The 69509-nt window shown below is 50.0% G+C and overlaps 3 protein-coding genes across 5 annotated transcripts; 1 reads left to right on the forward strand and 2 right to left on the reverse strand.

Annotated features, from left to right (window-relative positions):
* The first annotated feature begins 2491 nt into the window (after nt 1–2491).
* Nucleotides 2492–18088, forward strand: PEF1 (penta-EF-hand domain containing 1). Its single transcript, XM_037827902.1, has 5 exons — nt 2492–2767; nt 11040–11352; nt 14659–14814; nt 15292–15435; nt 17092–18088. Exons 1-5 carry the CDS (start codon nt 2744–2746, stop codon nt 17319–17321), a joined length of 867 nt encoding a protein of 288 aa, XP_037683830.1. The 5' UTR covers nt 2492–2743; the 3' UTR covers nt 17322–18088.
* A 2161-nt stretch (nt 18089–20249) lies between these two features.
* HCRTR1 (hypocretin receptor 1) lies at nt 20250–29630 on the reverse strand. The gene is made up of 9 exons (XM_037817890.1): nt 29577–29630; nt 28592–28896; nt 28124–28419; nt 27757–27935; nt 26453–26696; nt 26005–26120; nt 24231–24457; nt 22840–22961; nt 20250–21155 (listed from the first exon to the last, which is right to left on the reverse strand). Exons 2-9 carry the CDS (start codon nt 28618–28620, stop codon nt 20965–20967), a joined length of 1404 nt encoding a protein of 467 aa, XP_037673818.1. The 5' UTR covers nt 28621–28896; nt 29577–29630; the 3' UTR covers nt 20250–20964.
* Nucleotides 29631–58800: 29170 nt separating this feature from the next.
* Nucleotides 58801–68454, reverse strand: TINAGL1 (tubulointerstitial nephritis antigen like 1). 3 transcript variants are annotated; one of them, XM_037827903.1, is made up of 12 exons: nt 68381–68454; nt 67499–67813; nt 66507–66570; nt 62881–62973; nt 62527–62641; nt 61397–61520; nt 61157–61307; nt 60837–61026; nt 60683–60728; nt 60281–60404; nt 59478–59523; nt 58801–59369 (listed from the first exon to the last, which is right to left on the reverse strand). In XM_037827903.1, the coding sequence occupies exons 2-12, from the start codon at nt 67803–67805 to the stop codon at nt 59229–59231; spliced, it is 1401 nt and encodes a 466-aa protein (XP_037683831.1). In that variant the 5' UTR covers nt 67806–67813; nt 68381–68454; the 3' UTR covers nt 58801–59228. The 3 variants fall into 3 exon arrangements, with proteins under 3 accessions (XP_037683831.1, XP_037683832.1, XP_037683833.1); XM_037827904.1 differs by lacking the exon at nt 68381–68454 and having other exon boundaries at nt 67499–67977; XM_037827905.1 differs by lacking the exons at nt 67499–67813; nt 68381–68454 and adding an exon at nt 67105–67390.
* Nucleotides 68455–69509: the final 1055 nt, after the last annotated feature.

Here is a 69509-nt window from a genome sequence, read left to right on the forward strand (position 1 = left end):
GTGGAATAAAGGAGTGTGAATCACATGACCCCAGTTTGCCCTGCCACTTTTCTCTCTCTTTCTTGACCTTCAGCCCAGACTTCAGGAATTATTCTTTTTGAGATTTTGCAATTCAATTCCACCAATATTTTTTGGATTGGTCTTGGTTCAGGGGGGTATCAACTACGAAACACTGAGTAGTTAAAAGAGTGTGGACCTGGGTTCAAACCTGGCTTTTCCATTTATTATCTGTTTGATATTAGGTAAGTCACTTAGTGTCTCTCAGCCTCTCTCCTCATTATAAATGGGAAATAGTATCTACTGCAAAGGATTATGGTTAAAATTAAACAATACATAGTACTTAGCACAATGTCTGACACCTAGTAAGCACTCAATACCCGATAATAATAACCACTACTCTAGGTTTTGTGGATAGAGGAGTGAATAATAAAAGGAGGATCCTACTCTGATGGAGCTTACATTCTTAGTGGGGGAATGGTCAATATGCATGTAAACTTTAAAGAGGGCAATTGAGTAGTGACAAGTATTATGAATAAATAAGACACAGTGATATGACAGATGACTGGAAGGTGGGAGTGGTGGGGGTGGTGCTATTTAGATGTGGTGTCAAAGAGTGCCCCTCAAAGAGGTGACATTTGAACTGACACCTGAAAGACAAGGAGGAGCCAACCACTGAAGAGCCCAGGAAAGAGCTAACCCAAAGATCCAGAGGCAGGAATGAATTTGGTATGTTCCAGAGGCGGAGATCAGGCCAGCAAGGAGGGAGTGAACCAAGAAGGAAGCAGTGGCAGGAAGTGAGGCTGGAGACACAGGCAGGTCTAGGTCAGGGAGGGCCGTGAAGGTCATAAGGATGAGCTTAGATTTTTATTATAGGAGTGATGGAAAGGCCCTGGAGGAGCTTAAGCCCAGGAATGACAGAACCTGATATACATTTTAGAGGATCACTGGTGGCCCTTTGAACAATAGTGTGTTGGGCAACAGTAAAAGCAGAGATGTTGGTCAGGAGGCTATTGTAGTGATCCAGGCCACATGACTGTGCAAACAGGGAGAAGAGGGCAGATGTGAGTATAATTCTGAACCAGAGCAAATGCAGGTGGGGGCAGTGGGGAAACAGAGGACTCAAGAATGAGCCTAGAATTTCAGTCTCAGCAACTGGGTGGATTTTCTGAGACAAAAGAGGAATGGGTTGAGGGGGAAAATCAAAGAGAACTCTAATACAAGGCAATCTGGTATATGACCCAGTGATGGGATCAAGTACAAGGGGAGACAGGCAAGAAAGTGACTAACTCTGGAGCTGGGGGACATGAGGGACGGTTAGGAGGAGGATGTGATTGGATCTGGGCCTAAAAGGACTGGCGATGGGAAGGCTGCTGGATCAGGTAAAAGGAGTGGTTTGAGCAGAGGTTGGGCATGAGCAGATACAGTGAGCTCATTTTTCCATATTTATCTGTTTCTGAGAGTGGAAGAAACAGATCAGATATGTTAAAAAGGTCACGCAGCTAGAAAGCTGTAAAACCAATACCCTCACTCCAAAGCCAAAATGCTGAATGGGAGGGATAAAGCATAGGAGGCAGAGCGGAGGGACTGTAAAACCTAGATTACAAAGGCAAGTTTGGGCCTGATGAAGGGCCTGGAGTGCCAAGATGAAGTGACTGGGCCTTACTCAGTAGGTGTGATTGAGAGCAGCTATTGCAGGTTGTCGAACAGACAAGTAGCATGATCAGCACTGTAATTTCAGAAGGTGTTTGGCTGGATGGTTAGATACAGGAGCTGGACCGGCTAACACCTCATAAAATGAATTTATTCATTTATTTAAAAAATACAGTGTGAGGCACTGGGCCAGGTACTGAGACTATAATGGTAAGGAAAAACAGACACGATCCTTGTCCACATGGAAGAACTTCAATTAATCAAATAAACACATAGACTAGTGTCGAATCTAAACTTCCACCAGGAGGCACATAAGTACCTTTTACTAACTTAGCAACCAGGATTTGACCTAAAATGGGAGTAAGTCAAGATTTTCCTGCTGAAAAATGGACAATCATTGATACCGGTTACAGGCCACACCACCATGAACTCACTGGGGACCAGGGCAAGTCACTGTCTCTTTGGACCTGTTTCCCCATTTATGAAAGAAGAGGCCCTAGATGATCTAATTTTCCTCCCAGTCTGACAGTTTGGTATTTTCTTCTCCGAAAACCACAGGTCTGTACCTCAACCCAAAGCTACTAATTGGTGCCTAGGTGTCTTGTCATTAGAGAGGAGTACTTGGGCCATCCGCCTCCATCCTTTTCAGGAGGGTTCAGGCGATTTCTTGTTGTCATGGCAACCGCCCGGGCCCTCCTCGGTCGGAAACTTGGAGTGACAACAGCAACTACGCCACTATCCTGCGTCCCATTTGCCAGGTTACAACATGGCCACTGCAGCAACACCACCCAGGCGTCTCATTGAGTACCCAAGCCTGACCGGCCCTAGGGCCTACGCCAGGTCAGGAAAGGAAAGAACAGGCGCGCCAGCGCAGCCACCACCATTTCCAGAAACTTCCACCCGCTGACTGGCTCCTCAGGCCTCTCGAGGAGGTACCCGACCGCCACCCTCTTGCGTCATCCCCGCCGACTGCACCCAGGATTGACAGTCACGGGCGTCCAATCAGGAGGGACTCCGCTCCCAGGCCCACGCGGTGGGCGGGTTTGAGGACGGGAAGCCCCGTCCCTCGCCGACGTGTGACGTCAGAGCCGCCATGGCCAGCTATCCGTACGGGCAGGTGAGTGTGTGAGGGGCCCGCGAGTCCACGTAGGGGCCGCGCCAAGGCCAGGCCCGGGACACCCCGCTCCGTTTTTCCTCCCTGCTTTCTCTACGCCTTCCCCACGCTGAGTTTCCTAACGGGAAAAATTGATGGTCGGTCGCGTCTGTCTCACGTCACGCGGTACCGTGCGTCTGAGAGGTCGCGTCGCACCCTCTCTGACGTCTCACATGCTAGGATTTGGGGACCTTGGACCCCACGGATCCAGGTTGGACCCCTCCTGGGCCCCACACCCTCCCAGGCTCCCGCCGGGGCTCCGGGCGGGGTCGTCGGCGCCGACAGGGCACTGGTTCCGTCGGTATCATTTGGGGTGTCGGATAAGGATACAGGATTTCGGAACCACCCCAGACATCTGCATCAGAATATTCAGGAGAGACAGTGGTTTCAGCGGCCTCCGCAAGTGAGCTGGTTTGCACGCATAGGAACTGTCAAGCCCAGAGAAGACAGAATTTATCTCAAGTCTCCAAGTAGTTAAAGCAGCAGAGTGGAGATCAGAACCCGGGGCTGCCAGCCAATGCCTCTTTCCGGCTTGCCAGCCCATCTTGATCCAGCCCAGAACACTTCAGAAGGTGATTCTGTGGCCAGAGTTCTATGTTAGGTGACAGTACTGCATGGTGGTGAAGTGCAGTTTGGAGTCAGACCTAGGTTTGAATCTTGCCTCCACCACTTAAATAGTTTTGAGCCCTTGAGCAAGTTATTTTGCCTTTCTAAGGTGAAGTTTTCTCTTTAAAATAGGACCAAATAGTAGCATCTACCTCATAGAGGTAATGAAATGATGCTTGTAAAGCATTTGGTGTAACAAACGTTACCCTTTGGTACTATGGGTTTTACTAGATTTCTAGAAGATCAGTCCTGGGAGGGCTCTCAAATATGATTTACTTCTCTCGTTTTGCAGAGGAGGAAATTGAAGCCCAGAAAGGGGTCCTGAATTGCCCAAGATCACACAGTAATTTAGGAGATAAAACACATGCAGGAAAAATTGGAAAACAAGAACAGATGGTAAATTACAAAGCGCTCAACTAAGTATAGTGACAAAAGATGTGGCAGGAACTCTTTAAGGGAGTGCAGCCTGGCAGTTTTCACAGCATTCCACCCTCCATTATCACAATCCCGAAAGCCCCGTAGGCACTCTAGCAGGGTTGATTACCCCAGTTTACAGCCGAAAAACAAGCCCAAAGAGGTTAAGGGGCCTGAACAAAGGCACACATAGCAAGTGAAGGTGAGGGCAGTGCTTAGAACTCCTTTCATTGCACACAGAGCAGAAGTAAGAAGGAGAGAAGTCAGCATCAGCTGGGGTTAGGAGGAAGTGTAAACCAGCACTGTTTCCCAAGCCACGTTCAGTAGGTATTTGTAATAGGGGAAGGATTCTGTAGTTAAATAAATTCTGGAAAAGCTCTGTTAAATACAGTTGAATACGTTTCTTTACTACAGGACTTGCCAGAATTCTTGATTTTCTAATGTGCTTTGTAAATCTGCCAGAGAGGGATAGAATATGCAGTATTTCTCAAACTTATTTAACCATGGATCCTCCCCCTCTCCCTTTTAATACCTGTTAACTGTCTTGTGACACTAGACTTCCTGAGGAGCACAGTTTGAGAAAACACTGCCACCGTACATTGTTTCTCAGAGCATGGTTTTCTGCATCATAATCACCTGGAAGCTTGTTTAAAAAGCACACTTTTGGGTCCCACCTCAGACCTGTTGCATGTCCAGGAAGGGTCCAGGAATCTGCATTTTTAATAAGCTTTTTGGGTAATTTTTCTGCATCCTAAAATCAGTTACAGAATTTAAGAGCCTGAGCTTTCAGTTTAGACCAAACTTGGTTAGAATCCTAACTCTGCCACTTACTAGTTGTTTGCCCTTGGACAGACCATTAAGGGCTGTGAGCTTCAGTTTCCTCACTGTGAAAAGGGCTGAATAATACTTCATAGGACTGAAGTGAGGATGAAATGAGATGAAGCCTGTATGGCCTGCACCACATTGCTAATACATAGTACGTGCCAGTGCTTGATGGCAACTCTTGCCACTGTGATTGCTGTTATCATGCCATGCTGCCTGGGCTTATGCTTGGGATGTATTCTTGAAACGGAGCATGACGAGAATAGAAGCGGCTTTTTCCCCTAGCATACCCTTTTCTGCCTGTTTCGCTCCTGGTCAAAAGTGTTCTAAGAGTGAAATGGCTTGTTTTAAAGCACCAAAGGCTTGGTCAGCCGTCCACCGCACCCCAACACACACACACACAACATAGCCCTGGAAGATTCCAGATAATTGTTAGGAGTCAAAACTCCTGTAACTTTCCACTGCTTCCAGCCCTGGATCACTGAAGCATAGATTGGGGAAGCCAGGTTGGTGGATTTCAGTGCTTAAGAGTATGGTTTCTGAGGCTAGCTAGATTTGGCTTCAAATCCCACCTCTGCCACTTCCTTGTAAAAGTATTCTTGCAAAAAAACCTGTGGCTCAGTTTCCCTTTCTTTAAAATGGGGTCATAATGGTATTTACCTCCGAACTTACTGTAAAATTGAATGGGATATTCAATTTAAAATGTTTTGATGGTGTTTGGCATATAGTAAACTCCAAATGGAAGAGCAATACAGATATGTAAATTGTAGAATCAGTATAAGTATAAAATGGGGGTAAGTGTAAGGAACTAGAAAAGCATGGGAGAGATACCTAACTCAGTCTAGGGGTGCATGAAGGCTTCTTAAAAGAGGTGACATTTAAACCAAAAACTGAATTACCAGTAGGAATTACTTGGATGAATAAAGGAATGGTATTCTTGGTAGAGGGAACAGCATGCACAAAGGCTGGGAGGCAAGTAAGAGAGCTGAATTATTTGGAGAAACTTTAGGAGATCAGTCTAGCTATAGCAAAGAGGGGAAAGGGTTAAGAAATAAGACCAGAGAGGTAAGCAAAGGCGAGATCCCAAAGGGCCTTGTATGCCTTTCTAGGGGGTGTGGACTTCATCCTAAGACTAGTGAGGGAGTCGTTGGAGGGTTTTGTCCCATCTGTGCTTTGGAGCTCTTCCTGCGGGGTGCTGAGGAGAATGGGTTGAAGCAGGAGAGACCAGAGGCAGGGAGACCAGTTTCGAAGCTATTGAAGTCATCTAGGCTAGAGAAAGCAGTGACCTGGTGAAGATGGAGAGAAGTGGGTAGACTTGAGAGGCACTCAGGAGGTAGAATTGTGAGAACTAATTGAGGTGACAGAGGGAAGGAAAGAGGAGATGCCCAAGAGGGCACTAGGGTACTAGGTTTCAGTGATTGGGTGGAAGGCGGTGTCACTTACTGAGATGAGAACACAGAGGGAGGAATAGGTTTGGAGGGAAGTCCAGGAGGCTGTTGGATATGTGGGTCTGCTGCTCAGGAGAGATGAAGCTGGGAGAAGGATTTTGGGGTGTCAACATAGAGGTGGTAATTGAGGTCTTGGGACAGTTCTTGGCTCATTGTTTATTAGCTGCCAGTTTCTGGTTGTTCAGTATTTAAGGAGGCTTTGTGAGTGAATGCCCAGCTGCTCCTTCTGTCCTCTCGGTGATTGTTTAATCCCTTAGCATGGGCTCCCGCCTCCTCCAGTGAGCACCTGGTGAAGGGGCAATGTTGGGGCACAGGTTTCTCTCTGAAATGCAGCCTCCTCCCTTCCCCATCAGGACTCAGCGTGGACCAACCTTTGATACTTCTGAGCTTCACAAGGGTCTTGGGGATAGAAGAATGGGCCCTCAGAGCCCAAAAGCAAACAAACAAACAAACAAAAAACCCAGGACTCTCTGAATGGGCTACTGAGGTGGGGTGAGCTCCCTACCATTAGCAGGAGTACTGAGATTCCAGGTGATCCTGTAGAGATTCCAGCATCCACTGCGAGGTTGAACTGGAGCGTCTCTTTGGCTCTCAAACTGGGTCTAGGTGCTGGGGGATGAGGAGGGTGAGAAAGAATAAGATTCTTCTGAGTCTCCCTGATTTCTGGGCTTGAAGCCTTTAAAGATCACCTAATCCAAGCCTTCCCCCAGTACTCAGTGCAGGTTGAAATCCATCATGCTTGACAAATGCATTTAGCACAGCCCTGGGCACATGGTGGGCACTCATTTTACTGAGTGAAGGAACAGAAGAAGAGTAATATATTGGAGTCATGAGCCCCCATTTTGAATCCCAGTAATCACTCTAGCTATGTGATCACAAACACATTATTAAACTCTCTGAGCCTTAATTTCCTCATCTGTAAAATCGGGATTTTACACTTACCTCACAGGACCAAGGATCAATGAGAGCCAATTAAAACTGGAAGCACCTAGCAGAGCCTCCATATATGTTTACCCCCCCTCCCCAACTCCCTCCCAGTATATACTGTGTAGCTTATTTGCAGCTAAAGACTAGGAACGCTAAGGTTCGTTTTTCTTTGGAAATCATGGTTAATGAGCTCTTCCTGTCGTTTTTATTTTTCACAACTTTGTGTTTACCAGCATGAAATACCGTTGGAAAAACTCTCAAAAGGATTGACAGCATGGGGTAGTATAGAGGAATGTAGAGTCAGGGACTCTTGATTTTCATTCCTGGTTCAGACCTTTTACTAACAGCTTGGTGACCCTGGGAACCATCCCACCATCTTCCCCAAACTACCCCCTTGCCCCCACCCTGGATTCTGCCTCCCTTGGTGGCCCTACCTCCTTTATCTTCTTGTGAAAGCTAGAAACCTGAGTCGTTCTATACTCTTCCCTCTCCTTGCTCCCCCCTCCACCTCTTCCCCAATCTAATTAGTTGCCAAGTCATGTCTAGTCTACCTCTGAAATAGCTTCAGAATCCACCCCCTTCTCTCCATCCCCAAGTCTGCTGTCTGGTTCAAGCCTGGCCCATCCAGCACGCGGGCTACTACCTCCCCTGCTAGCTCTTTCACCTCCACCACTGGTTTCTTCTCTAAATAAGACTCTGATCACGGTCTTCCCCTTTTGGAAACCCTTCCATGGTGCACTGTTTCCTCCGGCAGAAAGCCCAAGCTCTTTAGAGTGATGTTCATTTGTTCAAATATTTATGGAGGCTTGGAGGGGCCAGGACGGTGCTGGGCCCTGAGGTACCATCATGAATGCGGCCCAGTGTCTGCCCTGGGGAGCTCTCTGTCCAGTGGGGAAGATAGATAGACAGACAGAAGTTACTCTAAGGCACTGAGCTCACAGCAAACGGGAATGCAGTGGGAGAGGGGCTGGTTGAGGTGTGTGTAGAGGGCCTGCCTTTCTGGGTTCACACTACATGCTCTTCTTGCCCTGCCCTTCAGCCCGTTTCCTGACCACCTTGGGCCCCTCACAAGTCTGCACCCCTGTCTTTCTTCTCACTTCTGCTTGGAAGGTCCTTCCCTGCCTGCCTTTTGGGGAATGCCTATGCATCCTTCAAGGTCCAGCTTCAGTATCACTGCTACCTCCTCCAGCAAGCCTTCCTTGACCCACTTCATGCATTTGTTCATTGCTTGCTCCTTCATTCATCCAACAAACAGAACCAATCCCTCTGTGCATGCTACCCTTATAGCATTTGAGGAGATTTTTTTGTGACAGGGCTGACCAGATTGTCATAGTTATCTGTAAGCGCCTCAAGGGCAGAGCCCCATTTAGTTTTGTGCCCCAAGCTAGCCCAGAGCCTAGCACCATATTGTTTCTCTGTACATATTTGCTGAATGAAGTCATTTAGCGGCTGTGAATCTTGGTTTCTTCATCTGAAAAATGGGTCTACTAAATCTTCCTTTTCTCCATTAGGGGTGGTTGGCAGGATTCTGCAGACAGCGTTTGTGTATATGAAAGTGCTTTTGTAAATTGCATATGAGGACTTTAATGCAAGGTAGAAAGGAAAGTGTTTAATTGCTGCCAGATGGTGCCAGACCCAGCAGGCTCCTAGAATGTGGGAGCAGGAAGGTCAGACCTACCTGTTTTGCTGGCCTGGAGTGTTTTTCAGGTGCAAGGGCTGTGCCTCAGGTGCCCTTGGCCAGGTACATTTATAGCTTTGCTCCTGAGGCTCATGGTGGAGCAGCTACTTCCTTGCTTGGTGTCCAGCTTGTTCCCTGGGTGTGCCCAGACTGCAGAGGCCCTGCCAAGCCTTCCACCCTGGTACTCCAGGAAAGAGCACTGTGGCAGGAGGCAGTGGGGGATACTGTGTGCAGGGGTTGGGGGTGGTTTAGCCCCACCCCTACCTCCAACTCACAGTGTGACCTGACTCTCCCCAGGCCTCAGTTTCCCCTTCTGTAAATTGAGGGGGTTAGGTTGGGTGACTGGCCTCTTGGGTGCCTTGCCTCTCGCATCATGCCTCTCCAACCCCCCTGGGAATCTTGGTTGTTCTTCAAGTCCCAGGTTGTGGAAACCCTCCCTGATTTTGCCCTCTTTCCTTTGCAGTCCCATGCACATGGCTCATAGGTCTACTTGAAACCCCTATTTCCTTATGCTGTTTTGCTGGGTGTTACAATTTCCAAGCCTCTCCTGTTAACCATGTGCTCCTTCGGGGCCAGGATGATGGTTTACTAGCCTTTAAACCCCTAAAGAGTCCACTTGGCCTAGGGCTTTGCTGGTAATAATAATGAATATGGTAACAATGGCAGCTATGATGTAGTGATTGTTTGCTTTATGCCATGCCATTATGCTATTTTCTTATCTTAGTGATTTTCAGACTGTCTTTAGAGTCACTATGAGGGGGCTCTGCAGTACCTCCTCAGAATCCAGCAAGGCAGGGGTCCCCACAGGGCCACAGGGATCTGGACCCCCCACCTTGCTTCAGCCAGAGCAACTTCCTTTTATCAGTTTTATTTATTTTATCAAAGGGTTCTTTAGCTAAAAATTAAACTAAGTCTGCTGCATTTATTTCTTATAACCCACTGAAAAATCCAGTGAGGAAGGGATTATCATATTTTACATGTGAGGAAACAGGCTCAGACAGATTAACCCACTGTCCAAGGTCATGCACTCTGCTGGTGATAAGAGTTTTGAATGGAGATCTGTCTGTGATTTGATTGTCTGTGAAGGAGTGTTGCTACTAGCTAGGGCAGCTTCCAGGGAGGACGAGCTCTGAGGATGCTGAGAAGCCTCTGGCTAGTAGGCCCCCTTTCCATGAAAAATTAATTTGGTTCTTGTGTGGAGGGTAACTGGCCCAGAAGCTATCAAAAACAATAAAAAGAGAAAGCCCAGGCTCTCAGTGACCAGACTACTGATGTGCCTTATGGGTTGATCTAGAACATGTCTAGGTGGTAGCCCTTGAGTTCAGCTTGCCTGTAGATGTGTGGCTTGTGTTCCCCCAGGCCCTGTGTTGGCCATTTAGAAAGATGGAGCTGAACACTCAGGGGTTTCTGGCTAGTGGTGTGGAGGGGGGAGAGGGAGGGAATTCCTCCATGTATGCTCTAAGGCACAAATACCTCAGACTTAGCAGCCAGGACACCTGGGTTCTGGTCCCAGCCCCTCCACACAGTCTGTGTGTCACTTTTCTGGACCTGAGCTTCTTCCTCCTAGTTAATGTGGGTTAATGTTTCCCCTGTGCCAGGGTCTGTGTTAAAAAAGGGCTTCCCGTGGCTGGTCTCATTTCATGCATGTCCCAGCCTAAGGTAGGCACTGTTATTAGTCCCACTTTACAGCAGAGGATACTGAGACTTACACAGGGCGAGTCATTCCTCCAGCTAGTAAGTGGCAGAACCTGAACTTGAACTGGGTCTTTTTGGCTCATGTCCACCGTACTTAATGCCTTGGAAATGGGATCTTCCCTGCCTGCCTTGCAGAGCCAGGAGTGAGGATGGGAAGATGTTTTTGCACCATAAGCTAGAGTAGGGTAAGGAAGACATTCTATGGATGCGTCATTTGTGACTGAGAAGGGTCAGGAGCTGTGTGCTGGGGACCAGAGTTGTGCTGTAGATGGGGGAACCACAGGGTGAGGATTTGGAATTCGATTTGGTTCCTGTGCCTGCTCATTCATACGGGAAGTATTTACTGAGCATCCATTCTGCACTGGGGGCTGGGGATAAACTAGGAAACCAGTCAGACATGCTCCCTGCCCTCCTGAGCCCCTTGGTGTGCAGTAAAGGGGAGTCAAGAGGGCAGGATTCAAGCACTGGCTGGAGTCCTTGGAGGCGTGACCTTGGGTAAGTCACATCTCCTTTAGAAACCTCGGGTTCCCCCTCTTGAGCAACAGTGGTCATAATTCCAGCCTTGCCTACGTGATTAATGAATTGAAAGGATGGTGGTAGAAGTACTCACCTCGATATTCTAAACAACACCTTGCTCTTTCTGCAGGGCTGCCCAGGAGCTGCAGGACAAGCGCCTGGAGCCCCTCCAGGCAGCTACTACCCTGGACCCCCCCATGGTGGGGCGCAGTATGGCAGTGGGCTACCTCCTGGTGGTGGTTATGGGGGTCCTGCCCCTGGGGGGCCTTATGGACCACCAGCTGGTGGAGGGCCCTACGGACACCCCAACCCTGGGGGGCTCCCTTCCGGAACTCCAGGAGGACCATATGGTGGTGCGGCCCCAGGGGGCCCCTATGGTCAGCCACCTCTGAATTCCTACAGTGCCCAGCAGCCCGGGCCTTATGGGCAGCCATCTCCTCCAGGTAAGTAGGGATCTTGGACTTTGGGGTTTTCTAACCTGGATCTGAGATATGGCGGGCCCCTCCTTGCCCTTCCTGTAGGTGTGCAGGCAGTCTGGTCTCTGGCACCTCAGCATCTTGCCCCCAGCCTCAGCTTGCCAATCAGCAGAATAAGTCTGTTAGTGTTGCTGAGTGAGTGCCCAGCCGCCTACGTCCCCTCATACTTCCGTCAGCCCCTTCACGGGATGACTGTTCCCGGGAGACCAGGCCCCCAGCCTGGCGGCTTGAAACCACTGAGATGCACCTGCAGGGCCTCCAGGGAATGGCATTGCTGGGAAGCTGCAGCATCTTAGCATAGTACCCAGGCATGTGGCCCTGGGGGACATGCTAAAACCTTGGGGATTCTGAGCACTGTGAGCCAGCCGCATTTATCCTGTCAGAGCCCAGAGTTTCTGGCCATTTGCTTTGGGCTCAGCCAGTTCCTGGTGGGTTTCTTTGTCATTTTAAAACCTTATCTCTAACATAAGGAAGAGGAAGTATAGAATGTAAGCTTTGTATCATTGTTGAATCTCTTGTACTTCTTAGCTGTGCTTAATGGGGTTGCATAAAAGAATGTTCTTGTTCATGGGAAGTATATACGTGAATTATAGTGTATGTTCAAGGATGTGTGCAGCTAGTTCTCATATGTTCAGAAGGCAGAGCAATAGATGATGGATGATAGATAGGGAGGGAAAGAAATAGCGATGTGACAGCATGTTAAAATTGGTGGATTGAGCTGTTGGGGGAGGGGCGTCAGGGTATGATGGTATTCTGTGTATGGGGTTAGTATTGTTTTTGCAACTGTTCCTGTAACTTTGAATTTATTTCAAAATAAAAAAACAAAATAAAAAACCTTATCTCTAATCCCACATGAGGTCACTGCAGGGAAAGGGGCCCCTGACTCTGAGGCTTGTCTCTCCAGGGCCTGAGACCAAAAGTGATCTCTGGACAGCTCACCCTCTGCAGCTTCCTCTTGCCTGGCTGCCACTGCCCCCTCTCCAGTGCAGCCAGTGACACCCTCCCTCCCACCCCCTGGAGCACTGGTTTTTAAAGCGTGACCCATGTATCTGTTACCTGCATCAAGTCACCTGTGAGGCCACACCTCAGATCCACCAAATCCAGGGTCTGAAGTTTTGAGAACCACTGCTCTGGAGGACAGGTCTAACCAGGTACCTTCCTGCTTAAAAGCCACTTAAGGCATCCCACAGCCCACAGGAAAGCTCTTAAAGGCCCTCAAGACCCAAAGGGCCTCTCCAGCCTCCTCACTTGCCATCACCTCTTCCCTCACATCAGCCCAAGTTTCCTTGGAGTGCTCTGAACATGCCCTCTGTCTTTGCTGCATGCTTAACTCTCCATCTCAAGTCCCTCACATCTTTTCAGACCCAATTTAAATATCCCTTCAGGATATTTAAATTGCTAAGAACTTTATTTTTCTGTTATCTCATTTAGTCATCACAACTGCTCTGGGAGTGAGTTCATCTTAGAAATGGGGAAATCCATACTCAGAAAATTAAATATTCTGCCTAAGTCACAAAAGCCAGCTAGGATCAGAGCTAGGATTTGAATCCAGATTGCTTTGACTCTTAACTTCTACACAGGCTGCATAGACCACATCCATGTTTCAGAAACTGTCCTGCAGGGGCCTATGACCCTTGCTCTCCCAGGACACAGCTGCTGGTCTAGAAAGGAGAGGTGGGGGTTGGATTTCCCCATCTAAGGAGGTTAGACTAGTTCCTTGGTTGGGCACACCTTTTTCCTCTGGTCTTATCATTTGGGACAGGGCAGTGGCTTCCATGCTTCACAACTGCCAGTGGCCATCTCCAGTACTTTCTTGTGGAAAGATAGCCCTTGTATTAGTTAGGGTTCTCTAGGGAAACAGAATCAACAAGAGATATCTATAAATATAAGATTTTATAAAAGCATCTCATGCAACTGTGGGTATGCACGAGTCCAGATTCCATAGGGCAGGCAGCAAACTGGCAACTCCAATGAAGATATTCGATGAACTGCTCAGGCAGGAAACTGGTAACTTCGATGAATGTGTTCATTGAACTCCTCAGGAAATGAACTGGCAACTTCAGTGAACTCAGAAAACGCTTCGCTGTGTGAAAGTCCTCTATCTGTTTCGAAAGAGCATGTCTACAGTGAAGAGTGATCAGGGCCATGGAGAGAGAGGGATTGCAAAGGAGAGAGGAAGGAGGCCTGTCCAGGGAGGGAATAATAGGGAAGACTTTATGGAAAGAAGGACACTTTATTTGGCCTTTGAAGGATGGACAGGAAAAGGATGCAAAAGAGATGAGGGAGAAGGGGTGCAAGGCAGAGGAAACAGTGGGTGGAGGCTCTGGGGTGGGAACATGCAGGGTGCCGAGGGTCAGAGCAAAGGGAATACTTCATTTGGGCTGCAGTAAAGGTGTGAGGGGGTCTGTGAAGGAAATAGAGGAGAAGAGGGTCTGGAAGGGGAGACATGGGTGGCCCACATTGTGGGGGTGGTGGGCTGAATGCTCTTCTAAGGATGTTGGGCTTTTTATGAGGCAGTGGAGAGCCTTTGCAGAGTTTTGAGTTGAGGTGGAGAAAAACTGATGAGAACAGAGGGGAATTGGGTGGAGAAGAGTTGCTGCAAGGATAATTTGATCAGGATTTTGGGTTTGTTACAAGTGTCCGGGTGAGAGGTTGCTGAACCAGGGCAGGTGCAATGGGGACAGGGAGAGGAGGGGGGCTCTGTGTATGGAACTGACAGAATTGGGCCTCTGGTTGGATGTGTGGGACAAGGGAGTGTCCAAGATGTCTACAGGGAGGCTTGGAGAGGAAGGCATCCATCCACCTGAGATGATGGGGAAGGAGGAAAGGTGAAGCTTGGGGGCCACCCACACTTTGGCAGCTCCTAATAGAGCATGTCAAATATCCACTCTGCTAGGCCCGGTGTTGGGCACAGAGGAATGAGAGATGGTTCCAACATGCTTCCCACTCCAGAGAGCTCCTAGCTGCTGTGACTCTCAGAGCTTAGAAACTTAAAATCAAATGGAGAAAGTGGCTGAAGCATTGTCAGAAGAGCCTGAAGGATTCGTGGGTGGAAATCAACCATAACCACTTATGAGTCGCACTGACAAGATGCCCTCTTCTATCAGAGCAAGAGTGCTGGCTTGATGGAAGGCTGGAGGAGGTGGGTTCGTGCGGCATTGTGCATAGGGAAACCTGTAGCCCGGGAGGCCCCGAGGCCTGCCCTTCCCAGCATTTCTGCCCATTGGCCTTCAGTCCTGGGTCCGATTCCCTGGTTTGCACCCCCTCCTCCAGGTGGTGCCCCTCCCAACGTGGATCCCGAGGCCTACTCCTGGTTCCAGTCAGTGGACTCCGATCACAGTGGCTTCATCTCCATCAAGGAGCTGAAGCAGGCTCTGGTCAACTCCAACTGGTCCTCGTTCAATGATGAGACGTGCCTCATGATGATAAGTGAGTCCCATGGGCTTGAGCTGGGGCAGAGCCACCTGGGATCTGACCGTCGGCAGGCAGGCAGCCATTCTAAGGAGAAGGGTTGCCTTTGGTCAGGGAAGATTTCAGGGAGGAAGGTGGATTCAAGGTGAGATTCCCTAGACTGAGAGCTCTTACCTTTAAATCTTTTCTCAATTTCTGGACCCTGCTATTCACAGACTCAGTTAACCATTTTGCAGAAAGGGATTCCAGACTCTGTTGGAGATGGTAGGGAAGGAGCCAGTGTAGATCAGGGCCTTGGGGCTCAGCTGCCAAAGCCTGCGAGAAAAGGCACTTCTGGATGGGGTGGGCTGAGGTTCAGCAGAGGCTGGGCGGGGGTGCAGGGCATCTGTGCCCGAGGCCTGTGCTTCCACTGTGTCACACTCCAGCCCAGCGGTGCCTAAGAACATTTGACCCTCAGTCACAAAGCTCTCCCCGCCTCCTCCCTCCTCCCCTCAGACATGTTCGACAAGACCAAATCAGGCCGCATTGATGTCTATGGTTTCTCGGCCCTATGGAAATTCATCCAGCAGTGGAAGAACCTCTTCCAGCATTATGACCGGGACCGCTCCGGCTCCATCAGCTACACAGAACTACAGCAAGGTGAGGGCTGTGGCGGGGGCATGTCAGGGCGGAGCAAAGCTGGACTTTTCACTTACTAAGACACAGGAAAGGTTTATTTCACTCTAGCCAAATGTCCAAGCTGTGCAGCAAAATGCTGCTCTCCGTGCAGGCCTGCTCCCCACCCCCCAGGGCAAGGAAATGCTTGGGTCCAGAGTCAGGGCTGGACCCCTTGGTGACACAGCCCAAGTCGGCAGGGAGCCTTAAGGATCCAAACTCAGCACCCCTGGGTACTGCAAATCCGGTGTGTGTGGCTTGTGTGGCTCATTCCTCTCTAGTTTTCTAGCATGGAGAGTATAAAGAGCCTATGTAGAGTAGAAGGAGCTTAGAAAGAGGGGTTCTGTTGCCAGCTCTGCTAGAAGGGAGGTTCCTTCCCAACTCTGGGACCCACACCACTCTAAATAGTTGCAGCTGGGTAAGGTGACCTCAGATCACAGCTCCAGGTCTGGTTCAGATTCTGGGCTCTGGGGCTAGAGCCTGCAGGCTGGGCTTAGGCTAGTCTGGTGAGCAGATGGGTGGCTTGTGAGGTTGTGGCCACCTGGGAGAGAGCAAGGGCTCCCCAGAGAACCCAGCATCTTGCTCTGGCCATGGATTTCTATCAGTCTAGGGAGGCCATATCTGGCCCCTGGTAGAAGGGAAAGGAGATGGCCTTTACTGATCACCTCCTCTTTCGCTGTATTGTTTCATGGATTGCTAAGGCTGATATTAACAACAACAAAATCTAATATTTACTGAATGCTTGCTCTGTACCAGGTACTGTAATAAGTACTTTTAATATGTTATCGTATCATTCATTCTTCCTGTGTGATAGGTACTATTTATTAGTCTACACCCTTAGATAAAGGATCCCTTATTATCACTCTTTCATAGAGGAGAAAACTGAGGTAGGTAACTTGTCCAAGGGCCCACATAGCAAATGGGGAGTTGAAATTTTAAGCTGGACTGGTTAAGTGAGGCAGAGAGGATGGAAGGAAGTGTCCCAGGTGGAGGGACAGAGGGGGCAGCAGTGGGTATGACCTTGGAACTGCCCAGCAGCCTCAACAGGAAGGATAATAGTGATTTTATTATTTTTAACAAGTAACATTTACTGAGTGCTTATTATGTGCCAGGCACTGTGCCAGGTGCTTTACATGATCACCTTGTTTAATCCTTACTAGAACCTACAGGGTAAGTATTGTCCCCATTTTAGAGATGATAAGACAGAGACATAGCAAGATTAATCAACTTTCCCCAGGACTGTCTGACTCGAGAGGAGGCCCTTGTAATCTCTGGGCTGCACTGCCTCCAATGTCCTTCCCAGGCAGGGTGGTCCTGGGGACTCGGGCTTCCTTCTGTAATGCAGATGAGTCAGAGTTGAGTATGGATAGACTAGTGTCAAATTTGGGGCCCCATGAGTCCCTGATTGAACAGAAAATAATGGAGATACAGAGAAAGAGGGGTGGGGCCTGCCAGGTAAGGGAGGCTCCATACAGAGCCTGTGCTCCTGACATCTTGGACATAACCTTAGGACTTCTGTCTTCCTTATGCTTCAGGGCCAATCCCTCAGAGTTCCCTGAACTGCTGTGGTCCTGAGGAGCTGGTTGATGGAGGCGTTCACAGCAGGTTTTTGTGTGTCTGCTCTGTGTGTCCCCCATCCAGCTCTGTCCCAGATGGGCTACAACCTGAGTCCCCAGTTCACCCAGCTCCTGGTCTCCCGCTACTGCCCACGCTCCACCAGTCCTGCCATGCAGCTGGACCGCTTCATCCAGGTGTGCACCCAGCTGCAGGTGCTGACCGAGGCCTTCCGGGAGAAGGACACAGCTATGCAGGGCAACATTCGGCTCAGCTTCGAGGACTTCGTCACCATGACAGCCTCTCGGATGCTTTGACCCAGTCACCTGTTGAGATTGGAGTGTACCAGGGACCTTTCCTGGCTCCTTAAAATGGGAGCAGCATGTGGGCCTCTCTTCTTTTCCTGCCCCCTCCTACCCCCCCCCCCCCCCACTTCGCCCCTCTGGAAAAAGATTCACCCTTGTCTGATGCAGCACTGTTCCCAAAGGGGTTGGGAGTCCTGTGTCATATCCACCAGATAGTGGGGGTCTGTGCTGAGGTCATACAAGTAGGGGCCAGGTCTGAGGAGAGGACTGGAAGTTGAAGGTCTTTACAGCCCTGAGCATCTAAATGGCACAGCTTTGCCACCGGGAATGGGAGGTGTCAGTCATTGCAGTGGATTTAGTGTCTGGGTAGCTGGGCTCAGGCCTCGGGCTCTCCCTTCTTCACCCTGATGCCAGTGGCAAGTGTTCGTCGGACTCTTACTTTAGCACCTGGGTTCCCTCACCCAGGCTTCCCCAAAGTGGAATCTGACCAAGCAGGAGAGAGATTTCTCCACTGGACCAGTGGCTTTGATTCCACCTTCACCAGTCCTTGTGTGCCACCTTCCAGCTGCCTGGGGGCTGTCCCTGCTCAGGGAGTTCAGGCTTTCTGCTCTCTGGGTATCTTTGGCCAGGTGACTCCCCTCCCCAGCTTGGACCCTTCACTTGCCCACCATGCTCTGCTTGGCTTCAGTCACCAGGGGATGGTTGCCACCTCCCACTGCCAATGCTTTTTTTTTTTTTTTTTTTTTAATTTGCCATTTTTTCATTTGGGGCCAAAAGTACAGGGAAACTGTAAGCTTCAATAAAAAGGTGAAACTCTGGAGTTCCACATTTTCTACCATGCCTCCCCTGGTTACCAGTTTAGATGCTTGTCGATTCGTTCACACATTTATTCTTTTAGTCAACAAATATTTAATATTCTGTATATACTGTATACCAAGCCATGTAGAAAGAAGCAGCTCAGAGGGAACATGGTCTATATGGAGTTGCTCTTATTTGCCAGGGTGAACTTCATAACATGGACTTTTTATTATCTCCAGCCCTAGTTTTATCTTTCAGACAAACCCCACTTATTAAGTCATAAGTTTTTCCCCATTTTTTATTAAGCACAGACATCTGTCCTTGCCAGTTGGATCTTCAGATCAGCTTGATACTCTACATTGAGTGTCCTACAAGCTGACATAATTTCAATCAAAAGCCAAGACACCAGACATTCTAGTTTGCCTGGGGGCCTTATCACTGGTCATGGTATGATTATCCTTTGGTTTTTTGAGATGAAGATAAGAGCTCGAAGCCCTAAGCAGTGCTCTTCTCCCTGCAGTGGGTGACTGAGGGGAGTAGCTGTGACTGTTTCATGCTCAGTAAGGCCCAGCAGGTGTATTGGGCTCAGCCAGTTCAGCTCCATTCTCTCTGGCTTCTGTGGTTCTAGAATCTCAGCATTAGGTGGAATCCAGCTCCCAGAGGCAAGTCCCCATCCAGAACTGGAATCCCCTCTGTGCCTCCCCTCTGTAAGTCCAGCTCTGCTTGCCAGCCTCCAATGACAGAGAACTTGGCGCCTTTCCAGGCAGTTCATTTCCTCTTTGACTGCGAGAATAGTCTTCCTGGTGTGGATTCCAAATCCTGCCACATTTGGCTCTGGTTTTCTCTCTTGGACCACCCAGAACATGTATCACCCCTTTCTGCCTGCCAGCCCTCTAGACAGGTGGAGACTGTCAACACATTTCCCCAAGTCCTCTCTTCCCTAGGGTGGAGAGCCCCCGGGCTCTTCGGCGAGCAAGGTTTTAGTTCCCTTTGGCGTCCTAGTCATCTCCCCTGAATTTTCTCCCTCTCACCTGAGTTCCCAAAGTGAATACCTAAGGCCCACCATGGTGCTGGGTATAGCTGGGAGAGTGCAGTGGAACTGCAGCCTTTAGGGGGTGCTTCTGATGCTTTGTTTCCCCTGAGCCAGGCGTCTGTGGAAACCCGTCTTCAGAGTGGTACTGAGCAGCCTCTCTCCCTGCCTTTGTGCTCAGCTGGGGTCGAGGAGCCCAGGACCTTGGTTGGTTCTTTTGAGCAAGAGGGGTCTGAGTTTGGGAGCCAGTCCCCACATCTACCTCATCCTGTACACTGCACCTCCAAGACTGGCTACAAACTGCAAACAGCTCTGGATCCCAAGGCTTGGCAACAACTGTATGTGGGCTGGTGCATCATCTGGGGAACGGGATGACATACTTACACCACATCTCTAGGGTGGGGTGGGGGGTTTCACCGGTGCTGGGCAAAGTGTGGTGCCTAAGAGGAAGGGTGCTTAAGCTCCCTCCTGGGCCGGGCCCCTGGCAGGCCTCTGGTTTGCCCCCACTTCTGGGCGAGATCTGAGGGAGCCCCACAGCTCCGTTAATCAAGTTAAGCAGACGTGGTGGTACACACGGCTGAGCTGACTTCTGCCAGATGTCTCTGTCCCCCTCAGCAGCGCAGCACTTCAGACTGCGTGCCACGTCCTGCTCTGGCAACGAGGATCAGGACCTCTGACAACCCTCTAATCATCTCGGTGGCAGACAGAGCACGTCTGGCTAAGTCTGTTTGGCTTTCTCTTTTTTATCCTGTGCGTTCATAGAAAATAAACGCAAACCCTGATTTCCAAGAAGGTGAAGTTAACAGGAAATCAGCCCGAGCACCCTTTTATCTTCCACAGGCCACTGGGCCAGCAAGCAGACGGCTGTGCCAAGGATCAAGGTCCTGGGTGTCAGGACTGGTGCCGCATGAGGAGGCAGCACCAGGCCAGCTCCGAGGCCTGACTGCGTCCCTCTGGAATCCAGTGAGGTGGGGGGTGGGGGTGGGGGGGAGTGTCATCAGAGAAGAGCATTTCAGTGCCGTATCCTCTTCCCCTCCCTCCCCTTCCCCTGCTTCCCTCCACTTCTAACCTAAGCAGCAACAGATTTTGTGCAATGACAAGGAAAGGGAACATTCAGTGCCAGGCTTTTAATTACAATTGCTTTGGGCTGCTGGCCTCCATGCCAAATGGCTGCACAGAGTGTTTTATCACACCGCGAAGCCAACAGGCTGCAGTCTATGGTGCATGCACTCGGGCATCTGGTATAGGTGGGGCTGTGCCTGGGTTCCCACTGGAGAGGGGCTGGGCCCAGGTTAGCTTATGCAGGCATCGGAGTGGCTGGCCCAGTGCAGCCCTGGGTTTTAGAGAGCCACTGGACCAGAAGGAAATGCCTGTTGGGACCTTCACAGCAGACTCCAGGGAAGGCCTATAATTGGGCAGAAGAGGGGTCTTTGGGAGGAAGGCCAAGTTCTTGAAAGATAATGTAGATGGATGGTACTGTGGGGTATGGCCAAGTGAGAAGCCTCGATGATAATCACGTCCCCAGCGCTTTATAAGGAGCTTTCCACGTTCTCGAGCATGCCTGAACCTCTCGGCCCTGCTGAAGACACAAGCTCAGAGAAGGGACGTGGCTTGCCCAGAGTCACACAGGCAGGAAACGGACTGGAGCGCAGGCTTCCCTCTCCATCCAGCAGTCTTCCCACCACAGCGCAGCTGCCTGCCCTCACAGGGGTGGGGCAGACCCCCCAGGGCCAGAAGAGCAGACAGGCAGGGCATGGCATCCACCTCCTGGAACTGCCCAGGCAGGGAACGGGTTACACCTCCTGGAGCCGCCAGGGCAGCCCCCGTTCAGGGGAGCACTGTGGTGACGCTAGTGAGCACCACGTGCTCCGAGATTTTGGAGATGGAGCATCGGCTCTGCAAGGACGAGGACTTGTGGCTGGCAGAGGAGCAGGGGCTGGGGGCCTTCAGAGAGCCGCAGGGTGCCAGGCCAGGCAGGCAGCAGGAGAAGGCGGCCTTAAACTGCTCCCGGAACTTGCCTTAGTTGGGAGACAAAAGACACAGCCGTGATGCCACAGACACAGACGGAAGGGGCGTTGGGCCCAGGGACACCCACGCAGCTCCAGCCAAGCTGCCTGTGAGGAGGCCGTGGGATGGGGGTGGGGTGGTGGTGGTGGGGTCAAGGGTAGATCTGAGATAGAAAACCCCAAGGCAACCTCCTCACTGCCAGGCAGACTGAGGACAGAGGCCCTGGGGCAGTTTCCGAGGGAGAAATGCAATTTTTTATCTGATTCTTTGGCTGCACTCTGGCTCAGAGCCTGGCTCAAAACGTGGTGTCTGGCTCAGGGGCCTCAGATCACCTCTGCCCTCCTTGGCATGAGTACTCATGGGAATCGGAGCTCATTATCTGTTGCTAGGCTCTCCCCTTCTCTGCCCCTTAATGATGAAAATGAAGCAGGAGCAGCCCTCGCTGAGGGTGTTTACACAGTGCCAGGTGATATGCTGGGACCTCGTGGCCTCTGTCCCCCCCAAATCATCCCAGCACCCTGAGAGTTTGGAGCCCTTTATCCTCACTTCCTGGATGAGACGGAGGTGTAGTGGCTTGCCCAAGGTCCCCAGCCAGAAGTCGAAGCTGTTTAATGCCAAAGCTCTAAAAGGGGAAGACTGGGTGGGGAAGGAGGCACTCCCACAACCACTGGTTCAGCTAATGCATATCAAGGAAACCGGTTTGTTCTGGAACTGAAACCTCCTTGATCATGTTTCAAGCATGATCTCCAGTTCCCAGCACAAGGCCAAACACACAGTAGGTGCTCAGTAAATGTAGGCAAAACAAGGGGATGCATGGCAGCAAGTTCTGCCGGACATTCCTCCGCTGCAGTGTTCACCTCACCTGTGAGCTGGAAACCAGTCAGCCGGCCTTTGTTGCGTCTCAGTGAGGGTGGTCATATTGACCCCTGACCCCTCCTTCTTTAAAGACGATTTGTCCAGGCCTGAACAATCATCTGGACCAGCTCAGTAGAGGCCTGCCCCAAATCAGAGGCCTGGTGGTTGCACCTCTGCTACTAAAGATGGCCAGGACACAACCACTCTGAGGCTGGGAAGTAGAGGGGAGAGCAGGAGGGCCGGTGCTGGGGGCAGGTGGATCCAGGGATAGTCCCTAAGATGCTGCCACTCTGCCAGTACGTGTCTGGCTCTTTCCTGGCCCTGGCTGCCTCTGCAGGCCTGCCTCTCTCACCCTGATGGCTCTATAATGCATGGTCCCCTCAGGCAGGTGCTCCCAGGACCTCTTCCCACAGGCCTGGCTCCCTCCAGGGAAGAAGGACTCATCTGCCTGTGTTGACCAGAGAGGGGCTGGTGGGAGTCCTACTGTGCTTCCCCCCAGCGAGGTGGAGGCCAGCTGACCTAGTCTCTGTCCTTTCCACTCACTCACTGGTCTGCAGCATCTGCAAAACCGGATCCTGGGTGTCAGGCAGCTTTCTGTGGCCACTTTTGGGGCTGTGGCCTGTCTCCCACTCAGACCGGATGTCCTGCCCTGGCAGGGCTAGGTCTTTCCCCTGACTGGGGGCTCCAGAGCAGGGTCACTGTCCCCAGAGGGAGATGGTATATCCTCCCCCCACCCTACCCTGTCCCTTATTCGGGCCGTGGATTGGGGGTGGGGAGACTGTTGTGTCTTGGGGGCTACTGGCCACCCAGCCCCTGTCACTCTGCCTCCCCAGCACTCACCACTGAGGAAGTTGTAGATGATAGGGTTGGCGGCGCTGTTGGCATACACCAGCCAGTGGGAGAAGGTGAAGCAGGCATAGACGGCTTCTCGGTCGCTGGCTTGGCGGAACATCCCAAACACCCTAGGGCAGGGTGGGGGACGATCAGAAATGGTGGTGGGGGGCGGGGTTGCTCACAGAACTCGGGCTGCTAGAATTGCCACTGTCCACTTCCGTCCACCAGGTGGCCCTTGGCAGGGCCTCTGGGTCTGGGGTCTTGACCACAGTTGTGGTTTCTCTGGCACAGAGAGGAGTGTGACCAGGGCGAGTCTGGGGACAGGGACCAGAGTACATCTGCTTGGTCACTAGTGATTGGATCCCCTGTCCCTCCCCCATCCACTTTCTCATCCCCACAGCAGTAGAACGAGTCATAGACAACATCCATTTTTTTTCAGATGAGGAAACTGAGGTTCAGAGAGGCAAAGTGACCTGCCCAAGATCACACAGCCAGGAAGTGGCCAAGCACCAACTCAAACTGAGATGGTCTCATGTCAGATCGCCCATGTTATCTCCTAGCACCTGTGCCCCTTTGCAGGTCACTTCCCCCTCTGGGTTCCAGCCATCTCCTCTGAGAACTCTTTAAGAGATGAGTGACGTCGAAGTGCTTTGCAGAGAGGGCTTGGCTACAGGCAGGTTTGAGCATTACAGGTGAAGCAGTTTGCAGCAGGAGGGGAGCAGACTTCTCCCAAAGCCGGGCCTTGAGCTGAGTCCCAGTAGGAGCTCATTTAAAATTGCCTTTCTCATAAGTTTGCTGGCCCTTGAAGAGGCCAAGCTCTTCCTCAGGATCTTTGCAGCCTCCAGCTAGAGTGCTGCTTCTGCAGATACCTGCATGGCTCCATCCCTCACTTCCTCTAAGCCTCTGCTGGAATGTCTCTTCCTCAGAGAGCCCTTTTCTTTTTAAACCATTATATCTAAAAATAAACCAAACCACCCTCCACCACCAAAACCAACCCGTCACTCTCTATTCCCTTTCCTTATTTTATTTTTCTTCATAGCAATTATCGCTGCCTAATGTTATATATTTAGTGTTTGTTTGTTTGTTTTTAATTTATTTTCCTTCTCTCCCACTATAAAGTAACTTCTTGAAGGAAGGGGCTTTGTCTCGTTCACTCACTCTTAGAATTTGACAGTTGAGTGAGTGAAATGAATGAATTTTCCCAGCAGCCCCGGGAGGCAGGGTCTGTTATTACCCCTATTTTACAGAGGAGGAGACTGAGGCCCAGAGAAGAGAACTGACCTGCCCCGTGGTCATGCGGTGGATACCGAACCAGGCCTTTCTCCAAGGCAGGGAGCGCTCCTTCCTCTGGCCTCAGAACTTCTCCCCGGCCCCGACGGCCCCCTTTGTGCTCTCACCTCTTGAGGACGTTGAGGACGCTGATGGGCAGGTAGCAGAGGGCGAAGACCAGCAGAACTACCATCAGCATCTTGGCCGTCTTCCTGCGCGCGCGCATCTGCTTCACCTCTGCCAGGAAGGCCCGGGCCCGGGGCGGGGGCTCCATGCTTGGGCCCTGCCCCTGGTCCTCCGACTGCTCCGAGGGCCGCTTCCAGTTCCGCACCAAGGCCGAGGTGGTGCCCGGGATCTGCCCGGCACACATGGAGACAGAGGAGTTGGCAGGGCTCCTTGGGAGGGTCCTTCTCTTTTGCTCCTCCCTGCTCTGGGCTGGACCCCGGGCAGGATGGCAGTGGGCAAAGGGAATAAACCCGTGCAATAGGAGGGAACGTAACATTCACTATAAGAAAAAGCTTCTTCTAGATTAGAGAGTGAAGCATGTACTTCCATTCCCATTAGCTCATTGTGAAACCATCTCACAACAATCCTGTTATACTTGAGGCAACTGAGACTCAGAGAGGTGGAGGGACTGACCCCAGGTCACACAGCTGATAAGAGGCCCCAGCCCGAGGCCTGCACAGCCTCCCAGCACCCATCCCTCCTCCTTAAAGCCCCACTTCCAGCTTTGGGGGTGGGGGTGGGGGTGAGCTTTGCCTCCCCCTGGCCCATGCTGTGGTGGGGTGAGCCGGTGAGCAAATGGAATGGCCAGGGCCTCAGAACCCAGTCCCGGCCTAGGTCAGTGTCCTCAAGCCTAGGAGGCTTCTGGGCTCCTGGAACAGCCACAGGCATCCTTGAAGCCTCTCCCACCACCAGACCCCCGAATCACCCTACAAGAAGGGTTTGAGTTCAGGAAATGGGGTCTAGGACCAGCTCAGCCATTCGTGAGCTGTGGGACTTTGGCTCACTTTCCTTTTCTGAGCCTCAGTTTCCCTGTCTGTGAGATAAGGACAGTGCCCTGTTTGACCAGGGCTGTGAGAGGCAGACGGGCAAGTGTTTGGTAGACTGCAAGGCTAGCCAGCCAGGGAGGGCCCCGCTCAACCAGGCAGGGCCTGGGCCTGAGCCACAGAAACCACATCCCTGAGTGTGAGCACTGGCCGGGGCTTGGTCATATTCTGGCCTGTGACTCTCTCACTGCCCAGGCACTGATCCAGGATTCACTCCCACTAGTGCCAAGGGCCTCTGAACACCACACCCCACCCTGTGCACCCCCCCAAAAAACCCACCATTGTGGGTCAGTCTGTAATAGAGAAAAGAAGACAGGCTGTGGGACCAGAAGGGCTCTGCCCCTCACTGGCTTTGGCAAGCTGGTGAGTCTTACTCAGCATTGCCGAGTGGGTAGTAGTGCGTCTTTTGTTAGATAGTCATGCCTTATTTGGCAGGAAACTCAGAGCTGCTATTATGATCATTGTCATGGCACTAATCTGAGCACTGGAAGCCCAGATCTGGGTTTGAATCCCCCAATCTTCTAATCACTGGCTGAGTGATTTGGGGGATGTTACTTCGTCTCTCGGGGTCTCAGTTTTCTCATATGTTAAATGAGGATAATAATAATGTCTACTTCAGAGAGTGGGTAAGAGGATGCAAGATCAGCTGGGTATGGATGGTACAATAAGCTATTAATATGATTTGGTTCCCGGGAAGGCACCAGCACTTTCTGCAGTGAGTTCTATCTGTCCCTGGGCCTGGCCTCTCTCTGCCTGCAGCCAGGATGGGTGCAGAGCACAGGACTGTCTACTCCCTTAGACCAGTGCCCCCAATCCCTCCCAGCCCAAACAGTGACACCAGAGTGGGCCTCACCTGGCGGCCCCACAGCTTGCGAAAGATCTGGAAATAGGCCATGGCCATGAGGCCCAGCGGGGCCAGGTAGGTGACAATGAAGAAGCAGCTGTGGTAGATCTTGGGGTAGAGCTCATCTGCAGGGGCCAAGAGATAGAGGGATGGGCCCAGTCCAGGATCCCCTCACCTGACCTTGTTAGCAGTGCCACTCTGGGGGCAGGTGGTCCCCTCCTGGTACTATGGAAGAAGACCGGGATTTGCTCAACCTGGGGTTGTCCATTCTGGAGGGACCTCTAGCAGATGCCTACATGGAGGAGTCACCCAGGAAGCCCTCACCCTGGAGGTATCCCTGGTAGATATCTGTCATAGGGCATCCTCTTGGGAAAGTGCCCACCCTGGGGTGCCCACCCTGCTAGATGGCCCAGAGGTGTCCATCTCAGGGATGCCTGCCCAACGCCCCTGCCATTACCTGCCCAGCGCTCGTCACAGACAGAGAAGAGCTGGGTGCGGTTGGCTAGCTCCGGCAGCACGCTGCTGCATTCCATGACAGCGGCCTGGGGCACCATGACGGCCAGGGACACGGCCCAGATGCCCAGGATGGAGCCACGGGCACGCCGGGCAGTGCTCTTGAACATCAGCGGGTGGCAGATGGCATACCAGCGGTCCAGGGCGATGAAGCTGAGGGTCAGCACTGCCACGGACACAGACACTGCCTGGCCCGTGGGGATACAATGTCAGTCCTCTTGGGGCCACCCAGAGGTCTGGGAGTGAGGGTCTCCCATCCCAGAGATGTGGAGCAGCCAAGTGCAGTGTGAGTCCCGACTCCACTCAGATTCACACTGGCTGCGTGAATTTGAGCCAATCCCTCACCCTCGCTGAGCCTCATCTGCAGAATGGGAGTATGCCACCTGCCTGCCAGAATCCTTGTGAGATTAATGAAATCATGCATGGAAAATGTCCAGCCTGGGAACTGGCACATAGCAGGTGTTCCCCTACTATGAATAATCATAGCTTACACTGATGGAGCTTAACTGTTCTCATTATCCTCACAACAACCCTGGTGGTGGGCTATTATTACTTCCATGTTACAGATGAGGAAACAGACATAAAAAGGTTAAACATCTCGATCGAGGTGAATTCCCTCACCTGTCTGTCTGTATTCTCAGGGTCAACAGAGTTAGTCAGTTTTATGGAAAACCTGAGAACTGGGAAATCCAAGAGGCATGCTCTCTGCCCTGGGCTGCCGTCCCTTCCCCAGTCTGTTAGGAAAAGGATCCCTCTTTCTGGGAGGCAGAGAGAGCCTGGGCCAGAGGCGTGGGTGGGCCTCACCTCCAGGTGCCCCCTCTCCCCTGGGGTGCAGGGAGAAGGTCAAGGGCACGACTGAGAGGCCCACCGGCCTCTGGCCAGCCTCTCTCCACCCCACTGGCCCATCCGGCTGGCCTTGCCCACACTCCTCCATTCCCACAGCTGGGGGAGCACCGGGGCTTCCTCCCTGGGGATGTGCGTAGTGTGTCAGTCACTGCGGACTTGTGCCCATGTCCCTGGGGTGACTGTACATGTGTCTGCTATGGTCGTGCATCTGTCTGTGGGTGTGTCGGGAAGGGAATATCTGCATGAGTGTGTGGGGCTGGGGCTGGGCGGTGTCCTCCAGCGTGGGGCCCCCCTTGCTGGCAGTAGAAGATGGCATTGCACAGGTCCTGAGCCACCGTGTCCTGTCTGAAAGGAAAGTTCGAGGCAGGGTGGTGGTGAGGGGAGCCGGTGGGCAGAGCTCACCTGTAGGTAGGGGATGACCTTGCAAAGGGCGTGGCCGAAGAGCCAGGACTCGGTAATGTCCACCAGCAGGCTGGCTGGCAGGCAGATGGCTGTCACCAGCACGTCGGCCAGGGACAGGTTGACAATGAAGTAGTTGGTGACCGTCCTCATGTGGTGGTTCCGCCACACGGCCAGGCAGACTGCGGGTGGGCGGGGACGAGATGAAGCCGGCGGCAGAGCCACACCCACCCCCAAGCTCCGCCCCCGCGGCCAGCCCCTCCCAACACAGCCTGGAGAGCGAGTGGTACCCCGGAGGCAGGTGAAGCCCAGAGGCCCCTCGGGTCCCCAAGGGAAGTCCGCAGCGCCACCGAGCGAGACTCAGGCCTACCCAGCGTGTTGCCCACCAGGGCCACGAGGAACACAGCCACGTAGGCTGCGATGAGGACCCACTCATACTGCTTGGGGTACAGATAATCGCGCCACAGGTAGCGGAGAAACTCATCTTCGTAGTCGGGGGGCGCGGAGGACGGCTCCCCGCTGCCAGTGGGGATCCCTGTCTGGGCCCCTAGGGTGGTAGACATCCTAGACTTTGCAGAAGGAGAGGAGCCAGGCCTGGCCTCAGCCCACTCCCCCAGGGGGCCGGAATCTTGCATCCAGGTCTTCAGGATCCCAGCCCCAAACCTCCTGAAGGAAGGAAGGAAGGAAGGAAGGGAATTAGGGAACGTGCGGGCACTTTGCGTAGCAAGTTCTCACAGTCGTGTGGGTCAAGGGTGAACTTGAGATTGGTAAAGGAAGGAAGACCTGGGTTCCATCCCAACTGCACACACACCGGCTTTGCTGCCCTTGGATAACTTACCTCGCCTCTTTCAGCCTCAGTTTCCCCATCTCTCCAATGGCCTCCTAAATGGCATGCGCTCTAATGCATGCTAAGTGCTTCTCCCGGAACCTGGCACGGGAAACGCGCTTCAAGAACGTTAGAGGTTATCGTTACTAGGGAGTCCTGCTTTGCAGACGAGGAGATACAAGCTCAGAGAGGTTGAGCCTCTTCCTCAAGATCACAAATCTACTAAACCAGCTCTGTCTGAATCCACCAAACACCATAGATTTTGGAGGGGACGCCATCGCAATTGAAAATATTCTCTCCTGAGTCGGTTCACAGGCCTGGATTTGATGAAGAAAGGTCAAGGGTGGCCTGGGCGACCCGGGTCTCGCCCGCCAGACCTGCTAGCCCCTCCCGGGTGGGGATAAACACACACACACACACACACACACGCACACACACGCACACACACACACGGAAGGACCGACGACCTGCCTGGGAGCGAGAGGACAGCCTCCGGCCCAACGGCCGGGCCACTCAGGCCGCCTTTCTAGTCCCGCGTTCAAGCCTCGGGGCCGCCATGCGCCCGGGCAGTCGCCAGGGGTCGCTGGGCGGGCGCGCGGGCCGCCCTCCATTCATAAATCCGGCTTCGCTCCTCGCCCCTCCCTCCTTCAGACCCCTCCTTCCCGGGCTGGGCAGGGACGACCAGGACATGTGTGGGAGGGTCGCCGGTCCCCGGAGACCCCTGGGAGTGGGGGAAGAGGACTCCTTCATCCCCACCCTGCGCCCGCGGACCCGCTGCCTCAGCGGGACCTCCCGGCATCTCGGGGGCAGCGGGGGTCTGGGAGTAGGGAGGGGTCTAGGGGTTCCGCGGGAACCTGCCCGGCGGAAGGCAGAGGCGGCTGGGGACTCAGTCTCCCAGCACCCAGGTACTCCCCGGGGACCACTGGCTTCCTCCCATCCACCGCCGCGGGTCCTTGGGAATCCCCACCCCGGGCCTGGGGTACCCCGCACCCCGCACCTGTTGGCTCCGGGACCCCGGCGTCCTCGGCTGCTGTCCCGGAGCTTGCACCGGGGACTTCGCCTCCCTGCCCCGAAGGCCGGGCCTCTGGGAGACGGGGCTAGGGGAGGGGGCCGGGCGAGCCCCCTCCCGAGGCTGCGCTGCCTCGCCTCGCCTCGCCGAGCTGGGCGCGAGCCCCGGCTCCAGCGCGGGCTGTGGCTCTGCGCGGGTTCCGCGGGGCTGCGTGCCGCGGGGAGAGGGGGGGCTCGGGGCGGGAGGGGCAGGGCGGGGAGGGGAGGGGAGTCCCCAGTCCGTCTCGGCGTCGTGTCTCAGCCCCGAAACTGTAAGGGCGGGGGAGACATGCTCTTTCCTCCCGGCTTCCCACTTCAAGCTTCCATCCCACCTCCATTCATGCGTCTCTCGGTTCATTCATACGGTCCGCATTCATTCAGCATCGATGCCTCCCTCCACTCCGGATTCCGAGCGCACCTACTGTGTGCCGGCGGGCCCTGGCCCGCTTCGGAGGGTCTCAGTGCAGAGGGCGATCCCAGCTGCACCTCTCCTCGCTGCTCACCTAGCTGACGAGGCTGCTGGCACAGGTGGGTCACAGGGGTGAGCCGGCCGATGCCTGCACATTCTCCAGCCAAGCTCGGCTGCTGCTGGGGCAGCTCCCAGCGATGCCAGAAGGACCAGCACGTCCATCTCCCAGTCCCCGATTCTTTCTGCCCCCGAATCCTTCTTCTCGTTCATTTCTACATTTTCCCTCCCAAGACAGGGATGGGAGGGGGGGGTGGGGGGGGAGGGGGGGGGGTGAGAGGGGCTAATTTATTCCACAAGTATTTACTAAACGGTGTGCCAGGCCCTGTGCCAGGCAATGAGCTATAATGATAGAGCTGCCACTTACATAGTCCACATGAGGCATTATTCCATTTAATCAATCCCGGCAGGTTATTGTCCCCATTTTATAGATGAAGATTCTGGATGCATGTGGCTCAGTCACATTCCTAAGGTCACACAGCAGAGGCAGAGCTGGGATTCAAGCTCCCAGATCCACCCAGCCTCCCTCACCAGAGAGAAGCTCCCAGGCTGGTTGGAGGGAGACAGGCACATACCCAGACAATTATCCTAGGGTGTGATGAGAGTTAGTGGGGGAGAGAGATGGGAGAGGACTGGGGGGCACAGAAGGACACCAGAACAACTTCCTCGAGCGGGCACATCTACACAGAGCCCTGAAGAATAAGAAGTTAGCCCTGCAAGGGGGATTGTGGTGGCGGCAGCTGAGGTATTGAAGGTAGAAGAAATAGCAGATGCAAAGGTTTGGAGGTTTGGTCTTTTGGGAATCACAGGTAGGTGAAGGGAGCACTCCTGGGCATCAGGCACTCATCTTGGCTATCTTCCACCTCAGGACAGGACCTTTCCCATCATCTTCCCTCATCCTCTAAGACGTTCTCCTTCCCACCTGGGAAGGGATTCCTGAGGTATAACTTTCATCTTCCCTGTTGCAGCCTTCCCTGTTGCAACCCTTTTCCACAAAGGAGCTGGAGACTGGGGACCAGCTGTTGGGCACATAATGGATGGAGGTCCAGCGGTCTCCTTCACTCCGTAGAGCAAAGGGGTTGTCTTCTCAGGAGGGAGGTTAACCTAAGGCAGAACTTTGTCCTTGGGCAGGTACGGCATCCGCGCGGTGGGCGAAGGGTCATCATGCTCCTATGATTCCAAAGCTCTGTCCTGCCTGACCCAGGTGCTGGCAGAGGTCGGGGAACGGATGAGGTGACTCGGGAGGAGTGCTGGGCAGTGCATGCGAGTGTGTATGGGTGTGCATGTACGTGTTTGCGTTTGTTCAAATAAGGGCTGTGAGTTGTCTGGGGAATCCGGTGTGTGACTGGGTGTGTGTGTTTGGATGTGTGTGTTTGTGTGTGTGTGTGTGTTGGGGGGGTAGGTGACAGGTTCTGTGACTGGGGGTTACCATGGGTGGCATGTGTCTGTGTGTGACTTAATTTGTCTCTGTGTCTACCGGCATTTGTGTCTCTGGGGAATGCATGTCTCAGTGTGTGGGGTGTTTGTGTGTCTGCCTCTATTTATCAATGTTTGTGTCTATAGAGAATATGTGTGTGCATCTGTGTCTGAATGTGTGACTACGGCTTTGACTAGCTTTGCAGTGGGTTTCCCTATGCGTGTGAGATGTGAGTGTGGGCAGGTCTTTGTGCCCATGGATCTGCAAGTGTGTGTGTGTGTGTGTAGCTTGGCACATCTGCCCCCTTGGTGATGACTCATCCTCTTCCCCCACATTAGCCTCCCCATCCTACAGCCACCACTGTTTGCTGTGTGAGGACAGGGGAGGGGGCTGCAGCACGTGGGAGTTGGGAGGCAGATCATGTGGGGACATGCAGATGACTGCTGCAGCAAGCAAGGTGCAGCCGGTGATGCAAAAGTTACCAGCTGAGCCCCAGCAAAACCCAGGGTCCGACTTAGAACCCGGCCCAGACTCTAATTAAGGGTCTCCAAGGCACTGTGGGTTGGTGTGGGACAAGAGGCTCCCCAGTCCCTCCAAATGATTATATGTAGGGGTTACAGGTGTTGTGTGGGGCATCATGGCTGAACACCCCCTGCCCCCCATTCACAATACATGATTCACAAAGCCAGTTCCTTCTCCCCTTAAGAGAGCTCCCCAATTCCTAGACCCCCTCTTTATCCCTTCAGTGCCCCAGAGATGGCTGTTTCCCAGGACAAGGGGTCCTGAGTGATTCTTTCTGTCCCAGCAGACCTTCCTTCTCCCCTTCAGACCCTGACCAGGAGGCTCAAGGCCCCCAGGCCCCCCTGGTCCTGAGCCTGGCTCTCCCCAGCCATGGTCAGAGGAAGGGAGAAGGCCAGTATCCAGCCTAGACTTCTCTCCTCCATGGCAGGTGGGAGCAGGGCGGGCACAAGGAAGAGACCCTGGGGTGTGTGCCCAGAGGAAATCCTGGAGTCCATGGGTTCCAGGGATGCTTTGGAAGAGCCATGAGGAGCCCAGGGGAGGGACTCTGGGACCTCATGCCCTCCGTTTCCAGGCCGGGCACTCAGCCTTGGCGCCACCTCTGCCCAGGGGGGGCCTGCCTGAAGCCTTTGCTTTGCCTGAGCTGTCTGTCAGCTGGTGCCCACATGACCTCTTTCCTGGAACCAGCCAGCCCCAGCCTTGTTGATCTAATCCTGAGCCTCTGAGCCACAGGTCCCTGTCACATCCATCTTCAAGTGTCAGCGTGGGCCCTGGCCCCAGGTGCTACCTCCCCCTCCCTTCCAGTTCCAGTGTGACTTACAGTAACCTCTGTCTGGCTGGGACTAGAGTAATTGAAATGTAATTGGGTTTGCAACTTGCTAATGCTGCTACAGACCTGGGAATGTAGATGGGAACACTCTGGGCAGGGCAAAGGTGCTTTTCAGAAAAACAGATCAGAAAACAAGCAGAGGTGTGGGGTGGGGTGGATGGAGGTGGGGCAGTGACTGGGTGGTTCTCCCTGAAAGAGGTATTCTGAGGGCTGAGTCTAAGGAGGTTATTTGGTCCTTGGGCCCACAGCACTGGCCTCTGGGAGCTCCTGACAAAGTACCCAGGTGCAAGAGAGGGACCCAGGGGCCTCATCTCCAGACCGGGTGCTCAGGGAGAGCTGGCTGTCTTTGAGGGCTGGGAGGCTGGAAGGGCAGCAGCATCCAATGGGAGAGCAGGCTTTCCAGGGCCCAGAGTCCTTGGTGACATCAAAAGCTAGAGAGCATCATCAAGCCAGGAGCCAGACTGAGGATGAGGGGTTGGTGACATCAGTCTTCTGTCTGTTCACTCATATCCTCACCCTCAAACACGGGCAGCCAGGTAGGATGCAGAGATGGGGGCTTTCCTGGTTAGCCTGGGGAGCTTCACATGCAAAGTGATAGACTGGGATGGGGATCCAATGCATTAGAGTGGGGGTGGGGGGCATGGAGGCAGGGCAGGGGCAGAATGGGACTGGGGACCAAAAATGAGAGTGCACATGAACCAAAAGAAAAAAACAAAACAAAACAAACACCCCCAGTGTGGTAAGTCTAGTGTTGAGTGGAGGTTAAGAGCACAGGCTTTGTGGCTAGAAACCCCTCAGTTAGAACCCAGCTCTGATGCTCATGACTGTGTGTCTTGGGCCAGTCACGTCACCTGTGGGGCAATAATGGCACCGCCCCCCCCCCCCAAAGGTGTCTGTGTCCTAAACCCGGGAGCTTGTGGCTGTTTCCTTTTATAGCAAAAAGAGTTTTGCAGATGTGATTAAGTTAAGGATCCTGGTGTTCCTGGATTCTCTGGCTGGGCCTGGTGTGATCACAGGTCCTTATAAGGGGGAGGCAGATCAGTCCTAGGGGGAGATGTGAAGACGGAAGCAAGAGATGGTGATGAGGTGAGGAAGGGTCACGAGCCAAGGAAGATAGGCAGCCTCTAGAAGCTGAAAAAGACAAAGGGACAGAATCTCCTCTAAGTTCTCCAGAAGGAACCTGTCGTGCCCACGCTGTGACTTTAGACTTCTGATCTCCAAGAGCTGTAAGGTGATAAATATGTATTGCTTTAAGTTGCTATGTTTGGGGTAATTTGTTACAGCCGAAGTATGAAAGGCACAACTTCATTGGGTTAAATGAATTAGTATATACCAAGCACTTAGAAAAGTGCCTGACACACAGTTAGCATATATGTACATGTTAGCTAGAATTCTTTGGTGGCAGCAAGCCTGGGCCTGGGTCTGAGATGGCTGGTCACCTCCGCCTTCCGGACACCAGAAGGGTGGAAGGGTGTGGGCAACCTGGCTTTTCCTTTTAAGAGCACGTCGCTTCTGCTCACATCCAGCTGGCCTCAACTGGGTCACCTGGTCACCTTTAGCTGCAAGGGAGCTGGAAAATACGTTTTCTGTGGGTAGCCATGTGCCCAGCTAAAATATAAGGTTCTAAGATTAAAGAATGAAGGGAAGTGGGTTTTAAAGAAGAACTAACAGTGTCTGGCACAATTCCTACTCTGAATGTAGCAACTATCCCTCCCGTCTAGAATTTGGTTGCATACTCATTTTTTCCAGCTCTTCTTTCTTGTCCCATCAATTTTACACAGTGTCTCTTGCCTCCCCACTGTGTAAGACGCGACGTCCTTTATCATTTTTGCCCTCCCTCCTCCTAACTCCTCTTGCTAAAGCACTACATTTGCATTTACATTTAGTTCAATATCCGTAATTAAATGTTCTGGTTTTGTGTGTTGTCTATCTCTGAATTTCAAAATTTGAAAATCAGTAAAGTGATTTTTTTTTTTTTAAATTACATTTATGTAAACATTATTCTCTGCAGAGCCAAGTAGCATCCTGGGACCCATAAAGAAAGAATTATAATTTTATGGCCTAACTACTTCTCCAAGAAGAATGTTGCAAGCCTCCAGGACACAAGTATTCGCCTATACTCCTTCAGATACTCTTTGTCATGGTACATTTAATTCAGTTCATATTTGGGCCATGACTTTCTTAAGCAACTTTTTTTCTCCTGGAGTTTCTAATTGCTTTTCTCTTTTCTTCTTGAGAGAAGAAACATATGCCTTTTAAATCAGATCATTAAAATCTTCCAGCATCTTAATGACATTATTTGTTAAATAAAGTTCATTTTTCTTCTTAAAGATGTTCTTCTTGGAGCCCTCTGACTTCCTGTTCTAATTCTGACTGATGGCTTCCCATTCCTTGCAGTCTTGGGTTAATTCCATGGTTTTGTGAATCTGTTCTATCTTTCTTGGATTACGTCCCTGTTTTGTTGGAGTATATCTTCAAACAACATTTTTAAAAACGGTGCTTGGAAGGAAAACTTTCTGAATCTTTGCCTGTCTGAACATGCCTTTAATTTGTCCTTAAGCCAGCAAGCTTCATTTTAGGGTGAATAGAGAGGGGCAAATGGGCAGGCAGACACCCCAGCCCTGCAACCCAGGCCAAAATAAGGGGGGATTTGCTCTAGATACCAGTGCTCCCAGGAGAAGCCTGAGGCCTTTTGAGAAAGTGCACTCAGTTTCTTTAGAATGTACTTCTCTACCATTTTTAAATCTGTCCCCCTCCCTGTATGTTTCTGATGTGTATGAATGTGGGTATTATTATGTGTATGCATGTGGGGACATTATTACTGTATTTATCAAGCTAAATACAGTAATACATTTTAAAAATTCATATTGACCAACTTGGGTTTATTCCAGGAATGTAGGACTATTTCAACATTAAAAAAATCTGTCATTTTACGTCACCTCATTAACAGATTAAAAGATAAAAATCCTAGGATCATATGAAACAGATGGAGAAAAATCTTTTGATAAAATTAAGCAATTTGTGAAAAATCTTAGCAAACTAGGAATACAAGGGGATGCTTTTAACCTGATAAAAGGCAGCTTTCTAAAACTTCCAGTAAGTAAACGTACTGCTGAATAGCAAGTACTTAAAAGCATTCAAAATCAGGGATCCAAGAAGGATGTTCATTATCATTGTTTATATTCAAGGCTGAACTGGATTTCCTATCCTGTGCAATAAGGAAAGAAAATAAATAACATAAACCATTGGAAAGGAAGAAATAAAATGGTCATTATATATTTGTAGATCATGTGACTGTCTATCTAGAAAATCCAAGTGATTCTACAGACAAACTATTAAAACTATTGAGAGAGTTCATGTTGAGAGACAGTTTTCCATGGGTGCCTTGCATTCCTGGATGCCTTGCAAACAGAGGCACTAACTGCCCTTTGTTCTGGACTATCTTTCTCAGGATGCTTGTATAGCAACCATCCTTGGAAGATAGAATTAGTGTCTCCCTCTGGAGCAGAAGACAGGTTTGCTTACTATCCAGTGTAATAAAGATAATGTCTCCCTCTGCAGCAAAGGTCAGGCATTCGATTCCCTAAGCTCAGGGTTGCTCAGGTATTATGCAGACCCACTGTACATGCAGCATTTACCTGGGCACCTCCACGTCACCACCCTGTGGGACCTGGAGCACAGGTGGAATCGCTGACTCAAACCAGACCATGAGTGGTAAAGCACTTTGTCTCTGACCCAGGGGTCTCATGTCTTCTGCTACCATGGTGGCTAAAAGCCTGAATAGGGTAAAATCTCAGACCCTTCACATCCTTGACAGTTCAGCCACCTCATTTGTAATTACTAACAACAAACAGGAACTGCTATTTATCAAAAGTACCATTTACCATGGCATAAAAAACTGTGAGGTGCCTAAGAACAAATCTAGCAAAGTTGTGCAAGATTTTTATGGAGAACGTTATAAAATTTTATTGATTTCATTTTTTTTTCCATTTTTATTGAGATTGTTCAGATACCATACAATTATCCAAAGATCCAAAGTGTACAATCACTTGCCCCTGGGTACCCTCATACAGCTGGGCATCCATCACACTTAATTTTTGTTCAATTTTTAGAAACTTTTCATTGCTCCAGACAAGAAATAAAGTGCAAGATGAAAAAAGAAAAAAAGAAAAGGAAACTCTAAACCTCCCCTATCCCTAACCAACCCCCTCAATTGTTGACTCCTAGTATTGATTTAGTACGTTTGTTACTGTTTATGAAAAAAATGTTGAAATACTACTAACTGTAGTATATAGTTTGTAATAGGTATATAGTTCTTCCCTATATGCCCCTCTATTATTAACTTCTAATTGTATTGTTATACATTTGTTCTGGTTCATGAAGTGATTTCTAGTATTTGTACAGTTGATCCTGGACATTGCCCACCATAGGATTCAGTTTTATACATTTCCATCTTTTGACCTCCAACTTTCCTTCTGGTGACATATATGACTCTGAGCTTCCCCTTTCCACCGCATTCACACACCATTCGGCGCTGTTAGTTATTCTCACATCTTGCTACCAACACCCCTGTTCATTTCCAAACATTTAAGTTCATCCTAATTGAACATTCTGTTCATACTAAGCAAGAGCATCTACATTTCTTCCACAAGGCAGGAGGGAGAGTCAAAGAAGGCAGAGAGGCAAAAGAAAGAGGAAACAAAAAAAAAAAAATGACAGCTAGGAAGCAGCAAAAGGAAAAATAACCTTAAATCAAAGTAGAATAAAGAATCAGACAATACCACCAATGTCAAGTGTCTAACATGCCTCCCCTATCCCCCCCTCTTATCTGCATTCACCTTGGTATATCACCTTTGTTACATTAAAGGAAGCATAATACAATGATTCTATTAGTTACAGTCTCTAGTTTATGCTGATTGCATCCCTCCCCCAATGCCTCCCCATTTTTAACACCTTGCAAGGTTGACATTTGCTTGTTCTCCCTCGTAAAAGAACATATTTGTACATTTTATCACAATTGTTGAATACTCTAGATTTCACCAAGTTACACAGTCCCAGTCATTATCTTTCCTCCTTTCTTGTGGTGTCTCACATGCTCCCCACCTTCCTCTCTCAACCGTATTCATAGTTACCTTTGTTCAGTGTACTTACATTGTTGTGCTACCATCTCCCCAAATTGTGTTCCAAACCACACACTCCTGTCTTCTATCACCCTGTAGTGCTCCCTTTAGTATTTCCTGTAGGGCGGGTATCTTGTTCACAAAGTCTCTCATTGTCTGTTTGTCAGAAAATATTTTGAGCTCTCCCTCATATTTGAAGGACAGCTTTGCTGGATACAGGATTCTTGGTTGGTGGTTTTTCTCTTTCAGTATCTTAAATATATCACACCACTTCCTTCTTGCCTCCATGGTTTCTGCTGAGAGATCCGCACATAGTCTTATTAAGCTTCCTTTGTATGTAATGGATTGCTTTTCTCTTGCCGCTTTCAGGATTCTCTCTTTGTCTTTGACATTTGATAATCTGATTATTAAGTGTCTTGGCGTAGGCCTATTCATCTCTCTTCTGTTTGGAGTACGCTGCGCTTCTTGGATCTGTAATTTTATGTCTTTCATAAGAGATGGGAAATTTTCATTAATTATTTCCTCCATTATTGCTTCTGCCCCCTTTCCCTTCTCTTCTCCTTCTGGGACACCAATGATACGTACATTATTGTACTTTGTTTCATCCTTGAGTTCCCGGAGACGTTGCTCATATTTTTTCATTCTTTTCTCCATCTGCTCCTTTGCATGTAGGCTTTCAGGTGTTTTGCTCTCCAGTTCCTGAGTGTTTTCTTCTGCCTCTTGAGATCTGCTGTTGTATGTTTCCATTGTGTCTTTCATCTCTTGTGTTGTGCCTTTCATTTCCATAGATTCTACTAGTAGGTTTTTTGAACTTTTGATTTCTGCCGTATACATGTCCAGTGCTTCCTTTACAGCCTCTATGTCTTTTGCAATATCTTCTCTAAACTTTTTGAATTGATTTAGCATTAGTTGTTTAAATTCCTGTATCTCAGTTGAAGTGTACGTTTGTTCCTTTGACTGGGCCATAACTTTGTTTTTCTTAGTGTAGGTTGTAATTTTCTGTTGTCTAGGCATGGTTTCCTTGGTTATCCAAATCGGGTTTTCTCAGACCAGAACAGGCTCAAGTCCCAGAGGGAAGAAATATTTAGTATCTGGTTTCCCTGAGGGTGTGTCTTAGAAAATTGCTCCACCCTTTGATGCCTCGGGTCACTGTGCTTTTCTGCCCAGCAGGTGACGCCTGTTAGCCTATAATTCTTGACTGGTGTGAGGAGGTATGGCCGTGTTCCCCCAGGCTCTGGGGTCTGGTTCTGAATGGAAAGGGCCCCACCCCTTTCCTCCTAGAGAAGACAGAGCCCCCAGGTGGAGGTCATTAGCATTTCAGTGGTCTTGCTCTCTGCTTGTGCTGTCTCCACCCTTCTTGGCTTCACAGCCCTGGAAACTGAAAATGACTGGGGCTTTCTCCACTGAGCCGAAAAAGAATCAGATAGCCCCCTTCAGACCCAGTCCAAGGCTCTCCAAGGTCAGTTGTCACCCAAAGCCTCTGTCTGTTTTTTGGGGGATGCATACCTGTAGTGAGCAGTTCACACTCGCTACTTAAAACCCCAGTTGGAGCTCAGCTGAGCTATATTCGCTTGCTGGGAGAGAGCTTCTCTCTGGCACCACGAGGCTATGGGGGAGGGGGTCTCCCGACCTGGTTCCGCAGGTTTTACTTACAGATTTTATGCTGTGTTCTCGGGCATTCCTCCCAATTCAGGTTGGTGTATGATGAATGGATGGTCTCGTTTGTCCCCCCGCAGTTATTCTGGATTATTTACTAGTTGTTTCTGGTTTTTTGTAGTTGTTCCATGGGGACTACTTAGCTTCCACTCCTCTCTATGCCGCCATCTTGCCCGACTCTCTGATTTCATTTTAAGATGACCCAAATAAATGGAGAGCTGTATCTTGCTTTTAAAAGAAAAGGCTCGATTGTAATGATATTGCTTCTTCTCAAATTAATCTATAAATTTACGTCCATTTCAATAAAGGATTTTCTTTTAAGGTTTTGGGAAACATGTCAAGCTTGTTCTAAAGTTATATGAAAGAACAAATAGCCAAGAGGAGCCAAGGCAATTTTGAAGAAAATGAACAAAGTGGGGAGAATTGCTCTTCAGATGTCAAAACCTTTTATAAAACTATATTGGCAGAAGAATATACAAATAAATAAAAGGGTCAGAATCGAGAACTCAGAATCAAAGCAGTGAACACTGGAAGTTTGGCATATGTCAGAGGTAGCACTCAAAGCAGGGTTCCCTCCAACAAACAAGGGTGGAAAATTGGTTTTCCATGTGGAAAAAGAGAATTGCATCCTATCTTAATTTGCCAGGGCTGTTGTAACAAAGTACCACAGACCAGATACCTTAAACAACAGAAATTTATTGCTGCATGGTTTTGGAGACTAGCAGTCCAAAATTGAGGTCTCGGCAGGCAGTGCTTTCTCTGAAGCCAGTGGCTTTCTGGAGGTGGCTATTCCATAACTCAATTTCTGACTCTATCAAGTGGCCATCTGCCTCCTTCTATTTTCCCTACACTCACGCTACCAATGTCCACAGTCCCTGTGCTTATAAGGACTTCAGTCATATCAGATTAAGACCCACCCTGGTTCACTTTGGCCTCATCTTAATAGGATCATGGAAGATTCTATTTATAAATGAGCTCACACCCAGGACCAGGGTTAGAACTGGACCTCAAGGTGTAAAGAATTCTTAAACTGGCCACAATAGGCACAAGAAAAAGAAAACACTGATAGAGTTGAATAATAAAAATTCCGAAGTATTGGCTAGCAAAAAAACCACATGAGAATCCAAACCACAAGATGGGGAGAAAATATATGTAAGGCACACAACAAACAAAGCTTTAGTATCCAGACTATATAAAGAATTTTTATGGGTTAATACAAAAATTCAAACAACCCAATAGAAAAACAAGTGAAAGATATAAATAGGCAAATAACCAAAATCAATATGAAATGATGCTTAACCTTACCTGCAATTATTGGAATGTGAGTTAAAACAGCAACAAGATATAATTTTACACCTCAAATTAATAATTCAAAGATCAGCAACATTTCCAGTCTGACCGTAAAAAGCATTGGTGAATAAGTGGAACCATGGGAATGAATGCTAAAGAAGATTTAAATTATAACCACTTTGAAAAGCAATTTGGCAAAATCTAGGAGGTTCAACATGTGCCTATGTGCTGATCTAGCAATTCACTTCTAGATATAAACCCTAACTCTTGCACATGGGCCCAAGAAGACACATACATACAAGAATGCTTTTTACAACACTCTGTGTAGTGTAAAATTGGAGGCAATAAGAATATGTATAAATATATCATGGTAGAGTTATTAAAGTTAAAATAAATGCACTGGAGCTCTAGGTGTCACAGGCCTTGCTATTAACATTTATGGGGCACAGGGCAAGAGTAACCCAGAGGAAAAATAGTGTGGGATGGGGGTGGGTGGGTGGAATGATTTGGGTTGTTCTTTTTTACTTTTATGTTTTATTCTTATTTTTATTCTTTTTGGTATAAGGAAAATGTTCAAAAACTGATTGGGATGATGAATGCACAACTATATGATGGTACTGTGAACATCTGATTGTACACCACAGATGATTGCATGGTATGTGAATGTATCTCAATAAAACTGAATTTTAAAAAAAAGAGACTAACCCAGAGGCTCAGGGCTCACACCTCTTCTCTTCCCATTCTGGCTCCACTCCACCCTTGAGGGACCCCACACGCATGCTTGAACACAGTCAGCCTATCTGTCCCTACTCTGTCCCCCGTCCCCACCAGCAGCCAGCTCCTGGCCTCCTGGCCACTCCTCGGGATATGAGTGTGAGTGGCTGTGTGGTCACCTTCGGGAAGAACTCCCCAGGGAAAGGACTTCTCTGGCCTTGGCAACAACTCTGGGCCCTTGGGATTCCAGGGTCATGGGTGCCCAGGATATGGTTCAGAAGAGGGAGGGATGTCGTGGGTGGGTATGTCCACTTGCCCTTGATGCCTCACCCTGTTGGGGGGAGCTGACTGGAGCAGGCCAGAGTGGGATCCTGGACAGGGGACACAGTTGCCTGGATCTATGGGAGGTGCTATGTATTAATATGGAAAACTGTTACACATAATACTGAGCAAAAAAGGAAGTGGAATATGCACCATAGTAACATTGTATGAAATTTAAAAACAGGCAAGACAATGATCTCAACTACTCAAGGCTATATACAAGAGGAGAAAAGTCATAAAAACTTGCATGGAATGGAATCCAGTTCTGACAGTACTGTGGACCAGGTACTCCAAAAGGGCTTCCCACTCCAAAACAAACAAAATTGTGAGCTGAATCCAGAACTATGAAAAGTAAGCAGTTAGAGAGGAAGAGTTGAAACAGAGTTAATGCTGATTCAGTGCCACAACTGGGAGCACCTATGGTGTCAGAAGCACATAGGGGGACCTGAGCCGGAGACTCCTGTATAGAACAGGTACCCTGGAGGTGCGTTAAAGTGATCCCAGGTCAGTGGCTTTCCCCAGATCCAAGCACAGGAAATACTCCATGAAGGAAAACATCCTCAATTTGGGCCCACATATTTTCTACAGGCTAAGATTAATAAAATATGTGCTCACCATCAAAGATAAAAAAATTCCCAAGGAATCAAGTCATCAAGACTGAGAACCAGTTGGAAACAATAAAAAAAATTTAGGCCCCAAGGACTTTAGATATCAAAATGATCAGACATAGAATATAAAATAATCACATATGAGATCTTTTAGTGGATATAATGGTTTCAAAAATGAACAAGCAACAAGAGACTGTCAAAAATGACTAAGCAGACATGAAAAAAGAACTAAATAGAACTATTAGAGAGGAAAATATCATGCTGGAAAAAAAGTCCTCAGGGAATGGGTTAAATAGCAGGTTAGAAACAACACAGTAATAACCACAAGTTGCAGACAATCAATAGGAGAATGTATAAATAGTGATCTATTCATACAATGGACTAGTTAGTATGTAGCAATGAAATTAAATGAATGATTAGCCATAACAATAAGAATGAATCTTAAGTAACACACTGTTTAATATATTTTTTAAAAGCATGACAAAAATAATACAATATGATTCCACTTATATGAAATCTAATATCTGGTAAAAATGAATCTTTAGGCATACACACTTAGAGGCTGTGGTGGTTTGAAGATGTATGTAGCCCAGAAAAACATGTTCTTAAATCTAATCTATTCCTGTGGGTGTGAACCCATTGTAAGTAGGACCTTTAGATGAGGTTACGTCAGTTACAGCGTGGTCCTGGCCTATCCAGATAGATCTTAATTCTACTGGCATCCTGTATAAGTGGGATGAAGTTCAGACAGAGAGAGAAAGCCACAGGAAGTAAGAGGCCGGACATCAGTGGAACCTGGAAGAGAAGGGAGAGACCAGGAGATGCCACCATGTGCTTTTCCTTGTGACAGAGGAGCCAAGGATCACCGGCAGCCAGCCCCAGAAAGCCAGGCCTTTGGAAAGAAAGTATTGCCTTGATAATACCTTGATTTGGACTTTTAGCCTCAAAACCATGAGCAAATAAATTCCCATTATTTAACCTGATCCATTTCATTGTATTTGATTGAGCAGCCTAGGAAACTAAAACAGAGGGCAAAGCTAAAAAGAAAAGCACGAAAAGTCAGGATAGTGATTTCCTCTATGAGAGGGGATTGTGATGGGAGTTATCCAGGGGAGCTCTGGGATAACAATCATCTACTTTATGATTTGGGAGTGGTTACACAGATGTTTGATTTCTAATCTTTCTTTAAGCTGTACAATTACATTTGATGTGCTTTTCCATATGTATGTCATATGTCATAATAGAAAGGTTTTAAAAAACAGCACGTTAAATATAGCTGAAGAGAGAATGAGCTGGAAGAAAGATCTGTGGAAATTACCCAGAATGCAATAGAGAACAATAAGGAGATGGGAAATAGAAAAGTGATGTGGCGAGTAAAAGCAGAGGGTCTAACATGTTATTAAGCAGAGTTCCAGAGAGAGACAAAAGATAGGATGGAGGGCTGATGAAAGACGGAAAGCTCAGAAATTTTTTTCCTGGGCACACTAAATTGCCAAAAAAAAACTACTGACAGCCAGAGAGAAAATACAAATTATCTACAAAGGAACTACAATTAGACAAACAGCTGACTTTGTAACAACAACAACTGAAGCTGGAAGTCAGGGGAATAATTTCTTCAAAATTCTTGGAGAAAGAAACTGTTAACCTAGAGATGTGTATCCAGTAATGGTTACCTTTCAAAAACAAGGGTTGAAGTAACTTGGAAATTTAAAAGAAGACAGGACTATGACCCAGCAAATGAACTCTTAGGGCTTTATCCCAGGGAAATGAAGATGTATGGTGACAAAAAAACCTGCACATGAATGTTCCTAGCAGCTTTGTCCTCGGTGGGTGAGTGGTTAAACACACCATGATACGTCCATCCCCTGAAGCACTCACTACTCAGCCATGAAAAGGAAGGAGCCATTGATAAAAGTAACAACTTGAATTATGCTGAGTGAAGAAAAGCCAAAAGCCAACCTCAAAAGGCTTCATACTGTATGATTCCATTTATATAATATTCTTGAAATTATGGAGATGGAGAACAGACTAGTGGTTGCCAGGAGCTAGGGAGTGGGACGACGAGGTAGGTGGCTGTGGGTAGTAAAGGGGAGGCTGAGGGGTCCTTGGGATGGAACTGTTTGTATCTTGACTGTGGTGTGGCTACACAACTCTACACGTGATAAAATTGCATAGAACTAAACATACACACACACAGACACACACATAAGACTGGTAAAATCTAAGTAAGACCAGTGGATTACCTCACTGTCAATTTCCTGGTTGTGATACTGTACCATTGGGGAAAACTGGGTACAAGATATAAGAGATCTGTTTGTATTATTTCTCACAACTACATGTGAATCTGCAATTATCCCAAAATAAAGTTTAAAAAATATCTGCACAGGAGGTTTACCACCAACAGAGCTACATTAAAAGGACATCCAAGTATGTACGTTAGAAAGAAGGAAAATTTAAAAAGGCAAGTCTGAGATGCAAGGATTGTTGAGGAAGGAAAATGAGAAACATGTAGACAGAGCTAAACAAACATTGTATAATATAATGATGATCATGATGGCAAATTTGTGGGCGAAAAATAAAAAGGACAGGACTAAAAGAAAATCTGAACACAGGTGAAAGGGAGTAGTAATTGGAGTTGGAGTAATCCAAGGGCTGTTTGGAAGGAGGGTTGAGACGTTAAATTTAGGCTTTGTTAAGCAGGCAGTGTAAAGTTTCAAGAGAAACCACTGTAAGAATAGAAATAGAGTGAATGACTTTCAAACCAGTAGACAGGAAAAGTACAATAAGAAAACAAACATAAATTCAGTCTACTTTTTGAAAAGGTGAGAAAGGAGACCACAAAGCAGAGCAAAAGTGGGACAGATCGAAAGCAAAATGTGAAATGAAGGAGGTAAGACAAATACATTAGTAATAATAATAAATTGATAAATACACAATCCTAAGTGGGAAATTTCAAAACACTTCTCTTAATTATTGATTGACTAATTGGAAAAAGAAATTAGTAAAGATATGAAACATTTGAACAAGACAATTAACAAGCTTGATTTATCAATGTAAAGAGAATCTAACACCTGACACTTTCTCTTCTCAAGCCAATCTGTTTGGAAATTAAAAAACACACTTCTGGAAACAACCCAAATATATATCAGCAGTTATATGTGTAAATAAATTGTGTTATATTCATATACTGCGATTAATGAAGCCAAATGTTCTTTGAAAAAATTAATAAAATAGCCAAACCTCTAAGGCTGACTTTTTTTTTCTCTCCAGCACCTGTGCCCTTCTGTTTCTTTTTTTCCCTGCAATTTTGCATATAGGGATATATTCAAATACCGCACAATCATCCACAGTATACAGTCAATTGTTTACAGTATCATCATATAGTTGTGCATTCATCACCACAATTAGCACTTACACATATTCATTACTCAAAAAAATAAAAAGAATTGAAACAAAAGAATAATAAAAAAGATAAAAGAAAAAGTAAAAATAAAATAAAATACAGCAATAAGGTCAGACAACACCACCACTACCAAGAATCCCATACCTCTCCCCTACACCCTTCCCTCCCAGACATTCAGCTTCGGTCCATCGCCCTTGCTTCATTTAATGGAAGCATATTACAATATTAATGTTAACCCCAGACTCCAGTTGCACTGATTATATTTTTCCCCAATATCATCCCTTTTTCGACACCTTGCAAGGTTAATATTTGTTTGTTCTCCCACATGTAAAAATATTTTTACATTTGTATACTTAGTCACCATCACTGGCCACTCTAGGTTTCACTAAGTTACACAGTCCCAGTCTTTATTGTCCATCCTTCTCTCTGGTATCCTATATGCCCCCAGCCCTCCCCTTTCAGCTTTACTCACAGACATCTTTGGTCAGTGCACCTACAATTCTGCGTTACCGTCACACAGCACTGCACTCTCCACCTCTGGATCTACACAGTCAATCTTGCCGAACATTCTATAATCCTTCAGCATCAAATTCCTGATCTCTACCATCTTTCTATTTCCTGTTAACCTGTGTTCTCAGCTTTAACTCTTAAAGTTTGTTCATTAATGTTAGTTCATATTAGTGAGACCATACAGCATTTGTTCTTTTGTCTCTGGCTAACTTCGCTCAACATAACGTCCTCAAGGTTCATCCATGTTATTATATGTTCTATGACTTTGTTCTGTCTTAGAGCTGTGTAATACTCCATTGTGTGTATATACCACAGTTTGTTTATCCACTCGTCCGTTGATGGCCATCTGGGCTGTTTCCACCTCTCAGAAATCGTGAATAATTCCACTATAAATATCAGTTTACAAATGTCCATTTGTGTCTCAGCTTTCAGTTCCTCTGAGTATATACCTAGTAATGGAATAGCTAGGTCATGTGGCAATTCCATACTTGGCTTCCTGAGGAGCCTCCACACTGCCTTCTAGAGTGGCTGCACCATTCTACATTCCCACCAACAGTGAATAAGTTGCCTCTTTCTCCACATCCTCTCCAGCACTTGTAATTTTCTGTTTTTTTTTTGGATAATGGACATTCTGGTAGGTGTGAGATGATATCTCATTGTGGTTTTGATTTGCATTTCCCTGGTAGCCAGTGAAATTGTGCATCCCTTCATATGGTTTTGAGCTATTTGCATTTCCTCCTCAGAAAAGTGTCTGTCCATGTCTTTTACCCATGTTTTAATTGGGTTGTTTGTCTTTCTCTTATTGAGTTGTAGGGTCTCTTTATATATTCTGAATATTAAACCCTTATCTGATATGTGGTTTCCAAATATTGCCTCCCATTGCATAGTTGCCTTTTTACTTTTCTGACGAAGTCCTTTGATGTACAAAAGTGTTTAATTTTGAGGAGACCCCATTTATCTATTTCTTCTTTGATTGCTCGTGCTTTGGGTGTAAGGTCTAGGAAACAACCTCCCATCAATAGATGTTTAAGATATTTCTTCTACATTTTCTTCTAAAGGTCTCATAGTCTTAGCACTAGTGTTTAGATCCTTGATCCATTTTGAGTTAATTTTTGTATAAGGTGTGAGATAGGAGTCCTCTTTCATTCTCTTAGATATGGATATCCAGTTCTCCAAACACCATTTATTGAGAGGCTGCTCTGTTCAAGTTGCTTTGTCTTGACTGCCTTATGCAAGATCAATTGTCCATAGATGAGAATGTCTATTTCTGAACACTCAATTTGATTCCATTGGTCAGTATATCTATCTTTATGCCAGTACCATGCTGCTTGGACCACTGTTGCTTTGTAGTATGTTTCAAAGTTAGGTAGTGTGAGATCTCCACTTCCTTCCTTTTTCTCAAGATATTTTTGGATATTCAGAGCACCTTTTCCTTCCAAATAAATTTGGTTATTGGTTTTTCTGTTTCTGCAAAGTAAGTTGTTGGGAAGGCTGATTTTTTTTTAAAAAAAGGAAAAGGTACAATTAAAAATATTAAGAATGTAAAGGATATGGCAATTACAGAATCTGGAAAGATTTAAAAGACAAAAAGAAAACACTCTGAACAATTATTTCTTTAATGTCATTATATTTTCTCAATTCCATTTTTAAGTCAGTTTTGATAATTTAAATTTTATAGACATCCATCACATTTACATTGTCAAATTTATTTGCATAAAGTTGTTTCTTATGATTAACAAAATATTTATAGTTAAATCCCCCCTTTTATTCCTAGCATTGTTTTTTGGGGCTTTCTCTCTTTTTCTTTACCAGCTTTGCTAGAATGGTATTTATTTTGTTAGTGATTTTCAAATTAGTCATGTCTATTGTTTCTTTGCTTTATGTTTCATCAATTTTTCTCTTCTATTTATTATTTTCTGCTTCTTGGGGGGGGGGGAGTAATTATGTTGTCTTTTTCTGGTTTCCTAAGTTGGAAAATTAAACTCATTAAGATGCAATCTTTATTCTTAACTAACACTTATATTCAATGCTATAGATTTCTCCTCAAGGATTGTTTAAGATACATTCAAATCTCAAAATTTAGTGCTTTTATCATCCAATTCCTAATATTTTCTATTTTTTTCTTTGTCCCAGTAAATATTTGGAGGTATGATCATTAGCTTTCAAACATAAAGGGGTTATCTTTTTGTTTTGGTTTTCTAATTTTATTTTATTGTGGTCAGAGAAGGGAACCTATACAAAATCAGTTTTTTACTTTGTGTGGAGACTTGCTGTGTGACCTACTACATGATAATTTTTGTAAATGTTCCCTTTTTGCTTAAAAAAGAATGTCCATGTCCTGATTGTTTGATCAAATTTCTTAACTGTTTAATTCAAATATTCTACATATTTACTAATCTAGTAACTACTAAGAGAAGAAAGAGAAAATCCTCAGCAAGATTATGGATCCATCTATCTCCCTTTGAAATTCTCTCTCTCTTTTTTTTTTTATATCAGGGGTCATCAAACTATGGTCTGTGGGCCAAATTTGGCCCACACATTGTTTTTGTAAATAAAGTTTTATTGGAACACAGCCACACTCATTTGTTTGTGTATTGTTTATGGCTGCTTTTACACTATACTGGCAAAACTGAGTAGTTGATTCAGAGATCACATGGCTCAAAAGGCTAAAATATTTACTATATGGCCGTTTACAGAAAAAGTTTGCTGACTCTGCTTTATATAATCTGAGGACTGTGGTGTTAGTTTAAAAAAAAATCATAATTATATTTTCCTGGTAAGATTTTTCTTGTTAATCATTATGTAATGATCCTAGTATTCCTAATGAGGCCTTTTGTCTTAAAGTCCATTTTGTCTGATATTTACTAGGCTACATCAACTTTCTTTTGCCTAGTATGTGCCTGAATTAGGAATGTGTTTAGCTGAAAGTAACAAAACCAAACTATAGTGGCCGAAACAAATTGGGGTATTTTTTTCTTTAAATAATAATTCTAGATTTAGGCCATTGTTGGCATTATTTTATCTGCTTTGTGAAGCCATCAAGTACCCAAGCTTATTCTATTTTTCCTCTTCATCATTATTAGCTTTTTTGTCTTTGTGCCCATGTGTGTCATGCCAAGATTGCCAAAAGTCTACTGAGCTTTCACACATTGTGTCCATGTCCAAATCCAGAGGAAGGAAGGAGTCGAGAAACACTTCCCAGAAGATTTTCCCTATGTCTCAGTTTCCTGAACTGGATCATATAAGCACCTTTTTTTTCCTAATCACCATCCAAGAGAAATAGATCCCATGGTTGGTTCAGGCCAATTATGATTCACCCCTTAAGGCTGATATTTTTACATTAAGGAGATATAAACTGGGGCCAGGGTAGAGACACCCCTCCTGGGACCAACAGATTTCTGCCTGCTCCCTGAAAAAAATCAGGATTCCATAGCAGAGTGCAAAGGGTTTGGGGCTAGCTGCTTGTTAGGCCATGGACAGTGTCTGCCACACCTGGGGCATCTTTTTTTCATATCTTTGCTTTCAATATTTCCATATTTTTATGTTTTTGGGCATGTCTCTTATGAACAGCATAGGCTGGATTGTGTATTTTCATTCAACCTAATAATTTGTTAACTGGTGAAATTAGCCCATTTACATTTTTCATGATTACTGTCATCTAAAAATTTGTCTTTACCATCTTATTTTGTGTTTTTTTTCCATTTATCATGTGCATTAGTTATCTATAGTGGCATAACAAATTACCCCAAAACTAAGCAGCTTAAAACAACAAACATTTATCTTTTCACACAGTTTTGTAGCTAGGTCATTCTTCTTCAGCCTTTTCCAAGAGGTTGCAGTCAAACTGTCTGCTGGGGCTGTAGTCACATGAAAGTTCTGGAGGATCTGCGTCCAAGCTCACACACATGGCTTGTGGGCCTCTCCATAGCACTGCTCACAATATAGCTTCCCCAGAGTGAGTGATCCAAGACAGAGAGAGAACATGAGAGGAACCAAAATGAAGCCACAGGGTCTTATACAATAGGGTTGCCAGATTTAGCAAATCAAAATACAAGATGACAAGTTAAATTTAAATTTCAAATAATATTTCAATATTTTTCTGGGACATTGTTTTAGTTTCCTGGGCTGCTCAAAGTAAAATACCATGAAATGGTTTGACTTAAACAATGGGAATTTATTTGCTTACAGTTTTGAGTCTGTAAAAATGTCCAAATCAAGACATCATCAAGGTGGTGCTTTCTTCCTGAAGACCAACTGCTGGTGATCTTTGGCTCCTCTGCCACATGGCAAAGTACGTGGTGGTATCTGCTGGTCTCTCCTTTCTCTTCTGAGTTTTGTTGATTTCAGCTTCTTGCTTCCATGGCCTTCTCTCTCTCTGCATTCATTCCATTTATAAAGGACTCCAGTAATAGGATTAAGACCCATCCTGAATGAGGTGGGTCACACCTTAACCTTAGCTTCATCAAAAGTCCTGCTTACAATGGGTTCATACCCACAGGAATGGATTAGATTTAAGAACATGTTTTTCTGGGGTGCATATAGCTTCAAACCACCACAGACATACTTATATCAAAAATTACTCCTTATTTGAAATTTAAATTTGTTTGGCATCCTGTATTTTACCTGTTAACCCTATTTGTTACCTAATCTTGGAAGCAGACTGGCTACATAATTTGTGGAGCCCCTTGTTTAAAAATTACTAAGAATTTCAAGTCAGCAAGAGCAAAATATTAAACCAAACACAGAGCCCTTCTGAATCCAGCACCCTGTTTTACTATACAGGTTGCTCTCCCATAAAGCCTGTATGCTTGAAAGTGAACCATCATCACTTCTGCATTTTATTAGATAGAAACAAGTCACTAATTTCAGCCCACACATTATGGGAGAGGACTGCACATGGGTGTGAATTCTAGGAAGTGGGATCACTGGGGCTGTCTTGGAAACTGGCACCTACATCAAGCTTTTTTTTGCTTCTTTTATTTGTCATTTCCCGCCTGGTGGTGGATAGATTGGGTTTTCTCCATTCCTTTTGTTTCCCCTCCACTGATTTGGAATACATTCTATTTCTGTACTTTTGTTAGTCATCCTTAAAATTTTAACCTTCATACTTCAGATAACAGAGTCTGAAGTTAATCAATATCCTCCTCTAGAACAATCAAGGACCTTAGAATGTTTTTTAATTCTGATCACTGCCCCTTGCCTGCCATTTTATAATTTTCCAGTTTTTCACTCTCACTTTTGTTTTCTTATCTCCCAAATCAGCCTTTACAATTTGTTTTATAAAACATTATACTTGTTTGAACTTCCTATGTGTTGAATAATTTTTTGACTCTTCATTTCTTCTTGCAGGCTACTCCTTCCTTTTGGGTTTATCTCTTGGGTTTTTCATATCTTTGTAGTGTGATATCTTGCCAGAACTGGAGGTCCTCGTGGTGTGTTCTAGTGATTTTTAAAATTTTGATTGCATCTCTAGTTCTCTCCTTTTTTTTGTTCCTACTATTGTGTATTTTGTGCCAATGATTTGCCTATTTTCTTAAGTCCTCTAAATGATTCAGTTCAACTTTTTGTTGTTTTCTGTATCATTACTTTCTGCTTTATTTTTGTTCTTTCCTTCTACGCTCTTTGGGTTTTCTGTTTGTCTCTTCCTGGAGTAGTGATTTGGGTGTTTAATTCATTTGCTGTCAATCCTTCCTGTTTTTAATAAATATATTTAAAGCTATAATTTTTTCTTTTAGTTTCACTTTAGCTTCTTGTTATTCAGTTCTAAATATCTTGCAATCTTCATTATGATTTTCTCTTCACTCCATGAATTATTTAGTTATATAATGAGTTTTTAAGCTACCAAACGTTTTGGATTTCCTTGGCCAGTTCTTTATTTTTGATTTCTAATTTTATTATATTGAGATTAGAGAATGAGGCTGGATGATATTGATTCTTTGAAAAATGTTTAGACTTTCTTTATGACCAAGTATGTGATATTTTAAGAAAACGTTCCACATGAGCTTGAAAATCACGGGTATTCTGTGTTTGTGGGGTGTGAGATTTATGTTTATCTAGTAGATCAAGCTCCTTGATTATATTGTTCAAATTTCTGTATCCTTTCTCATTTTTTCCTCTTGATCCTTTGGTTTTAAGAAAGTCAAATTAAAATTTCCCACATTGTTTATAGATTTGTGGATCTCTCCTTAAAATCCTGCCAGATTTGCTTTATATGTTTTGCCAAAATAAATATGTTGCTACATACATATAAGTTCACGAGTATTATACCTGCCTGGCCGATGTTTCCTTCTGAGCGTGCATCGGTTGGGTTATGGGTTAAGCAGCTGTTACAAAAGACCCTAAAAGCAGTGGTTGGTTTAAATAGAAGTGTATTTCTTGTTCTTGTGAAAAACCCACAGCCACAGATGCATGGTAAATGGGGTCCCAGCAGGACAGGAGAAGGAGGAGAGCAAGGTCAAGGTTTTGGTATCTATTCCCCAGCCCCTTCCCTGGGAAGTCGCCTCTGTGCTCCCTGACTCGCCCTCAGAGTTGTGGTTACCGCCCCCTCCCCTGTCCCTGCAGGTCTAGGGGAGGTGAAAGCTCTGCCGTTTGCTAGCCTCGGATTCCTGCACTCTCTCTTGTGACCCCCCTACACCCTGCTTTGTAATTAGTCCTTTCGAAAATAAACTCTACCCCAATTCTCCTAATTAGAGTGTGCCATCTGTTTCCTGTTGGGACCCTGAGTGATGCAGGCTGGTACCATGTTTTCAAAAGTCTTTGATTCTGAATGCCTTTAGGCACCTGTGCGCTCTCCAATACACGCTGGGCACAGGGTCCACAACTCCCGACTCTGACACCCCCGCTCACTCATGTAGCTGCTACTCTCAAAGGCAGGGAGACTGGGCTTAAGGCCCCAAGCTAAGAGACCCTGGCACATCCAGGTCTCCACAGTGCCATCTGCCATGGGGAAAGGAACCACTCAGAGTTCCTCAGTCACACCTTCTGCGTCCATCCCAACGCAGGACTCAGCTTGGCCAGTGGTCCGATGGCTGAGGCTGCTTCTCCCTGAACAGTATACAGCATCTCCGGTCATAGCGACCCACTTACTACTTTAGATGCGTCAAAACTTTCACCGTGGTGCCTGTCAGCTTCTGCAGGACCCAGAGTCAGCCTGGCCCTTTAAGGTAATTTGCACATTTCTGCTCTGCTCCATTAGGCACCAATTTCTTCACTCTAACTCTTAGTGGGCAGGCTTGTTTCCATTTCCTTCTTCTTAAGGAACTCCTCAATCTAGGGAAGCTCCCATGCAGGGATAACTGGGATCATTATTCCCATTTTACAGACTGGAAAACTGAGTCTCAGAGTGGAAAGTGAGTTTCAGGGAGTACAGTAGAGTTGGGATTTGAATCTGGAACCTGGGACTGTCTGGCTCTGTGTTAGGGGCTTTCTGAGGGAGGTGATTGTGTGCTGGGGGATGGGGTGGGGGTGGGGGAACACAGGGTAGCCTGAGTAGAGGTATGAGCAAAAGGCAGTGCCACGAGGCAAGGAAACCTTGAAGCCAAATACTAGCCCTCCCCTGGCCAGGCTGGGGCACAATGTCTGGGTGAGGGATGCAGAGTGGAGCTGTAGCCGTCCAATAGACTGAGATCCATTTCCAGCTCCGCCCCTTCCCACTTTGGGCCCTTGTACCAGTCTTGGGGCCTTGAAGAGCAGTTGTGAGGACTTGATTATAGAATGTGTATAAAACATCCAGTAGGTGTTCATTTGGGGGCATCTGCAGAGGTCCCTTCTTTGCTACTTTTCCCTGGGGGCAGGATGCAGCCACCAGGGGGCGCTGCTGCCAAGGTTGACACTGGCTCTGGGCTCTGCATGTGCATCCCCATCCATCCATCCATCCATCCACCCATCCATCCATCCATCCATCCATCATCATTCTCCCATCAAACAGCTTCTGTGTCGCTTCCATGCCCAATACTATCTTTGGCAATTCTGAGAGCACAGAGAGGGGGAGGCACGGGTTTTTTCTCAAGAAGCCCACAGTCAGGAAGGGGTATGAACAATTGCAATGCTTTGCTGGAGTGAAGGTGAGGGCAGGGGCTCAGAGGATGAACCATGACTGTCCAGAGAAGTCAGGAAGGCTTCTCAGAGGAGGAGGCTTTTGAACTTGACTTTACAGAATAGGCAGGAATTTGGTTCCCATTCTGCAGATCCTGACACACTCCCTATGGTTACAGGACAACCCCACCTGAATGTTACATAACCTCCTCACCTTCCTTACCCCCAGTCACTATCTCCTTCCCACAGGTGCACCCTAATCATCAGCTTCCGTGAGTCTCAAACTCCAAGTCCTGGTTGCCTGTGTGCAGAGTTGGGAGCCAAAGAACCTGCTCGGGTTTGAGATGAAAAGGGGCTTGAGTGTGCACCTGGAAACACGGAAAAGCTCAAGCTCTGGAGCCTGACAAGTAAGGTTCTCCACCACTTCCTAGCTATGTGCTTCCCCATCACCTTCCCAGCCTCAGTTTCCTCCTGAGGTAATAACAGTTTTTACCTTCAGCGCATATCCTCAGTATGGCTCACCTGCACCCCTCTCTCTGATCTATAGACTGGCATGTTCAGATTCTGTTAACCATTTCACCCCATCCCATAGTGGGGACCATGCTGTTCTGCTCCCCAAACTCTGCCCCCCACCCACCCCACCCCCTTGAGCAGGTTGCTTTCTTGGAAGAGCTACTCAGACTCAGCCTCCTCTTACTTTGGGAGGAGATTGCTCCTGGGTGTTAGTCTAGGCCACCAAATTTTCATGAGGTGGGTGGAATTCTAGAAAAGGTATCCCCAGGGCCAGAAGTGAGTCATCAGAGAGAAACAGGAGGTGGGAGAATCCCTCACTCCTTGACCTGCAAAGGGTGTTCCTCTGGCTTGCTCTACAAAGTCAGTGGAAGGCAGTGTGGCCTGTCACCAGCGCTACAGTTTATCAGCTGTGCCACCTGGACAACTCACACCCCCTCCCCAGGCTCCATCTCCTTGTCTGTAATATGGAGGGGACAGTAATCCCTAGTTGCCATGGACATGGTTCTGGGCTCTGCCCAGCGTTCCTCCTTGCTCCTGAAACAGCAACCTTCTCCTCCTGTTTTTTGGTTTTGTTTTTGTTGTTGTTGCTGTGAACCAGAGCTGGGAAAATGGCTGTGGCCGGGAGGCTTAGGAGTTATCACTGGCCACATATTCTTCCTCATGGCAGAGTTAGTCTGTAGAGAGAAAGGCAGAAAAGAGAGCAGCAGCAAGAGAAGGTCCAGGTGGCATTTGGGTCCCTGGTTCTAGCTGTTCTTGGACCCACTAGTTCTCCCCACGGTTTGGAGGCTCATCCCTCCCTTAGGTTCTGGGAGTCACCTTGTTGGTTGGTACTGGGGTTCCAACAACACATTTCCTAAGAGGGACGTGGACAGGATCAAATAGGTAAAGTGTGTGAAGTGCTCGGCCCCAGGCCTGGCCCACTGCAGGCCCAGTAGGCATGAATTCTTTTCCCTTAATGGGCATTGGGCAGAAGTGGGGGGTTGGCAAGACAGTAGGAGGATCTGAGGCACCAGCACTCGTGCAGCGGCTTTAACTCATCAGTTCCTGGGAGACTGGAGTCAGGTGCTTTGGGACCCTGCAAAGCCCCATGGGAGCTGCAAAGACCAATGGGGCCTGGGAATCACATGTGGAGGATAGGAGAGGGTGGAGCTGAGAAAAACAACCCCTGCCCCATTTCTTTGTGGGGGAAGAAGTTGTCAACAGGCACCTAATCTGTGTCGGGAATTTATACTGGGGTCCCTGGGAGCCTAGAGGATAGGGAGGGCTTTCCAGAGGAGGGCCATTGGAACTGGGTTTTGAAATGAATAAGAGTTTGCCGGACAGGTAAAGGGCTTGGAGAGGGACATTGGACTATCACTACCAGTTTTAGCCCCTGCCAATAGTACAGAGCTGAAGAGTGTGAGGATTCTAGGGGTCAGCCAGCCTGGGTTTGAATCCTGCCTCAACCACTTATTAACTGTATGACTTTCAGCCATGTTTTTCTGTTCCCTTAACAACAAAATAAAGAAATAGTTGTTCGGGTTTTGTTTTGAGGAGAAAATGAGATAATATACGTAAATCACTTAGAACCATGTGTTGGCAGAAACCCATGGTTAAACACGCAGTAAAAGTTTCGCTCACTATGAAAAGCCTTTACATTATGAAGTCCAATCCCCTTAAAATGATGATAGCTGTTACCATTTTGTGAGTCCTTATTAAGTTCCAAGCACTGGGCTAAATGCTTCACCCAAATGCACGCTTTGTCTCATTAATCCTCCCAATAATCCCCCCAGGTGGATGAGCATAGCATCCCCGTTAAAGATGGAAAAATGGAAGCCCTGAGCCAGCAAGTAACCTGCCCAAGATCACACACAGAAGTGTGGAACAAACAGAGCAGGGGTCAAACCCGGGTTTGTCCATAGACCCAAGCCCTGGGCCCAGAGAGAGGAAGGCACTTGCCCCGGTTCACACAGCCACGATCGTACGTGTTTCTTTACAAACCCACTCAAGGACAGAGATCTCGTTAGGGGAGGGGCGCCTGAGGTCCGCTCTTTTCATAACCCGTCCATCAGCAACCTCGGAGAACAAGGGGGTCGGTCGCCCGCTAAGCCCTGACGACCCCCACGCGCACTTCGACTCCAGGGCGGGGCCGGGCGCGGGAAGGCGGCGCGGGAGGCCGGCCCCCGGTGTCTGCGCCGGGAAGCTGGGTCGGCGGGCCTGGCCTCCCGCGGGCGGGCGGAGCCTCGAGACCCCTCCCTTCGCGAAGCTTCCGCCAAAGCTCCTTGTAGAAAATTCCAGCCTCGCGCGGCCGAGCGGCCCCGAGACGCGGGTTTTTGCAGCGTGGGGAGCGGCGGGGCGAGCGCGCCCTGGCGGCCGAGGTCGCGGAGGGGGGCGTGAGAGGCCGGCGCCCGCAGTCCCGCCCCGGGGCTCCGGGCCATCGAGGTCCCCGGGGGCCTCGGCCGGCCTTGGCTCCTCGGGGACGGGCGGGCCGGCCGGAGGAGCCGGGCTCGGGACGTTCTGGCAAACAGGAAACGAGACAATGGCTGCCGCTTGCCGGGCCGCCCGCATTCCTTTCAGGTGATGCCCGCGCGGCCTGGGGGGACGCGGCCGGCCCGGAGGGCTGCCTGGCCCCGGGAAGCGTCCCAGGAGGAGGGCTTCCCCGCTGCCTCCCCTCAGGGCCTCCGGCCACCCCCGCCTTCCCCAGCCGCTGGAGTTGGGTACGTGTGGAGGAGTCTTGGGTGGGGGATCCCCCGTCCTCAGGCACAGCCCCCAGGATCCAGGAAAGGAGGGGGCTGAGGGGCATGTGTGCCTCGAGGGATGGGGCAGGGTGGGGGGCTTAGGAGGGAAGAGAATGTGTCGTATCCACTCAGTCACCGGGCAAACCATAAAGCCAGCGTGTGCCTGGGTCCTGGTTGGGTCCAGGACCCACCAATGAACCAGACCCAGTCCCTGTCCTCAGGCAACTTCCAGTGTAATGGGAGGGTTGTAGGCCGGCACCCAGATAAGTGAAATAGGGCAGGGTGCAGATGAGCTTGGGGAGGGGATGGTCGGGTGAAGCACCTGCTCCTTGCACAGAGCCGGGTGCATCGTTAGCCCTCAGAAGTTACTATCTGTCTGAATGAAGGAACCCTGGAGTTGGCTTTGGAAGTAAGAGTGGGACAGGGGTGGGTGGGATGGAAGGGCATTCTGGGTAGAGAACAGCACATGCCTGGTGGCCCGCATGAACACTGCACATTTGTGGAGCACTGAGGATCAGAGTTGCCTGGAGAGGAAGCTGGCTGGGCAGATCCCGATGGCATTGAAAGCCAGGCTGAGGCCTGGGCATATTTTGCTGGCACTGGGAGTCTGGGGGGGGGGGAGGGCTGGGGTAGGCAGGCCCAGCTTGATCCAGGGGCAGGGGAAGGAGAGGGGCCTCTTCGCATGGGTGGCTTGGAGAGGCTGATCTACAGAGACAGAGGCTCCAGCTTTGGAGAGGCTGAGCCCCCCGGCCTGCCGGGCACTGGCGCCAGTTCTGCTGATCGGTGGGTCCCCTTCTCCCCCACTGGTGCTGACTCAGCGTCTGAAAGGTGGTTCCCACGGGCCCACTCTTCTCCTGGGGCAAAGGTTGTGCCATCTGTGCTCTGCCTCCAAGTGGGTGAGTGCCCAGGGCCACTGACAACTAGGGCTGAACGGAGCGCTAAGATTTCTGGTCCACCCACCCCTGCAGACCAGCAATGCCTCAGGCAGTCCTTTCTCCTGGCTAACCTCCTGCCACCCCAAATCTGGCCTAGCTTTTCACTTCCAGAGGCTCCAAGGTCCTATAGTTATCAATACTTCAATTTTATTTTAAAACAGTGAAAACAAAAATAAATATCTTTGGAGAATAAGAATATGGGTGGGGTGGGGATAGTGGGGCTGGAGACCTGGGAGTGTCCTGGCTTCACTGGTCTTGGGTGGGGTGTCTGGGGTCTGAGATCTGCAGGCCCCACACTTCCTCAGGCCAGGCCCTGCCCTGTCCCCGCTGGGAGGTCTGGGGGCTCCGCCAGCCTCTCCTGCCCGCGGCTCCCAGGCTGGGCGCTGCATCAGCGAATCTGTGCGCCCGGATTAGACCTGTGGCACCCGCCTGCGCTGGAGCTCCCATGCGGTCTCTGTCACAGTGGCGGGGGGCGCGGCCCTGCAGGCGATCTTCTGCCGGCTGCCCCTCGGCTGGGGCCCTGGGCCAGCCTGGCATGGTGCCCGCGGCTTCAGTGATGACCCATGTCCTCCATGCCTACCCGGCCCCAGACGCCTAGTACGAAGCTCTCGATGTCACATTCGTTGGCGCCACGCAAAATGCGGAAGTGTCCCCTTTCGCCCCAGGCTGGGCCCCACGAGTTGGCTGCCGTCTGGGGATGAGGAGGGGTCGTGAGGAGGGGACTGTAAGTGGGGTGAGGGAATGAGGTGGGCAGGGAGAAGGAGATAGTGGCCTCGGGGCACGCTGCGGAGGGACTCACCCAGTATTTGAGCGTCCTTCCATCGGGCAACGTCTCCTCTCCCCACCTGTGGGGCACAGGGGACAAGAGGTGGGGAAAAGGGTGCTGATTCCATCTGCCCTCAGGGTACACCCTTAAGACCTGGGCAAGTCTCTGCCCCTCCTAGTCTCCACATCTGTGCATTGGGCATATCCCAGCCCAACAAGGGGGTGGCACCAAAGGGATAATGGGGGAGGAGTGGCAGAAAAAGAGGGAACTTGGGCTGGGGTCCTCCAAGAAACCAGCTCTCTGGAACTCCACACAACTGCCTGTGCTCCCTCATCACTTGGGGATCCAGGGAGAGGTGGGTGCCAGGGACCAGAAGGAAGAGACTCAGAGAATGTGGGTATGTTAAAGGGCCTAGACTTCCATGGCCAAGTATATGTCATTGGTTGATTGAAATCAATTAGTCTGACATCTCCTGTTATACCAGAGGGAGAAATTGAGGCTGGGGGCATGACCTTCCCAGGTCACTTAGTGAGTCAGGCAGAGCTGAGACAGGTGCTGGCATGGGGAGAAGTTGAGCTCCTCTTGCATCCTTGTCTATATTTCAGAGGAGCTATTTTTATCCCAGTGTGTAAGGAAGGAACAGATCTCAGAAAACCTTCAAAGACCCTCAACTCTCAGTGTGACCCCGGCCAAGCTCCCTCTTCTTTCTGAGTCTCGGTTTCCTCCTCTTTGAAATGAGGAGAGCAGTCCTGGCTTTGTGGAAGAGATTGTAAGGTTGAAGGCAGGCTCCTGAGACCCCAGTGCAGCCCCTGCCGCCGCCCCACCAAGCCCCTCACCCCGTGATCTTGACCGAGTGGGTCCCCTGGCGGCGGTACTGCTCCGGCCTCTGAAGGCTCACTGGCGTGTGACTGTAGATGCCACCCTGGTACAGGAAGAAGTCCTCGTGCACCTCCATGAGGGCTGTGGGCAGAGGTCAGAGTGGGAGCCCCCCCCAGCCCATCAGCAGCGCCCCGACGCCTGAGTCTGAAGATGCAGACCCCAGGGCCTCTATGTACAAAGGCTTCATGCCCCTCTCCAGGCGCTGCGCCTGGGAGTGGACATGCTCTCCCCTCCCACCACTCCCGGTCCCACCAGACTTGCTGCTTAACGCTGTACAGACCACTTATGCTTGCCTGCTGTGCCTGGTCTCAAGCAGGCACAAGCTTCTGGAACCAGGGGGCAGGGTGAGGGGCGTTTACCTTGGACAGGCCCATTCTCCATCAGCTCCTTCATGATCTCCTTCTCCTGGAGGGCAGGGGATGGGGGGTGGGGTGGGAGAGAGAGTCCATCAGGGGCCAAGGCCGATCCCCATCACTTTCCAGCCTCTGCCCCCCCATCCAAGTGCAGACTTACGTTGGAGCCGAGGCGGTAGGCAGGAGTGACCTGGTAGATGTCATTGGTATGGATGTGGCTATTGGGACAGTGGGCAGTGGCCTGGCGCTTGCCCCGACCCATGGCCCGGCTGTGCATCATGCAGCGGGGGGCAGGGCCAACCTCGTGCCTCTCACGGCCCAAGAACGGGTAGCAGTGGTCAGACACCACCCTGGAGGGACAGCAGGAGAGGGCAAGGGCAGAGTGAGCATGGAGCAGAATGGCCTGGATCCTTCCTGCAGGGGCCTGCCTGAGGCCCCGGCCTTGTACCCTCTTCCCTGCCCACATCCCCTGCTGCTCACCCACGATGTCGCAGGAACCACCAGGCGCTGTCGAGACGCCCGCCGCGGCAGCCCTGCTGGTTGTGGGTGTCACAAGACAGCAGGTTCTGGGGCGACAGGACGGGCGTCATGTGCCCCAGAGACTGGATTGAGACGCGATCAGATGCCACAGCTGGAGGGGGGTGGGGGCAGAGGGGCAGTCAGAGGACTCAGGCCTTGGCCCTCCTTCCCCACTGTGCCAGCCCCTGGCCCTGGCCCTACCTGCTGTGGAGAAGGCCCAGGAGCCTGCACAGTTGCCCTGGTCGAGAGGCTCGTGGATCAGGTTGGGCCACTTCTTGGAGGCCTCGAAGGCCGTGGGCAGCACCTCCCCGGGGCCCAGCACTGTCTGCAAGGCAAAAGTCAGTCCATCTGCCTCCTGCCTCTGCCCCTTGGTGATGGAGGGTCACAGGGACGCCAGGGCTTTCTGCAGTTTATCAGGAGCCTGCCCTCTGCAGAGGGATTCCAGCTACTTCCAACTTTGACTAGCGTTGAACAACCAAGCACTGTGTAGTGCCTCCCATTTGCCTTGTGGGGTGATGGCTAGTCCTGTTTTACAGAGCAGACAACTGAGGCCGGGAAGAGGGAAGTAGCCAGACCAGGATCTGCTAGTTTTCCATTCTCAGCTCCTGCCTCTTTCCTCCTCTGCCCCATCCTGCTTCCCACCAGGACCTTGGGCTTCAGGCTGGGGCCGCAAAGGGCAGGGGAGGGAAAAGGCAGTAGGGTCCCGTGACTGGGCAGGTGGCCAAGGCAAACACTAGCAGGCAGAAAATAGCCAGAGGCCCAGGGGAGTAAGGGCAGGGGCAGGGCACGGTCACTCCAGCTTTGGGCTGAGGTTCCTCTGCAGGAAGGCCCACTCCCGCCAGCCCCTGCCTCCTCCCTGCTCAACACGGATGGACAGAAGCTCCTGCAGCATGTGCCTTAGGCCTGTCCTCCCCACCCTTAGGATGGTCAGCTCTGGGTCCTGTTTCTTCCCCCAGAAGCTTCCACTGGTGGGAGGAGAGGAGCCCCCTCTTTCCCTGGGGCTCTGCTGAGTCAGCATTTGTTTCAGAGAATTGCTGCTCTCTGGCCAGGGCTGAAGGAGTGTCTGTCCCTCCCTTCCCAAAATATCCAGGTGACCTCGTGGCCCCTTGAGCCCTGACCCAGCTGGACTGGAACCAACAGCATTTTTCCCAGGCTGTGGAGGCCAGGGAGGAGCTGATGCTGAGGTCACCAAACTCAGAACCTGAGCCTCAGTTCTCCCAGTGAAGACCCAGACACACAGCCATGGGAGGGGGACAGGCTGAGGCCCCTGGAGGAGCAGGGCACAGGGTGCCACGGGGAGACGGCAGGCTTGTGGGCAAGGGTGGACTCACGTGGATCTCATTCATGTTCATGACGGAGGAAGACGGGCGGATGGTGCCCAGCCGGTATCGAATGCCCTCGTCCAGGGTCATGCCCCAGAAGGCACTGTGGTTCCCAGCCCGCCACCTGAAGGAGAGGGGATGGAGGGGGTCACAGACTTGGCAGGGCTGGGGGTTCCTGGGGGTATATGCACCTGGGTGGGGGAGATGCATCTGGGCTAAGTATACACATGGGTAAACTCTGAGTGTGGGTGTGTTTGTGTACCAGGATGTGCATCTTGGGCAATGTGTGTGCACGCATGTTCACTTGTTGCATGGGTGCATCTCCACATGTGCACTCTGGGGGCATTTCCAGGGCCTTCTCACCCATAGTTGCCCTGGTTGATGGCATTGATCATGTCGTTGTCCACCAGGCATGGCTCCTGGTCACACTCCCACTGCCCTTTCTCCTGGCAGGTGCTGCAGAGAGAGGAGGGAAGGGGTGAGAAGTGGTGGTGGGGGTCCTCTGAAGGGGTTAGACCTCACAGGCCAACCTAGGCCTGGGATTATATACAGGTATCTACAGAAGAATCCCTAGATTATTCCTAGGGATAATCTAGGGATAGATTATTCCATCCAGCCTCATGGCTTTAAATGTTAATTGCATATTGACAATTCTCCAGACCTCTCCCTGAACTCCAGATTCAAAGATCTCACTTCTATTCAATATTGCCACAGACGTGTCCAACAACAGGTCAAACTGAACATGTCCCAAACTGAATCCCTGATCCACCCTCCTCCCAAGCCTGCTTCTCCCAAAGTCCTCCCCATTCAGAAAATGGCTCCTCCCTGGAGCTCAGGACAAAAACTAGGGAGTCACCCTGACTCCCTCCTCTCTCACATGCTGATCATCCTGTTGACGCTACTTAAAAACACATCTAAAATCCAAGTTGTGTTGGTTTCTTCCCTGCAGCCACATGGTCCAATCACCTTTCCCCTGGATTACTGCTGCAAGCCTCCTCACTGTGCTCTCAGCTTCTGTCCTACCCACCTCCCCACTTCAGTATATTTTTAACACAGCTACCAGAGTGATCCTGTTAAACCCAAGTCATATCATGCCATTCCTCTGCTCCAAACCCTCCACTGGCTTTGCATTGCAGAATAAGAGCCGAAGTCTTGACCACGACCAACAGGCCCTGCATGATCTGTCTCCCCACCTCTATCCCCTTCTGAGACCCCTCCTCTTCCTCTTCTCGCAGCTCCGGCCAGCCCAGCCAAGCTCCTGCCCCAGGGCTTTTGAGCTGCTCTTCCTCCATATCCCGTGGCTCATTCTCGTTTACTCCAAGTCTTGATTCAAATGTCACTTTCTCCGGGAGGCTTGCCCTGGCCGCCCTGTCTTAAACTTCAGCACCCCCCACACATCCTATCTCCCTTCTATGCTTCATTTTTCTCCTTAGCATGTATCACTATCTGACATATGATGTATTTATATCGTTTTACTTGTTTCCCCATAGACTCAACTTTACTTGAGGGGAGGTATTTTTTTTTCTTTTGTATCTAAAGTGCTTGGGGAAAAAATGCCTAGCCCATAGCTGACAACCAATAAACATTGGTTGAATGAATGAATGATTGAGGCAGCATAGTGGAGTGACTGAGTGCATGGTCCTGGGATTTGAATTCTGGTTCTAATCCTAACTGCCAAGTTAGGCAAGTTATTTAAACTCTCTCTGCCTCAATGTCCTCATCTGTAAAATGAGGGTAATGATAATCTGTCCCTCCCCAGTGATTGAAGGAGAGGAGGCTTAATTGTCATCTACTACTATTGTTCTCGTTACAGGAACCCCAGAGCCCCCTCTCTGGAGGTTCAGTCTCTATCCAGCTGGCCTCTGACATCTCCTCTGGATGTGTAACAGGCATTGCCAACTTATAATGGCCAAGACTGCTTTCCCCAAACTGCTCCTCTCCCCAGATTCCTCAGCTCAGAAGGCGGCACCTTGCCACCGGCTGTCCAAACCAAAAGCCTCCCCTACGTCCTGTGGCTGGTGCATGAGGAAGGGCCCTTGCGTCCATCTCCCTCTCACCCCTCTGCTGCCACCACCCTACTCAGTCCCTATCCCCTCTTGCCTGGGCCACAGCCATGGCCTCTCTGGATTCTCTGCCTCCCCCTGGTCCCCCCGGGACACTCAGAGATCCATTCCCAACCCTGAACCCCGAGAGATGGTTGAACAATGTAAATCAGATCATGAGCTCTCTCAGTGGCTTCCCACGGCACTTGGAACAAAATCTGAATTCCGCGGCACAGCTCCCTGGTCCCATGGGACACGGCCCAGGACCTCCTCTGGGCCTCTCTCCCCCACTCGGAGCTCCCTCCAGCTCGTTCTTCCCCGCGCTGCTCAGCTCTGCCTGTCTTCATCTCCCGGGTGTTAGAACCTTCCCTGGCCCCCTCCCCACCCTAAGTTAGGATCCCCTGTTATCTTTCTTTCCCCTTATAACACTGGTAACAAGTTGTGATTTACATGTATTTGTGTGTGTGGTTGTTTTTCCATGCCCTTCCCCGTTAGACTGGAAGCTCGAGTAGGACAAGGACTGTATCTGCTGAGTTCTGGCTGCAGCCCCTGGGCCCGGCCTAGTTCCTGGCACAGAGCATGTCTTCAGTACAAAGGTGCCGGCTGAACAGTCGCATTCTAAGAATTCTAGGATGCTTTTACAAGTTCATAACTCTGCTATTACATGATGCTAAATTGCCTCTTTCCAAGCCTGCCCGAGGCTCCCGCCTCTGATGTTGCCTTTTAAGGAGCCTCCAGGGGAAGTAGACCCGGGTGGCTGCGGCTCCAGCCAGGGGCGGGCGGGGGCACTTCCAGGGAGGCCCAAGGAGCGGGGGTGGAGGCCGGAGGTCTCTCCTGCTCCTCCCCATCCCCCTTCGCACACTGGGCAGCAGCTTCTCTGGAGGCCTCCCTTGAAGGCCCACACCCTCGCAGGCCCCCAGACCCACCACGCCATGGCTCAGGTATCACCACGCAGGGAGCACAGTGGCACAGAGCTGGCCTGCCTGCCACCTCCTCCTTCGCCCACAGGGCTGCCCAAGCAGGCTGGTGACGGGTCCCGGCATTCCAGAGGGGGCCTAGGGGACTAGGCCCCAGGGACCCATGTGGAAGCAGGTGTCAACCCCTCCAGGTCCAGAGACCTCCCACCAGGACGCACAGCACCGTGCAGACATCCTCCGTCTTTTGGAACATGCACACGTAGTTCATACACGCTCTGCGCACACGCACACTCTCACTCACTGTCACCCAGACACACGCTGAAACGCACTCTCACTGTGACCTAAGCACCCTTCACCCAAGTGAGGCAATGGAAACAGCTCATGCACATTCCATTCCAACAAGTTTCCTTTTCCCTGGGGCCTCTCAGTCCCAGGCTAGGAGGGAATGGGGTGGGGTGGGTGCAGGGCCTCCCCCTCCGAGTCACAAGGTCCCTGTTATTCCCCTTAGGCATTCAAGGCTTCCTACACACTTCCCATCTCAGGCCACAGGTTAGAGGAGGGGCACCCATGGCCCCTTCCTCTCCCTGCCGGAAATTGGGGGGGGGGGGGTAAGTTGGGAAGGGGGGTTCCTTTCAGGGAAGGCCCTGCTTGCTGCAGGCTGGCTGGCCACCAGTGCAGCCATCCCTGACCCTCATCCGGCCCAGGAGAGCGGATGCTGCAGCCAGAGGTTTCCTTCCTGGCGCCCCCTTCTTGGACTCTCCCGTGACAGCAAAACACATGGGACGGGCAGGGCAGGACTCCCAGCTCGGGGGCGGCACCTGGGGTCACTCATCCATGGCTGACCAGTCCTGGGGAATGCTGTTACGTAAGTCCACACGGTCAGTGTTAAAAACCTTGTGTTACAGATGAGTGAGGACACCTAGGCTCCAGAAGTAAAAGGACTTGCCCCCCACAAGCAGGTGGCAGAGACAGGATTTGAACTGAACCTGCTGGCCACAAGGCAAGCCTCCTCCAGGCCCCAAACACTCACCAATGGTTACAGTTGTTCCAGTAGGTTCCCAAGACTGGATAGATACGACCCCCATGCATACATCCTGGGGGGAAGAGGAGGAAAAAACTGGAATCAGAGCTGGAGATGATGGGCCGAGATGGCCAGGACCATTCAGGGTCAGGCACCCCAAACCCCCTAAGGTCGACTCGGTCACACACCCCTTCACCCCAACCTCCTCTAATGCCACCAGTCCTCACTGAAACTAAAGCCACACAGCTCAAGCCGTCTCCTGCAGGTCCCCCATCCACTGCTATTTGGGGAGCTCTTCACTGACACCACCCTGGATTCCTCCTGCTTCAACTGGATGCCAGCCACAGAGCCCTGGGGAGCCTGTGCCGCTTACATGAGTTGGGGCATGGGGAGGGGGAGTGTGAGGGGCATGGGGAAGCAGAGACCCAGAGACGGTAAGTGGCTCTCCTAAGAGAACTCAGCACTTTGGAATGACAGCCCACATATGCAGCCTCCCAGCCCAAAGCCCCATGGGGACCTGTGGGAAGGAATTCAAGGGATTCTCCTACTGGCCAGGGGCAAATGTGTGCACATGGTGGTGAGGGCTAAAGGGACAGATCTGACCCACCTCCCAGGAAGTGACCAGCAGCCCCAGGAGTTGAGAATCTTGAGCAAAGGAATGGCTAAGATGATGGTGGTCGGCCATGTGTTCCCAAGGGTGAATCGGCATGTGGGGCCAGCACCTTCCATGTCCGGAATTGAGACTGGACAGGAGGCTGTTCCTCCCCTAGGCAGACTTAGAATTCCACTGACCTGGGATCCTTTCTCTCGCTGCCTAGCTGGAAAGATTCAAGATAGACCAGAGTGGGGACTTCCCAGAGGGGCAGGGAGTGGGGCAGGGTCTCTGTCCCCGACTCTACAGTGCTTCCCCCGGGAATAGCAACACATCAGCCTTGCTCCTGAGCCTGGCTGAGTCTGGAGTTGACAAGGCCACCCACCCCCCTGGCCGTCTTGGTGCCCACCTTGGATGGGGGGAAAGGGGGGCGGCACGCCGAGGCAGAAGTCCCAGAAGTCAGGGCAGCAGTCGGAGACGGTGCGGTTGCAGAAGAGGTCACAGTAACAGGTGACGCCCAGGTAGGGCAGGGCGCAGTCATCAGAGCGGCCGCGGCAGCACAGGTCCCGCTCCTGGCAGTACCGGCCGCCCGCGTCCCGGATGCCCCTCACGTGCAGACCCGGCGCCAGCTCCCGGCGCCCACGGCCCCGCCGTGCACCCAGGGCTGCCTCACCGGCCAGCAGCAGCAGCAGCAGCCCCAGTGGACATCGCCACATGGTGCCTCCTGGGCCCAAGGAGGGCAGAGGTCAGGGTCAAGGTGGTGTGCAGCAGAGACTCCAGGGCCCCAGCTCCCAGCTTCCTGGGGCTGCGAGTCCCAGGGGTTCAGCAGACCCCGATTCCTGAGTCCCCGAGCAGGGCAAGGGCAGAAGTACCACAGTGGATGTGTCCTGGCTTGGGGAGGGGGTGGGGGAGGTTAGGGGGACAGGAACTAGGACAGAAATGGAGTCCCCTCCTGGCCTGCCCGGGGATCTTCAAGGACAAGGAGATGGGGTTTGTGGCATTTTTGGTGTCTCCCCTCCTCCCCCCACCGGGCACCAACCCATCCTTCAGATCCCAGGTCTTCTCTCCGGCCTTGGGTCCCTCTGTCCCTCTGTCAATCTCTGTCCCTGACTTGGGTCCTTGACTTTGTGTCCTCATGTTCCCCTTTTGTCTTTCCTGTCCTCTCTTGTGTCCCTCTCTGTGTCCCTCCCCCCTCCACTGTCTGTCTCTGTCCCTCTGCTTGCCATCTCCTCCTGTCCTCAACCCCCTCCATCCACACCCTCTCCCCTCCGAGCGGGAGAGTGTCCCCTACCTGGTGAGGGCTGTGGGCTGGGCCCAGGCCGCCCCAAGCGCCCGCCGCCGCTGGACACTCAAAGTCAAGTGAGGAGCCTGGGGCGGGATCTCTTTTTGTACCTCCCCGCCCGCCCGTAGCCCCGCCCCCGCCCGGGCTGCCAGTGGGCGGGGCCCCGGCCGGTTCGCACCTGCAGTTGTAGCCGTAACTCAGACGCTGGGACTTGCCACGGGGAGGGGGCGCGACGAGCACATGATTATCCTTGCGGGGTCCCTGGTGAGAACCTCTCCCTTAGGGAGCAGTACTCCCATCTGAAGCAGAAAGGATTGTGGACTGACACTAGGAAGGACTTCCCAATGGCTGCACCATGGCACTGAGGGGCTCGTGTAGAGAAGGGGAGTTAAGGGTCGGCCAAGTGCCAAGTTTTAGAACTAATGGCTGGAACTAATGGCAAGGGCACAAGCAGCAAAAATCTCAAAGCCCCTCCTGGCCCCTCAGGCCACCTCAGTTCCCAGGAATGATCGGAATCCAGAGGAGGATGGTTTAGGACCCTGCAGATGCCCTGGCAGCTCCTTCCCTGGAGGGGGTGGGTGGGTGGGTGTGATGTGGGGGCTCCTCTCTGGGCCTTGCCATCCATCTCTGAGGAACAGCCCATCTGGGCACCTTGCCAAGACCCCCTCCTCCCTGTCAACCCTGAGGCCATCCTGCTAGGAACCTGTCCCTCCGAGGGTGCAACAGCGAGCACACTGCCAGCTGGCGCCCCCTGCACAGCAACCCCCCCTTCCTGCCCCAGGCATAAACCTTTCCTTTGCCCAGGCTGGCCTGGGCCCCAGACAATGGGGCTTCTGTCCCACAAGGCCTTCTGTCACCTTTTACCTCCTGTTGTGCAATTCCCTCTCCCTGTTGGGCGCAGGCCAAGTGACTCTTAGCAGGGAAGTTGAGAGAAAGCGACTACACCTGGACATGTCCCCTGCCCCCAGGCCTGAGTCTCGCCTGCAGCCCCAGGAGGGGATGCAGCTGGGGTTCCCTTTACCCTCCCCCAGCCTAGGAGCATCTCATCTGGCCAACACCTGGGGGGGGGGTAGGGGGATAAGGACCATGGGCATCCGTGGCTAGGTTACCCCCTGCCAGGGGTACTGGGCCAGACTGG

Source organism: Choloepus didactylus, chromosome 2 (genome assembly GCF_015220235.1).
Source record: "Choloepus didactylus isolate mChoDid1 chromosome 2, mChoDid1.pri, whole genome shotgun sequence".
Taxonomy (NCBI): Eukaryota; Metazoa; Chordata; class Mammalia; order Pilosa; family Megalonychidae; genus Choloepus; species Choloepus didactylus.

Coding starts and splice junctions, on each gene's coding strand:
- PEF1 (XM_037827902.1), top strand. CDS start 2,744: ATGGCCAGCTATCCGTACGGGCAG. Junction 2,768..11,039: donor CCAGCTATCCGTACGGGCAG/GTGAGTGTGTGA, acceptor CTCTTTCTGCAG/GGCTGCCCAGGAGCTGCAGG. Junction 14,815..15,291: donor GACGTGCCTCATGATGATAA/GTGAGTCCCATG, acceptor TCCTCCCCTCAG/ACATGTTCGACAAGACCAAA.
- HCRTR1 (XM_037817890.1), bottom strand. CDS start 28,620: ATGGGGAAACTGAGGCTGAAAGAGGCGAG. Junction 24,458..26,004: donor GCAAGCTGTGGGGCCGCCAG/GTGAGGCCCACT, acceptor TGTGCCGGGCAG/ATCCCGGGCACCACCTCGGC. Junction 21,156..22,839: donor CATCTACAACTTCCTCAGTG/GTGAGTGCTGGG, acceptor CTCCCAACTAAG/GCAAGTTCCGGGAGCAGTTT.
- TINAGL1 (XM_037827903.1), bottom strand. CDS start 67,805: ATGTGGCGATGTCCACTGGGGCTGCTGCTGCTGCTGCTGGCCGGTGAG. Junction 61,308..61,396: donor CTGGGCCTTCTCCACAGCAG/GTAGGGCCAGGG, acceptor ACCCCCCTCCAG/CTGTGGCATCTGATCGCGTC. Junction 61,027..61,156: donor TGGTTCCTGCGACATCGTGG/GTGAGCAGCAGG, acceptor CTGTCCCTCCAG/GGTGGTGTCTGACCACTGCT.